Consider the following 56,351-nt stretch of genomic DNA (forward strand, 5'->3'; position numbering starts at 1 on the left):
CGGGTTTGTACCCAAACTGCGGCTGCCGATGGCCTCGGGGGGGATGGACCCCGGCCCTGCTCCCTGCCCAGCCCAGCCCGGCCCCCTATTCCTGCTCCGTTCCCAATCCCTGCCTGTTCCTGCTCCGTTCCCAATCCCTGCCGGCTCCATTCCCAACCCCTCCCCGCTCCATTCTCTCTCTCTGCGGCCTCCATTCCCTCCCTATTCCCATTCCCAATCCTGCCCGATCCATTCCCTCTCTGCTCCCATTCGCCCTCCATTCCCAATGTCTGCCCGCTCCCATTCCCATTCCCATTCCCCACTCCATTCCTGCTCCATTCCCAATCCCTGCCTGTTCCTATTCCTGCTCTATTCCTGATCTCTGCCCGCTCCCATTCCCATTCCCCACTCCATTCCTGCTCCATTCCCAATCCCTGCCTGTTCCTATTCCTGCTCTATTCCTGATCTCTGCCCGCTCCCATTCCCATTCCCCACTCCATTCCTGCTCCATTCCCAATCCCTGCCTGTTCCCATTCCTGCTCCATTCCCGATCTCTGCCCGCTCCCATTCCTGTTCCATTCCCAATACCTGCCTGCTCCCAATTCCTTCTCTCTGCCGGCTAATCTCTGCCTGCTCCCATTCCCATTCCCATTTCTCTTCCCATTCCCGCCCCATTCCCAATCCCTGCCCGCTCCCATTCCTGTTCCATTCCCAATACCTGCCTGCTCCCAATTCCTTCTCTCTGCCGGCTCCATTCCCTCTCTGTTCCCATTCCCACTCCATTCCCGCCCCATTCCCAATCCCTGCCCGCTCCCATTCCCGTTCCTGTTCCCTCTCCATTCCCGCTCCCATTCCCAATCCTTGCCTGTTCCCGTTCCCATTCCCACTCCCTTCCCATTCCCATTCCCCTTCACATTCCCGCTCCATTCCCATTCCCTGCCTGTTCCCGTTTGTGAAAAGTGCATATTATATGGCTCTACGCAGATATTTACTATACACATGAAGTTGTATTGAGCAGTGCTGTATTAACATTTTAATACTATGGTAAATGCAGTTTCATAGCAAATGGGTAGCTTTTGTAGTTAAAAAAGGAACTATGTATGTGGAATGTTTTCTTTTAGAAAGGAATGAGGGGCCCTCACCGGATGGCGGCCGCAGGACACCTAAATCTTTCAGAAAAAGGGAATTTATTGCTCCCTTCTCAGCAGAAAACTAACTAACTTCTTCCCACCTCGCTCAGACAGGAAGACGGCATGAGGATTAAGAGGAAGAAGTTGACAGTGACCAGACAGAATCCTGTGTTTGAATGGGATTTTTGCATCATGTATGAGATGGATGAATATGCAACAGGCGATTGTTTTTAAGGGTTAATCCTCTGTTAACAGGGGTCTTTTTTCGGGCTTGTGTTGCCCAGGAAAAGGTACCTGGACGTCCATATCTCTTTGTTTTTACTGTCTCATATTGTCCTAATCTCAAATGTTCAAATTTTATTATTCTAATGATATTACTATTTTTATAACCATTTTATTACTGTTAAACTTTTAAAATTTCAAAAGCAAGTGATTGGCGTTTTTCACACTTTCCCCTTCCCGTTCCCACTCCCTTTCCCATTCCCGTTCCCATTCCCGCCCGCCATCCCAAGCCCCGCCCCTGGCCCCGCCCCTTTCACCGTTGGCTCCTCCCCCTGCCCCGCCCATCACCATCCGTTCCCGCGGAACGCTTGTGGCGGGGCCGCGCCGCGCGCCGGACCCTTTACGCGCCTCTCCGCCTCCCTGAGGATCCCGAGCGCGGATTGGCCCGGGTGCCCGTCACGTGACCCGGGAGTCTCCCCGGGCGGCGCTTCCGGCCCATCCCGCTCCGCCGGCGGCTCCCGGGAATCCCGGGAATCTCGGGGGGCCCGGGGCTCCTGCGGCTCCCCCGGCGCCCGGACCCTCCCCGAGCCAGCACCACCGAGGGTCTGCCCGCGACGCCGCCCCGACAGCCCCGGCCCGGCCCTGCGGGGCCCTGTGCGGGGCCCTCCCGCTGCCGGCCCTCAGGAGCCGCCGCCGCCACCGCGGGTGATGCCCCCGCCCGCCCGGGCGGCACCGCACACGGCCTGCCCGGCTTTCCCGGCCGGTGCTCCCGAGGCTGCGCCCCGTTGTCCCGGTGAATGTCCCCGGTGAGTTATTTTCCCGGTGGATTTTCCCGGTGAGTTTTCCCGGTGAGTTTTCCCGGTGAGTTTTCCCCCCACCACAAGCATGGAGTTCGCCGAGCTGATCAAGACGCCGCGGGCGGATAACGTGGTGCTGCACCGCCCGTTCCACGCGGCCGTGGAGGGCACGCTGTGCCTGACCGGCCACCACCTGATCTTCTCGTCGCGGCGGCAGGACAACGCCGAGGAGCTGTGGCTGCTGCACTCCAACATCGACTCCATCGACAAAAGGTGAGCTCCCCTTCTCCCTCGTGCTTGGGAAAGGCCGGCCGGCGCCTCTGCTGTCCCAAATCCCGGCGTGGAGAGCAGGAGGGATGCTCTGAGCGCTGGCGTTGCCCTAAGCTGTGTCGGGGGAGGTTCGGGTTGGGCGGTCAGGAGGAATTTATCCACGGAAGGGGAGATTTAAAGCCTTGGGGAGGTTTGGAGTCCCCATCCCTGGAGGTGTCTGAGGCACTCGGTGCCAGGGTGGGGTCAGTCATAGGTTGGGCTCTGCTGGAATCTGAAGTGCAGGGAATTCTCAGAACTTTGAGGCTGTAAACCAAAGTTTAGAATTAAACCCAGGAATTGAACCCAGCCCGCTGGGTTTAATCCTGGGTTAATTTTAAGCCCAACTTAAAATTAAACCCAGGATTTGATCTGAGACCTTGGGAAAGGCTCCCAAACTTAGCTGCTGGAAGCAAGAATCTGGATTTGCAGTTTAAAGCAGAGACATGTTAAGGTAAGGATAAGAAAGTTTAGAGTTTCAGAGTTTGAGATAGAGAAAAAGATAAAAGTAGTTGCAGAGGTGAACTGGGAGTTCAGAGTGCAGCGCTGTAGGTTTGTGTGTCAGAACATGACTGGCTAAGAAAGCTTCCACTGTGGCATGAGTCCATAAGATGAAATATTTAAGGATTGGGTGAAAAGGATAAATATCCTTGTTGGCAGTGTTTTGTTGGTCAATAAATCCTTAAAAGGCCTTGTAACCAACTTGTTCTGAGCCACGCAGTAAAGATGTGAGCTGGGCTCACCCTTCATAAAGAACAATAAATCACATCACCAAGAACAGCCCAGAGGTCCTGTCTCTAACTCATTCAAAATTCCTTCCAAAAATCCCCAGAGACTCAATGATCCCCAAAAATGATCCCTTTCCAACCCCAGTGATTCTCTCAGGGCCCAGGGCAGGGTTCCCATGTTCTGTCTGGACATTCATGTTTGATGTTGCATCTCAAGGATGTTTTTTTGGTCCTGTAGAGAGTCAGAATTTTTGAGTTTAACCCTTTCTGCTCAGTGGGTTCATCCACCCTTGAAGCACTCTGTGAATGATGCCTTGTGCACAGAGAGGGATGTCAGAGCACTGCTGGAGGGGTTTGCCTTGTGTCACCCTCCAAAACTGGTGGCAGGATGGGGCTCTGGACTCGCTCAGCCCCAGATCTTCTCCTGCTGCTCAGCAGCACCATCCCTCATTTTCCAGCTGCTCATGGGAATCAATAACCCTTTAGCAATGTGCTTTTTGTGCTGCAGCTCAGCTGTAACTGCAGAACTCCATTTTTTTCTTGCCCATGCACTTTTAGCTGCAGAGACTTCATAGATTTCTCTTTTCCCCTCATTTCTGCTTTACCTGCACCATTGCCCCTCACTGAGTGTCTGCCCCATCCCACCTGGTCATTGTCCTCTGCTCCCTCACCTTGGTCCTTTTCCCAGCTTGATGAGAATATTTCATTTTTATATTAATTACAAAATCCCTTCTCTGTGTCTAAAGCCCTTTAAGGAAGTCTCAGGAACACAGTTCCTTTCTGCCAGCAAGAAATCAGTGATTAAAAAAAGCACAGAGCCTGGGATGGGGGAGTTGCTGGGTGCTGATGAGGTTTGTTGCTGATTAAATTTGTTCCTGATTTCCCTGTGTGTTTCTGAGACAGAAAAGGAGCAAGGGGCTGGAAGCCTCAGAGAATTTCTCCCCGTGCTCAGTCCTCAGCCTGGCCTTGGACACTTCCAGGGATCCGGGGGCAGCCACAGCTCCTCTGGGCACCCTGTGCCAGGGCACCCCCACCCTCCCAGCAGTGTGATGTTTGTCATGTAACAGCTCCACTCCCTGCCACAGCAGAAGGGTGGAATAAATGAAAATAAAACCAAACTTGCAAACAGCAAATAACAAGTTGTGCTTGTCTCTTTATTTTCTTGGAAGGTGCCCCTGCAGACAAGCTGCCACTCGTGGAGATTTCCATTGTGGGAAGAGCTGTGCCACTGCTCCTGCCTTAGGGGATCCTGTTTTTTATGTTTTTATCCTCTTATTTCCTGTCTTGCTGTAGGTTCGTGGGCTCCTTGGGCACCATTGTCATAAAATGCAAGGACCTGAGGATTATCCAGCTGGACATCCCAGGGATGGAGGAGTGTCTGAACATTGCCAGCTCCATCGAGGTGAGCAGCCACCATCAGCCAGAAAGCCTGCACCTCTTGAGCTCACCTCGGCCTTAAGAGCTATTTTATTTTTTTTTTCCAGTTAGGTTTTCATGTTTTGAAAGGCAAAGTAGAATCTGGAATGTTTCACATGGGGTTGTGGGGTATTTCCCAGAGGTTTTGGACTCCCGATCGATCCCTGGGAGTGTTCAAAGCCAGGCTGGATGGCACTTGGAGCAGCCTGGGATAGTGGAAGGTGTCCCCATGGTGGAATGGGGTGAGCTTTAAGGTCCCTTCCAAGCCTCACCTGTGATTCCCTGATTTCTGTTGTCCACACAGGCTCTTTCCACCCTGGACTCCATCACCCTCATGTATCCCTTCTTCTACCGGCCCATGTTCGAGGTCGTGGAGGATGGATGGTCCTCCTTTCTGCTGGAACAGGAGTTTGAGCTCCTCAGCTCAGTGGTGAGTGGGATTTGAGGGATTTTCCAGGCACTTGGATGTTCTGAGAACTGTTTCACCCAGTAGTGGCTGGACTGGAAATCCCAGATGGTTAAAAATCCATCTGGTGCCTGGATGGGAAGTGAGTGTTGTTGAAATATTCCCTCTGTGACATCAGACATTTGTTTGCTCCTTCACCTTGTACCAGTGGAGGTTTGAGGCCTTTTTCAGGAAATCACAAAGGTAGGAAGTGTTTTTGGCCTTTGGGGATGGTTCTCTAATTGGAAGAACAAATTGAAATCCATTGTCCTGGCTTTGTTATTCTTAATTTTGATCTGGAGTAGAATGAGATTAATCTTTGTCAAACCCTTCATTGAAATGATACTGGTTTAAAAAAATTCCTCTTTAGGAGGGTGACAATGAAGATGCTCAGTTTGAAACACTTTTTCCTTTAACTGATGCTGGGAAAATATTCAGGAGGTTCAAAAAGCAGGAAAGTTCCAGTTCTCTTTTTCCAGGTGCTGCTGAGCACATTGATTTTGTTTTGGGTAGGAATTGTTCTTGTGGCATTGCCTGTTGTTTCTCTTACTCAAATTTCCTTTTAGGATGCTGAATTTGGTAGAGTGGGAGCTATCTTGAGTGCAGGAACCTGTTTTAATAATTCCTGGGATTTGCATCTTTGTGTTCCAGGTCTCTGTTTCACATCCAGTCTGTGCTCTTGCTCCTGCAGCTCAGGTTTCTGAGCCCACATCCATTAGTGCTGCATTCAAGAACATTGATTTTTTTTTTTTACTGTTTTCTCCTCTCTGCAGCCCAGCTTGTCTGCAGCCTGTGTCACTTCCTGGCTATGAGTAACAACTGAATAATGTGATCAGCTTGATCAAATGCAGTTGATGAAATCACCAGAAAATTGAAGAACATTAAAGGGGTTCAGAGGCCTTGCTATTTTTGTCTCCCAATTAAAGCACTCTCGTGTATCTTATCTTCCTCTGCCATCCAAAGACAGACCAACTGTTATCATATCCAGCCCATGGATCCATTGATGTGCTTTTTTCCCTTATATTTTCAGGGATTTAAATCTTCATTTGTCAATCTCTTAGCTTTCTGAACATATTCTCTGTGTAAGAATCACATTTTAAAACCTCATTACTTTTTAGCACCACGTTTCCAGGCCAATCATTGATTCCTTTAAAATCTCAGTGTCTGACAGCTGTTGATTAATTAATTCTTGGCTTTTAACCCAAAACTTCACATTTTGAACAAAATGGTGTCAGAAGCCACCTTCCAATGATTTACATCTTCTGAACAACAGATAAATGTCTCGCTGACCAAATAATTCTTGTTCTGTAAAGACACTGCTTTATGTGTCTTTATGAGTAGAATTCCAAAGGTTCCTGCCTCTGCTAAATCATCCATCTGGATCTGTACCTTCCCCAGTAGGATAACACAGGCTGGAACAAGGACATGGCTGATTTAAATCTTTCTCCCAGAAGTCAGATGAGTAGAATTCCAAAGGTTCCTGCCTCTGCTAAATCATCCATCTGGATCTGTACCTTCCCCAGTAGGATAACAAGTTCAAAACTATTTCACCCACCCTACAGCTCTAGTAATTTATTAATTCCACATTTATCTGCTACAGGAGAGTTGTTTTCAACACTCTTTAATGGCAAAGTGCAGTGTGAAAGTTAATACTTTTTTTAAAAAAGTTATGTAAACATTAAATATTTAGATAATATGACATGTAATTTGTGTTCTTCACTGCACAGTGAGGGGTGAATGGAATTCAGAGTATGTGCAGGGGTTCATATTTTCTCTGAGCAGTCAGAGGAGAGCCAAGAGGTTTCTCTTCTGCCAAATTCCAGAACTGCAGGACCATGAAAATTAACTGGAAATTCAAAAATTTTGCATCCAAAATTTAATTTCGTAAAATGAAGTGAAGAAGCCTGAGAAGTTTGTGCACTGCCAGTATAATTAACATAAAGGTATTTTATTGCCAAGAAAATCACTTACTTCACTCTCCTTTTCTTTACCTCTTTTCTTCCTTTTTCTTTTCCCCTTTTCTTCCTTTTTATTTCCTGTTTTCTTTCCCCCCTTTTCTCTGTTTTTTACTTTCCCACCTTTTTCTTTCCCTGTCTTTTGCTCTCTTTTCTTTCCTTTTCCCTTCCCTTTTTTCTCTATTTTCTTTCCCTTTTTAGCAGGAAAGATCTCAGGGTTCTGAACAACTCAGTTGTGCTTCATCTTTGGGTCAGAGCTCCTTTTAGAAATCAGAATTTTCTGGGTTTGGGCTCAGGTTAAATGGTAATTGTGAACCATATTTTGCTCTTTTCAGACAATCAATCTTTACTTCTGCTCCTTGTCCATGCACAAGGAACAAGAGCTTGTTCCTTGGGAATGGCCTCTGGCTTTGCTGCTTTGCAGGATCTCACAAGATCCATGCTGGGTTCTGGACTTCTTTTAAGGCCTTTTGGTACAGCTTCACTTGTTTCTCAATGTTTTGTGGAAAACGACCTCTCCTGGCAGTTTTCAGTTTTAGGAGGAGTGACAGCTTGGACATTTGGGATTCAATGTCTCTGTAAACAAGTATTAGGAAAAGAAAAGTAGAAATCCAGGAGTTGGTCCTGAACTGGGTTTAAAAATCGCTGCTTTCTTTTTTTCTCTGGAATTCTCTCTCCTTTCTGCTCAGCCCTCATCCCTTTGCTGCTTTTATCTTTAACTTTTCTTGATTCCTAAAAGTTCAGATGTCTTTCTGGGAAAATTAAGGGTTCACTTTGCACTCCCTGAGTTTCACACAGCACAATTAGTGAGGTGTCCCTTCATCCCTTTCCCTGCAGTCCTTCTGTTTCCTGTGCTGCTTCCAGTTATTGATGGCCCTTTTTGCTTCCAAATTCCAGCCAGGCCAAAGCTAAAGGAGCTGATTTGGGCAGTCTGGAGCTGGCAGTGCAGAGGTTAATGGGATCTCTGCAGCAGGAGCTGTTGGAGGGAAGACAAATGGTGCCAAGTGCTGCCAGGCTCCTCCTCCTTGTCGTGGAAATTACAGCAGGATGACATAACAGGATCTTTGCTGTAAATGGGGAGGAGAGCAGGGTTAAATTACCAGAGTGGGGCATAAATCAGGTGCTGCTCCTCCATTCCTTTCCATACTGGTGGTGGCAGGAACAGCCAATCTCCCACATCTTCCCCAGAGTTCTGGTTTTGCTTTCTCCACATCCTGTGTCACGGTGAGGTTTTTATCAGTTTGATATTCCAGTTCCATGCATATTTTTTTCATGGTAATCAAACTGCACACCCGACAGACACCCCAAAAACCCTGTTAAAAATCCCATTGCAGGTGCATTGAAAGCTGGAGCTGTGACCAGCCACATCCTTCTGTGTCCCAGAAGTTTTCATCTCTGCTCACAACATGGCCAGAGGCAATTTGACTTTGCATCTGTGAGAAGCTCTGCTTTTTATAAAATTGAGCTGTTCAGAGGAGCTGTTTTGAGGCTAATGAATAATGAAATAAGGTTATAGCAGGGATGCTGAAAAACTGCCCAGCTGGGCTGCTGCAAACAGGCAGCAATTCCTGCTCTTGATGCTGATATTTATTTTTTTTCCCAGCATCTTTTTTAGGCTGCCACCAAAAAGGACAATTTTCCTGTCTCCTAAGCCACACATCCCATGCCTTGGAGCTGCTTCTGTTGAAATAGAGTCAGATCAGCTTGTTCAGCTGATGGAAAGGCTTCATTGCCAGAAGACATTCCTGAATTGACCCCAGTTTTCCACTGGACCAGTGAGCCAGTCAGGTGGATTTTTGTAAGCAGGTAGCAATCAGGAGGTGTGTGGCAAGGGGTAGTAAGGATCTGGGAGAAGGGAATTCTGATCAGAGATGTGCAGTTAATTCATGTTCATTTAACAGACCTGAATTTTTGTGGATTCTGTGTGTTTAGTCACAGCCTAATTTAGCTGTTATGCCCTTCTCTCACTTTGTCCTGTCTGCCTTATCCCTCTGCCATTCTGTCTGCCTCAAACTTGGCTTGAACTGAGATGAGCAGAGGTTTGATGGATCTCTGAGGTCTCTCCCTGCTGCAGAAGCTCCTCGTTGACCTTTTTGCCTGGGCTGGAGCCAAGGCCTGTGGGTGACCCTGGGTATCAGGTAGCTGGAATTCTCATGCCAAGTGCCTGTGAGGTGCCACACTCAGCACTTCTTTCCCAGGGCTGGTGGGAGCTGGAGCAGTTACATAACAGAGCTCCTGATGAGCCCTCAGTGCTTGGCTGCTGGGCCCCTTCCAGAAGGTGCTTTAGGAGGAAGAACTGTAGCTGAAACCACGGAAAATAACCATGCTAGAGATGTTGAAATTGAAATTTTAACCTCAAAGCAGCTTCAGCATCTGGAGTGGATGGAAGTTCTTTGCCTTTCTTGGCCACCTTTGTCTTGTGAACTCTTCTTTCAGCACAGATGGAGCGTTGGGCCCGTATTCCCTGTATTTAAATGAACTTTTCCCCCTCTTGTTGTGGGAATACATTTCTCTGTGGGGTCTCCCCTTGCTGTCTGCTAGTTGGGCCCATATTCCCTGTATTTAAATGAACTTTTTTTCCCTCTTGTTGTGGGAATACATTTCTCTGTGGGGTCTCCCCTTGCTGTCTGCTGTGCCTGTGAAACAATTTAAAGCCACAATCACCTATTTCTGCCCACATGGGCTTATTTTGTGCTGTTTGAGGATGTGATATACCAAAGGGAGAACTGTTGCTCACGACCCAGAGACACCCATTCATTCTTCCATTGCTTCCAAAGGCTTATTTTGTGCTGTTTGTGGATGTGGATAAACCAAAGGGAGAACTGTTGCTCACGACCCAGAGACACCCATTCATTCTTCCATTGCTTCCAAGTTTTATCTGCTCTCTGGGGAATGAGCTTCTGGGAACTACTGCAGGGAGGTGATTTCAGGGAGCACCAAGGGATGTGCTGGAAAAATTGAGGGTTCAACAGCCCTGTAAATGGTTACTTAAAGGACAATTTGTGGTGCAAATGGAACAGATCACAAACACGACCCTGTGCGTGTGCTTTATCCTGTGCATGGAAGTCTTTCTTCCCCGTTACCTCTCCCATATAATGTCTTGTCTGACCCAATGCTGTGTTCTGGTGTTTTACAGACCAATGAATGGCGTCTCAGCTGTGTGAACAAGGAATTCTCTGTGTGTCCCTCCTACCCTCCAGTTGTCATTGTCCCCAAATGCATCGATGACGAAGCGCTCCGCAAAGTCGCCCTGTTCCGCCACGGCGGCCGCTTCCCAGTGCTGAGCTACTACCACAAGAAAAATGGGATGGTGAGCTGGGTTTGAGGGGTGCTTGTGCCTGAAGAAGTCTGGGAATCTGTTGGTTTCATGCTCTGGAATGAACAGAGCTGCTGGTTTATTTTCTGGCTTCCTCAGTGAAGCTGGTTCTGGGTGGTGGAATGAGTGATCTCCATCCTGGAAATAGCCATTGATCTGCTTGGTTGGGAATGTGCATGGCAGCAGCTCACTTACAGCAGTAAGAACAAGATGAGCCTTGTAAAGCCACTGCTGGCACCCTGGCTGGCTGTGTCTGCCAAGAGTTCTCATGGAAAGGATGGCAGGAGCCACATTGTCCTGTCTGTGAGCGGTGGGCCCTCGTCACAGCCGTGGTGACAGCAGAGCCAAGGCTGCTTCTGCTGTGTGACTGTGCAAGGAGGATCAGAACAATCTGTTCTCTGAGCCTGGCAGGGTAACTCGGTTCAGAGTAGCAAATTCTTGATCTTGCCCAGGCTTTAACAAGCCAGAATCTAATGGAGTGACTGATACATTGTAATTGAGAAATGCACTGTATGAAAGTGTTGGGTAATTGTGTCTCTTGCTGATGTAACCAGTTCTGAGGGTGCTGGGATGTCCAACCTGCAGCTTTTAAACTTGATACAGTCTCCTCAAATGCTCTAATGCTTTCTCACCTCCTGTGGCCAAGATTTGTAAGCCTTCAATTTGAAGCTGTCTAGTCTGACTCAGAATACCTTGGGATTTTGCTTTAAAAGCAGCCAACCACCTACTCCACATCAGTTGTGCTTTTTGTTGTTTCTCAGCTCAACTGAAAATCATTGAAGGAAGATTTTTGCTCAGTTATGTCTCCAAGTTGTGCATGTTTCATGTGAGGAGTACAACAGTATTTGGCTCAGAATGTTGCAGTTATGACAGTAATGCTGTCACTCTCATTGCCCTCCTGCCTCTGAGTTCTCAGCTGTACCTGGCATTGCTGACTGCTTACCCTCACATTTTTGTTATGATTTGAGCTGCTGATTTGGTATTCTGAATTGAAAAGCATTTGCTAAAGAGAAATCTCAGCTCTTCAGTCTGTGGACTTGAGGTTTGTTAGTCCATCCATGGGGTAAAAATGTCACCTTTAACACATGAGCAATTTGAGTGTTTTAAGAACATAGTTGGGAGGAGACCTTGAGAATGACAATCCTGAAAAAGTTGCTTTCACAGAATCACAGGATAGCTTTGGTCAGAAGCATCCTTAGGGACCATCTAGTTCCAACTCCCTGCCATGGGCAGGGATGCCTCTCACCAGGTCAGGCTGCTCAGGGCCCCATCCAACCTGGCTGTGAACACTTCCAGGGATTTCTAACACTGCCAGGATTTGTAAAGGAAGGAGGGATTTGTAAAGCAGGAAGGCAGCTCAGTAGTTCATAGAGATGATACTTGAGGCATAACTGAAGGGATACAGCCTCTGAGATGATGCATTTATAACACTGCCAGGATTTGTAAAGGAGCCATCAGCAGCAAGGCAGCTCAGTAGTTCACAGAGATGATACTTGAGGCATAACTGAAGGGATACAGCCTCTGAGATGATGCCTGGCATTTAAAACTTGCCCAGCCAAACGATTGCTGGATTCAAGGATTTCTAAATCAGTTTTAAATGCGTTCAGTCCTTGAGAGGGATCAAACTTGAAACAACCGAAGGATTCAGAGCAAGGCTTTGAGCTCATTGGTGCCTTGCAGTCAGAACTCTGTCCACTTGCGTGGTTTTGTGCCTCCCCAGGCGATGATGAGGAGCAGCCAGCCCTCAGTCAGAACTCTGTCCACTTGCAGTGCCTCATGCGTGGTTTTGTGCCTCCCCAGGCGATGATGAGGAGCAGCCAGCCCCTGACAGGCACCAACGGGCGGCGCTGCAAGGAGGACGAGAAGCTGATCAACGCCACGCTGCGCTCCGGCCGCCGCGGCTTCGTCATCGACACCCGGCCCTTGAATGTTGCCCAGCAGGCCAGGGCCAAGGGAGGGGGCTTTGAGCAAGAAGTGCACTACCCCCAGTGGAGGAGGATTCACAAATACATCGAGAGGTGGGTGAAGTCAGGCTCTCCCCTGAGCTTGGCTGTGTCGGGTTGTCAGAGCGGTGATACCTTCACTGCTCCTGTAAGAAGAGTTGTGTATCCTGGTTCCTGGCAACAGGGTTGTGTTCCTTCTGTGGCACATGTCATGCAGGACATGTGGATGATAAGGGGGTTTTTGGTTTGGTTCCTTGTTCTGAGCAACCTGCTGCAGGTTTCAGCCATCAGGCATCTCCCTGTGCTGTTTCTTTTCCTGACCATCTTCAGCCACACTCCAGCCTTCCTGTGTTTCCCTTGGCACAGGAAGGAGCAGGTACCTTGCCAGAAAACTTCTGTGGGGGAGGGTTTGTTCTGTGGCTGTCACACTCCTCTTATCCAGAGGATTTGTCCAGAAAAGCTGTGGCTGCCCTATCCTTGGAAGTATCCAAGGCCAGGTTGGACAGAGCTTGGAGCAGCCTGGAATGGTGAAAGGTGTCCCTGCCCATGGTGAGGGGTTGGATTAAGACGAGCTTTAAGTTTTCTTCCAAACCAAACCATTCCATGATTCTGTGATCCAGTGCTTTTCTCTGGGTATCTACTATTGTTCAGTCATTTGGAGACAAGTTGCCAAATAAACAGACTTTTAGTCTGGCATTGTTCAGCTTCTCTTAAAGCCTTAATTTTGGGGAATCCTTCTACACAGACATAAGGTAATATTACTGGAGCTGTAGGCCAGCTTTTGAGCAGTTAAATAAGGAATTTCCTGGCAAATACTTGAAGTGTTTGGTTTTGCTTCTAAAGATTTTATGTGAATTTACATTTGTTGCTGATTATTTACAGCATCAGAGAGAGAGGAATGAATAAACACAATATACAAAGACTAAATAATCCATGTCCTCATTCCTATGTTACTGCTTGTACTTTCAACAACATTTTCCTTTTCCCAAAGGTTTCATATCCTGCAGGAGAGCTTCATCAAGCTGGTGGAGGCTTGCAATGACCAGTCACACAACATGGACCGCTGGCTCAGTAAGCTGGAAGCTTCCAACTGGCTCACTCACATCAAGGAGCTGCTGACTGCAGCTTGTCTGGCTGCTCAGTGCATTGACAGGTAAATCTGCAGAAAATCTTGGGTTGCTCATTCACTGGTTACAGATTGCTCACTAAATACCTCTGGCAGTATCAATAACTGCCCACCATGGTCTGCCTCACTTGTGCCCATGGAAGACTCTGTTTCTTCATGGTAGAGGAATGTTCCTCCAATAAATCAGGAGGAGGGAGGAAATCTGGGCTAAGAAAAGGTTTTTGGATCATGTGTTGAAGGTATATTCCTGTGTCTGTTGCAGCCAAGCTAATTTAGAGAGTTTTATTGGGTAAAAATGGGTCCCCATGGAAAAGGGGACTCAGAGATGTCTTTTCCTTTTTTTAGCAATTTTTTTTTCTTTCCAGCTGCAAATTTCCAATACCACACCTCATTTCCAGAGGTTAAAACAATGTCATCTCCTTGTTTTCCCCAGGAATTGGTCCAGTGCTTTTCCCCTCTTATATTTTTATCCCCACAGCCCTATCCAGGCAATCCTGCTCATCCCTTCTAAGTGCTTGTGACCTCTTTTAACCTGACATTTCTTTCATAAATGCTGCTGACTCAGCTGACTCATGCTCACACCTCTGGCTGCAGAGCCCATGCTTGCTGTTAGCTGCCAGGGTTTGTAAGGACAGATTCAGGAATCTAAATTGGTTTTATCTGTGGCTCTGGGTGGGAAAAGCCCATCCCAAAATTTAGGGAAAACCTGGCTTTTCATAGGAGCTGGGGATTGTGTTCTGCAGGCACACAAGCAGCTGAAATGCAGGCTCAGTGGTGAAACAGCACTGCTGCATTAAAATGGGAGCTCTGTGCTTTTTAAAAGCTCTGACAGTGCTGGTTTCATTACTGGCTGTGCCAGGAAAGGATTGCTCTGGATCAATAGTTTTATCTGAAATTCTTTCCTGCAAGCATGTAATGGGGAAGATCAGTGATGAAACCCTTCTGGCTTGTTGGGACAGTGGTTGATTTCATAATTTTTAACCTCAGCTTTGCTTTTTGTGTTTACCATGTGGAGCCATGGCAAGTCAGTTCCAGGTGCCTGACCTGCCTCACTCAGAGCCTGGAGGTCAGAGCTGGGCTGACAAGGAGTTCTGATGGGGAGGGAATGGCTAGGACAGATCTTCCAACATCTTAAAGGCCTGCAAGATAAAAGGGGAAAATAGTGTTAGAAAATGAGTGTAGAGAAAGGTGCAGATTAGTAGAGAAGGAAGGTTTAGATTAAATATTAGGGAGAAACTCTGTATAATAGCAGTGGTGAGGCCTTGGCACAGGTTGCCCAGAGAAGCTGTGGCTGCCCCTGGATTCCTGGAAATGTCCAAGGCCAGGTTGGACCAGGCTTGGAGCAACCTGGGATAGTGGAGGGTGACCCTGCTCATGGCAGGGGTGGAATGGGATGAGTTGCACTTGCAAGCTGTAACTCAAAGGGATGCTAATCCCAAAGAGTGAGAACCACAAGGGAGATCTCACTGTGCACCTTCTGTCAGTGGGAAAGGATCTGGAGTTCCAGACTGCTCAGCAAGACATGGATGATGTCATTTAGTGATGCAGAGCTCAGGTCACTGTGGATGAGGATCCAGGTGAGATCCATGTAGGATGGGGCTGCAGTGGTGGTAAAGAGCCAGCAATACCTCAACACTGGTGTCCATTGGGGTGTAATGGCACCCACTGGGATGGGTTCTGCTCATTCATACTCTTATCCCTCCCCACCTTTTCTTTTCCCAGGGAATGTGCTTCAGTGTTAGTCCATGGCAGTGAAGGAACTGACTCCACACTCCAGGTCACTTCCCTGGCACAGATCATCCTGGATCCAAGGTGCAGGACCATCCGTGGCTTCGAGGCTCTTATAGTGAGGGAGTGGCTGCAGGTAAGGAACACCCTGGACAGAACAACAACCAGTTCCAGAGACACTGGGTTGGGAAACAGCCTGAGAGGCAGCCAGCAGGCTGGGCCTTGTTGCAGCCCTGCTGAGTGTGAGTGTCCTTTGTCCTAAAGAGCAGCATCATTACCTGAGTCATTTGTCCCTCTGGCACTCCTGGGGCCTCTGCCTCTCATGGCAGGTTTTTGATTTTGGGGAACTGCCTGTTCTGTGTGCTCAGGGTGAACATCTCTTATCAAGAATGGTTTGGGTTGGAAGGGACCTTAAAGCTCCTCTCATCACAACCTCCTGCCATGGGCTGGGACACTTCCACTGGAGCAGGTTGCAGCTCTTCCATCTCATTACAGAAAACTGTTCAGACCAAACCACAAAACCTGAGCTGTGCTCTTTGTACCTCTGGTCCTCCAGTGCACCCACCCCAGCTTGCTCCTGCTCACATTCTCTGATCAAACACAGCCTGAGAAAGGCAGGGAAATCAATCATAGAATCACAGAACCATTTAGTTTGGAAAATACCTTTAAGATTGTCAAGTCAAACTGTCCCCCAGCACTGCCAAGGCCACCACTCATCTGTGTCCCCAAGTGCCACATCTCTGTGGCTTTTTAATCCCTCCACGGATGGGAACTCCAGGATTGCCCTGGGCAGTCTGTGCCAGGGCTGGACAGCCCTTTCCATGAAGAAACTGTCCCTAATATCCATCAACTGTCCCCCAGCACTGCCAAGGCCACTACTCATCTATGTCCCCAAGTGCCACATCTGTGTGGCTTTTTCATTCCTCCACAGATGGGGACTCCAGGATTGCCCAGGGCAGCTGTGCCAGGGCTGGACAGCCCTTTCCATGAAGAAACTGTCCCTAATATCCATCTAAACCTCCCTTGGCACAGCTTGAGGCCATATCCTCTCATCCTGTCCCTGTTCCCTGGGAGCAGAGCCCGACCCCCCTGGCTGTTCCCTGCTGTCAGGGAGTTGTGGAGAGCCACAAGGTCCCCCCTGAGCCTCCTTTTCTCCAGGCTGAGCCCCTTTCCAGCTCCCTCAGCCCCTCCTGGTGCTCCAGCCCCTTCCCCAGCTCCATTCCCTTCCCTGGACACTCTCCAGCCCCTCAGTGTCTTTTTTATCAGGAGGAGCCCAAAACTGAATCCCAGATTTGAGGTGCCCCAGCAGCAGAGGGATGATGGTTTCTAACAGCTTGGTCCTGGCTGCCTGAGCAGTTGCATGGACAGAACTCTCTCTGGAGTGTTTTTTCCACATGTCCTCACATCCCATTCCCTGGTGTGTGATGCTGTCCCTGGTTCCCTGCAGGCTGGCCACCCTTTCCAGCAGCGCTGTGCCCAGTCAGCCTATTCCAACAGCAAACAGAAGTGGGAGGCCCCGGTGTTCCTGCTCTTTTTGGAATGTGTGTGGCAGATCCATCGGCAGTTCCCCTGCTCCTTCGAGTTCAATGAGCACTTCCTCATCCTGCTCTTTGAGCATGCCTACGCTTCCCAGTTTGGGACTTTCCTGGGGAACAATGAAAATGAAAGGTTGGTAAGGATGCTTGGCTTGAATCCTTGAAATATTGGGCTGAATTTCACTAAAAGAAGGTCCCAGAGTCATGGAATGGTTTGGGTTGGAAGAAACCTTAAAGATTATCTTGTTCCAACCCCTTGCCATGGGCTTCCACTTGCCATAGCTTCCAGTATCCCAGGCTGCTCCAAATCCCATCCAACCTGGCCAAAAATCTCCACCCATCACCAGTTTATTTAGTTTCCCACACAGAAACTCTTCCATGAAAGAATAACCAGCTGGAGTTTGGTGTGAGTCACAGCTGTGGGAAGCAGACTTGTCCATGCAGGCCTGGAGGAGGAGGCTGAGGCAGGCAAAGGCCACAGCTGACAATTCTGTCCCTCACCTGTGAGGGAGGAATGTGACTCTGTAGCCTGGTAGTCCTGAGATCCCCCTGGGAATAGAAGGAGGGTGAAGGACTGGAGCTGCTCACAGCTGCCAGGGAGGTTTGGATTCCTGTTTGGACCTTGGAAATTCTGCCCTCAGGACTCCTGACTCCAGTGAGGCCATGGCTGAGGGTCTCCTGCTGGACTGGACAGGAAGGGAAAAACAGAAATGATCCTCCAGAGAAGGAAGGCAATTCGAAATTTCCTGTAAACCTCTCTGTCCTTAAAGTAATCTGGGCTTAGAAGAGACTCTGCTGCCTTCTACAGGGCTGCTGAACCAGTCATCTGCAAAACCAAGTTAGACTTGAAACCAGTGAGGTGAAATTTGGAGGAGTATTGAATGTTATGTGTAATAACCTGCCTGTCACATCTGAGCACGTCAGCCTGGGAGCACAGGCAGGGGTTGAAGTCTGATGTTAAGCTTGTGCTGTCTGAAGCATTCACGGGAGTGGTGAATCTCCTGCCTGGCTGGCAGTCCAATTTGCCAGTGCAGGCAGAATGAGATTTGCTGGAATCCGAGGCATAGGGATCCCTGTAACTGCTGGAGGTGGGGTTGCCCAGGAAAACAGCACTGCTTGCTCTGTGTGCTCAGTTCCTTCCTGCCACCAGAGGGACCTGTCAGACGTGCCCATTCCAGCAGTGAAACTGCTTTTATGTGTTCCAGAGTTCCATTTCCATCCTTCCCTGATGCAGCCCTGCCCCATCTTCCAGCTTCACCTTAACACAGGAGCCTGATCCCTTTCCAAACCCTGCACTCAAACCACAGTGGGGAGGTGACTGATTCTTCACCTGGACAGCAGACAGCCATCTTACAAGTGTTATTTCCTCATCTTTTACTCAGAACCATTTGTAATCTGCCATGCTGAGTAAATTGCTTTAGGTTTACACCCTGTGCCATGATGGTGAAGGGATTAACTTGAATTATTTGGGGGAGTAGCACATGGAAAATCTTGTGGCCTTGTCTGTGTGGTTCTAGCAAGAGCCTTACAGATAAAACTGATTTGTTCCTGTGGATTTCTTAGGGCTAAACTGAAGCTGCCTCAGAAGACTATGTCCCTCTGGTCCTGGGTGAACAGGTCTGATGAGCTGAGCAGGTTCCAGAACCCTCTTTATGAGGCCAACAGCCTTGTCATCTGGCCTTCCGTGGCACCACAGAGCCTGCAGCTCTGGGAAGGTGAGACAGCTTTGCTTTCCCTGTTACAGACAATATCTCTTTCGTGGTTTTGTTTTGGTTTTTTTTGGTCAGATTTCATTGCTGACTATTCTGGAGAATCCATCTGCAGTGGGTTCCCTGCTGCAGAAACTTCCCCCATCCCATGGCTGCTGAAGAGTTCATGGTACAAGCAGGCTGTCATGGCAGGGTGGAGACTGAAAGTGGAGTGGTCTGATGAGTGTAGGAGGAAAAAAGGAATGAACCCCCCTCATTTTTCATTTTCTTTTATTAACTTTGTTTAATAGGATGGTGAGCTTGGAGAGGAGTGGGGAAGCCTTAGGGAAGGAGGGAAAGGGGGGAAAATGTGAACTGTGTGCACCTTACTTGAGAGCTGCCGGAATGTGAACAACCTTCGTGAACTCCCCCTTGTTTCAAGAACCCCTTGTGACCTGGGTGTCTCTGGGCCTCCAGGTGTCTTCCTGCGGTGGAACAGACCTTCCAGATTCCTGGAGGAAGCCGAGAAGGAAAGGGTCAACATTATCAAGTACAACAAGGTGCTGCAGGCCAAGGTGAACGCGCTGAGGCGGCAGCTGATGCAGATGGCGACGGATGCGCAGCTGCCGGAGGAGGAGCCCTGAGCTGGGCTTTGCTTTCCCCTTTACATAGAGGAGGAAACGTGGAAAGTGCATGTTCTGCTGAGCCCTTGGGTGCAGCTGACCCTCCCACTGCTGAACCCCTCACTCCATCAACCTCCCTGCTTTTTGGGGAGGGGTTTTTGTTTTGTTTACAGAAGACACAGCTGGGCACAGTGTCCCCTCTTGGCAGCTGTTCTGTCTCAGAATTGGGTACAGTGTCAGCAGAAGCTGGAACTCTTTACCTCCAACTGTGTGGATGACCAGGATGGGCCAAGAGACAGGATGTCTCCACTTTATTTTAGACTTTTTCTGGTTTTGTTGAACACTCACAGGATTGAAATACACGGTTCTGTATAGATAGGTAAAGGCATTTTGTCTGGAAGCACCTTTTCTCTCCAAGAGTAGGTAAGGCAGCTTAGTGCTTTAATTTCCTAGGAAATCTAGAAGTTGTTAAAATCAAATTACACGTTCTGCCAGTCTACACAATACTCTCAGTAGCCTTCACATCTCACACTTGGGTTTTTGTGTTCAGCATTGGCTCGGGAGCAGGAAGTTAAATACCAAACCAGAGCAGAGCAAGACATTTCAGTGCAATACAGAATTGAAGGAGGGATTCTGCTGCTAATGTTTAAGCCATGACCTTCAGGTGGAATTGTCCCTTGGGGACAATGATCTCCTAAGGAAGAACAAACTTTTTTTTTTATTCTACCTGGAAAACAAAAAGGTTTAGTAGTTGGTGGGGGTGTCCACTTGCAGAACAGGGCTCAGAGCTGTCCTTTAAACCACAGCCAAGCTGCCTTCTTGGAAATTCCAACCCCCCTGGCTGGGTTTGGACACCTGGCCAGGTTCACAGCATTGCTGGGGTGCAAGAGCAACACTTCATTTACAACTCAACAAAACACTTCTGTTGCACCTGATACGCTTTTCCTTCTTGTGCTCTTATGCCCATCTTGTGAAACCTCAAAAGCAGAAGCTGGAAGTTCAGGTGACCTCACAGATCTGCTGCAGATAAAGGGGCCATCACACTACAAAAAAAATACTAAGAGTTTAGATGATTTGTAGCTGCTAAAACTGCTTAAAGACTTTAGGAATAAGCTTTTTCCCATTTAACTTTGTCTTTTGTAGCTGCTCTTTCCATTTCCATGGCTTCAATCTGCTTTTTATAAAATCAGAGTTCTCTTGTGATTTTTTTTCCTCCTTTAAAAAGACAGGTAGGCGTAGGTCTGAAATAGTGCCTGAGACATTTTTTCAGTTTGATTCCATGGGTAGCTGCACAGGACTGGGAAAAGTTGAATTAACAGCAGCACATGTGACTGGGATTATCCAGAAAAGAGCTTCCTGTTAGCCTGGTTGTGCTGGAATAAACAGAGCTGCAGTAGGTCAGTGGTGGATGCCTCTGGAAACTGCTGAGCTTCCAAGTTTATGGAATGAAGCTGCCTTTATTTAAAAGCCACTTCACATAGATATGTGTGAAAATGCAGGATCTGTAATTGTAGAAGTAGCTGGGCAGGAACCTGCAAAAATCATGTAGCCACTAAATACAGTCTAAGAAATTCTATAACCAAGGAAATTATATAAAATTATGTGATAATGGTCAAGTGCTACCTTAATGCCTTTTGTTCAGTCCTTATTTCCTTAATTATTTCCTTCTTGCCTAAGCTAAACGTAGCCCTGAAATCCTCTGGCTTAAAAAATAACATGATCCCTTTTAAAACATTGCTCACTTAAGGCAGAAGAGTGATTTCCCCTGCTTGCAATGCCAATTTCTTTTTAGGTTTGGAGCTTTGTTCCCTAAATCCAGCCTGACACGGGGAACGCTGCTCAGGGTGGCTGGGGATCTGTTCTGCATGACAGGGGAGGCAGAATTGGGCTGTTCCCTCCTCCAAACCTGGTGATTCCTCTGGGTATGTTGCTCATATAAGCCCTTAAAATGATTGTACACCCGTTGAAATGATGTCTTTGGGATCTGCACCTGCCTGGGTGGTGTTCTCGACCCCATTCACAATTTCTCCATCTGAAATCCATTATCCCCAGCCAGATGGGAAGGATTCAGAAGGCACTATTTTCCCTGTAATAGACTATACATAAAACACTCCTAAAGGTTATGCAATTCCCTAACACAGTAATTATAGATTGAGCTAAATAATAGAGAAGCAGAGAGGGTTTTTTTGGATCTAATTGCCTGGCTGCTCCAGCCTCTCCTGCAAACTGCAGGCATCCGAGGAAATTGGGAAACCAGCTGTGACAGCCAACAAAAGGCTGCACATTCCCTCTGAGCTGGCATCAATTTCAGCCTCCACTTGTGCTGAAAGCACACCCAAGCACTGTATGTGCCTTGGGAACGTGGATCCTGGGAATGTGCCTGGGAATGAATCCTTGGGGCAGTGCTGGTGTCCTTCTGAGCAGCCCCTGCAGCACCTTGTCCCTGCCTTGTCTGGGAGGGCTGTAGGAAATGCAGTGGGGCCAAGATGTGTGGTGGTGCAGGTTCTCCTGGGACAGGACACTTCCCAGAGCTGTCCTGCCACGCTGCTGCCACATTCCCTTTGAGCTTTTCCCTTCCAGTGCCTCCCAGGCTCCGGATTCACAGCAGCTCTCTCCCATTCTCTGCTTTGCTGCTTGCCTCCCCTATCAAATCACATATTTAATACCAGAGATGGGTTTCCTCCCTCAGAGGGGGATCCCTGCCCCGTGTCCCCCCAGTTTGCAGATTCCCAGTGAATTCCTGAGCTGGGGCAGTGCCCAGCTCTGGCTCCTCCCTGTGCCACTGCCTTACGCCCTCGCTGCCACCGCGCTCCTGCTCTTTTGCACACTCTCTGTGTAACAAGCTGGACACGGAAAGCCCCATCTCCAAATTTTGGGGGTCAGTTCACAAAATTTGGGGAGCACACTCTGCCATTTACCAAAAAAGAAGGGAAAAGGAACTAACTTGCACAGTTTTCATAAGGGAAATCTGAAATACGTACCTTCAATATTTTGATTGTATCGATTAAGTCTTGAATGTGGCGCTGGTTTTGACGTGCACTATTGTCCCTGTTGCATAGGATCTAATTTAAAATTGCACTGTACAGCATTTTTGGTGTCTCATGTGTGCTTTGCTAAAGCCTTGGGCAGTGCTGTGGTTGTGTGGGGGGTGAGGTTTCTCCCGGCACTGCCTGTGTATTGTCACAGCTGCACTGTGTGACGTGAGCTGTGTCTGTTCACTACTGCCTGTTCAAGTGATGAGTGCACTGCTGGCCCAGCATCTGGAACTGCTATTTGGACTTGGCTGCTGCATCAGTCTTGATTTTTTTTTTTTATTTTTATTTTTTCCTGTACAATTTGAAATGCCAGGGCTGGGAGTTGTGTGCTGGTGTTAGGTATTTGCTGTCTGTGTACAGAATCCCAGCTGCTGCAGCGTGGAATTTATTGCAACAACGACAAAGTAACAAATCTGAGGAAAAAGAAGATAATGGCTCAAGGTTCAGCCATTTGGGGGGAACAAAACGGATACAAAGTGGCTGTAAACTTTGCTGTAGATACGTTGAGAGCATAGTAGATGTGTCTGTTTAAATTAAAACCCTCAAGACTAAAAAATTCTTTAATTACACTGGTGCATCTTCTTTATTACTGTGTCCTTTGCTTCCCACAGGGGGGATGTGGGTGAGTGTGACTTGGATTAAGCTTTTCCTTGAAATTTTAGCTCTTTTCAGCAAGATTATGTTTTATTCACAGCTGAACAGGCCCTGTGGTGGTAGAAGGGGGATGAAAGGAGACGGGTGAGACCCTGAGGCTGTGAGGGGCTTGCAGAGCTCTGCTCCAATGGCTTTGGGCCTTGGACAGCATCTCTACATGTGCTGGATCACCAGTTTGATTAGCCAAGGTTTTATACTAGTATTGATCTTTTTATCCTGGTGTTGATCTCTCCAAAGGAAGAAGGGCAGGGTGCTCACAGGGAGAGGGGTTTGGAGTAAAGCAAGGCCTTGGAAGAGGGTGGATGGTGAATGGACAAGGGGGAGTGGTTTGAAACAAAACCAGGACAGATTTAGATGAAATATTAAGAATAAATTCATTCCTGTGAGGGTGGTGAGGCCCTGGCACAGATTGCCAAGAGAAGCTGAGGCTGCCCCTGGATCCCTGGAAGTGTCCAAGGCCAGGCTGGATGGGGCTTGGAGCAACCTGGGACAGTAGAAGGTGTCCCTGCCCATGACAGAGGGTGGAATGGGATGATCTTCAAGGTCCCTTCCAGCCCAACCCATCCTGTGACTCTGAAGTCCATCAGGGATTGGGGTCACAGTTACCTGCTGGTTTTAAGGCAGGGGAACACAAAAAGGACAAACAGCTCCTGGGAAGTGGAGGCTGGGAACTGTGGGAACTCCTGGATCTCTCCTGGCTGGTGAGTCAGGAGGCTGGGAACTGCTGGGCTGTCTGCTTCCCTGTGCCATCACTGTGGTCTCTGCAGCTCCTGGGGAAGATGAGTTTCTGTGGGTTTTGGGGTTGGAGCAGATGGAGGCTGGGGGTTTTTGTGCTGCCCTACAGCTTGTGCAGCCCCTGAGATAACACAGGGGTGGGTGCTGAAGGTTTTGATGTGAAAAGATTGATATTCAGCCACTATTTGTGCCAAAAATCCCAGCTGAAACAGAGGAGGTTCTAAAATATTTTCAGCAGTCATCAGGCAGTCTGATTTGGGTTAAACTTGATTTTTAGTGGGTGGGGAAAGAAAATAACTAAAGAATCCCAGAATGGTTTGGTTGGAAGGGACCTTAAAGCCCCTCTCATCACAACCTCCTGCTGTGGGCAGGGACACCTTCCACTATCCCAGGCTGCTCCAATCCTATCCAGCCTGACATTGGACACTTCCATGGATGGGGAATCCATCTGAACAAGTGTTGAATTTTTTCTTCAACCTTTTCTTGAGCCTGTTGGATTTTTCTCTTGGAAATCCCAAGTGGTTTTTTGCCCAGTGCCATTGTAGGAGTCTCTTCCATGCTGCCTATTTTTCCTCCAAGCAGTGAGAGGGGAAACAAGGAGGAGGAATTCCTGTTGCACTGGATGGAGTTTGGGATGCTGGGCTGGGCTGCTCACAGCTTCCCCTGCCCTGGAAATGTCACCACAAGCCCCTGGCATTTGTCTTTCAGAGCTGAGCTGATGATCCTCTGATATTCTCTTGAGAGGGTGCTGCTGATGCCTTTGGATGCTTTTTCTGATGCTGCAGTCAGCTCACGGAGAGTTTGCTCTTAAAGCTCCAAATCTGCTCCCTCAGGATCTTAAAATGCAGGCAGACAACCTGGGCACTGCACAGATGTAGTTACACCACTAAAAACCACAGCACAGTCACTAAAATAATGTTATTTACAGCTTGGGCAGTCGGTTGTAAACATTTACATGACCAGTTTGCACATCCCAGTTGGTACTGGTTCTGTCTGGGGGATGGTTTCAGGTTTGAAAGGTGGAGCCTATGGTCACTGTTTAAAGAAAAAAGGCTCTTTTGGCAAGTGGCTCATTAAAAGGTACAAGAGATAAAGGAAATATCTTTCCTGCTGTTCTTTCCTGATATGGAAAACTTCTGTTGGGATGTCCCAGCAAGGAATTTCCTGGGTTTGGCTTGTAGGTACATGTTGGAGCAAAATAAAACCTTTATGTCAGGAATAAAAGTTGTTCCGGAGTTCAGGTTGGTTTGGTTTTTTATTTTTTTAGTGGTTTTGTTTGTTTGGTTTTTTTTAACAGAGAACTTCTTAGCTTTTTTTGTACTGTGCTCCATTTTTTGGGGTCCTTGTGTTTTTGTTTGTTTGGTTTTTTTTTAACAGAGAACTTCTTAGCTTTTTTTGTACTGTGCTCCATTTTTTGGGGTCCAACTTGAACACTTCCAGGGGTGGGGCAGACACATCCATCAGTTTTTTTTGGTGACAAAGCAGAAATTTGTACTACAGTGGGGTAAATACAGGGCTCTGGATTCTACACTTCCCTCAGGGAATAAAACCAAAAAACCCACAAACCTTTGCCTTTCTGGGAAAAAATATTTCCTTCCAGAGATCCCTACAGGACACTTGTGCAGCACGAAGCGCATGGAGTGTCCTGGCTGTGCTGCCAGCAGTTGGCAATGCTGTCATTTCACAGTGGGGAAGGCTGTGGCAATCCTGAATTAAAATTTTGTTCTGCCCTCCCCCGCCTCTTTATCCCCCTCACTTGTGCTGCTCCAGCTGTTTGTGATTCCACGTGGCACATGGGATTGGAGAAATGTAGGGAAAAGGGACACAGCTGGGGGAGAAGAGCCCTGCAGGCTGAGTCAGCATCTGGGGTGTGAAACGTGGCATCGATGCTTGGAGAAAATGAAGTCATAGAGAGGATTTGTAAAGTGAAAATCCATGTGGAGCAGCTGGGGAGAGCCCAGAGGAGGCCACAGAGATGCTCCAAGGGCTGGAGCCTGGCTGGGAGAGCTGGGGGGGGTTCACCTGGAGAGGAGAAGGATCCAGGGAGAGCTCAGAGCCCCTTCCAGAGCCTAAAGGGGCTCCAGGAGAGCTGGAGAGAGACTTGGGACAAGGGATGGAGGGACAGGACACAGGGAATGGCTTCCCAGTCCCAGAGGGCAGGGATGGATGGGAATTTGGGAAGGAATTCTTGACTGTGAGGCTGGTGAGGCCCTGGCACAGGTTGCTGTGAGCTAAAAGCAGAAGAGAAGAGCAGAAACACCTTGATCCTTTCCCCAGTGCCACGTTTCAGGAACCCTGCACTGAGCACCTCTGGGATTGCCAGAGGGACTAAAGGCAGCTGCTCTGCAGCAGCCCCACACTGTGGGCAGAGCCTTGTCCCCTGCAGAGCAGGGAACCAAAGGGACAGCCCGTCCCTGATGTGTCTCCACGTGTCCTGAGCTCTCCAAGCACCGTGGGTGGGGAGGGTTTGCAAGTTCAGCAGGGCAGAGGAGAGACCACAAAACCCCCATGTGTGGGAGGGGGTGGCAGGGAGATCAAGCCCCAGGCTGCTGCAGAAAGCTTTGAAGGAGCAGCACTTCTGGATGTGGATCCATGGCCAGGGAGAGAAAGAAGGCAGTGCTGGAGAGTGGGGAGAGTGACAGGAACACTCTTGGAGCCCCTGGAGCGGTGGCACCATGCTGCCTCTGAGAGGAAGGATGATGGAATGTCTCCTGCTTTCTTCCCTTTGGTTTGTGTTTCCAATATTCCCCCATTAGCCTGTTTATGAACCTCAGGCTGGCTTTTCATGTTTGCAGTCCTTTGGACATGGATTTATATTTTAAAAATACCCCAGATCAGGCAAAATACCCAAAATCAGGCAACAAACTAACCCACAAAACCTTGAAATCCAGATAACACCAAAAATATAAAACATACAAACTTCTCAGTACCTTGTGACCCTCCCTCTCTCCCTGGAGCATTTTTGGAGGCATCTGTTGATATGGAGATTCTGTCAGCAAGATTGGAAAAGGCTGCCCAAGGAAGCAGTGGAATTATTCCCCTTGGAAGTATTCCAAAGAGGTGTGGATGTGACATCTGGGGACATGGTTTAGTGGTGGATTTGGCAGTGCTGGGGAATGGTTGGACGTGATGATCTTAAAGGGCTTTTCCAATTTAAATAATCTGAGGACACACACAAGTGAGGACTGGCATAGAATCACAGAATGGCTTGGGCAGGAAAGGACAATAAAGCCCATCTGATGGCACTCCCTGCTATGGACAGGAACACCTCCCACTATCCCAGGCTGCTCCAAGCCCTGTCCAACCTGACCTAGTGAGCTGCAAGTCAGTGCTGCCCACAGAGAAGGACACCCAAGGTGTCATTGCTGCCCACAGGGGGTTCATCAGGTGAGAGGGTTGCCCTCAGCTGTTGTTGGAATGGAGCTGTCCAGATGCCATCATCCCACTGGGGTGGACTTTCCTCCCCTTTTGGATTTTCAGCCTTCCCACGTTGATGTTTTTCCTCTTGTCCCCTTGAGCTGCTGCTTATCACATCCTGACAATCCAGCCTCTGCCCTCAGTTTTACCTTTCTTATCTCACAGGGCTCTGTGCTCTTTCTCACAGGCTGGCAGCCTCCTGGCTCAGGGAGGAGGCTTTTCCAGCTGGGCTGTGTCTGGGAGGCCTTGGGTTGCAGCTGAACCTGGAGGATCAGGCAGTTCAGGGCCAGCTTTGCTGGATGTTCCATTTTGCTGATTTTGTGCCAGTTTAGTGCTGCAGGTGCTTGGCTCAGTGCTGGAGGAAGGAACTGGTTTATGGAATCACTCCTGCTTCCCTGTCAGTCTGGGGGCTCTGCCGTCCTGGAGTGATCTGAGAGAAGCTTTACTTTGTGTCCAGGGAAGGGAATGGAGCTGGGAGAGGGGCTGGAGCACCAGGAGCAGCTGAGGGAGCTGGGAAAGGGGCTCAGCCTGCAGAAAAGGAGGCTCAGGGGGGACCTTGTGGCTCTGCACAGCTCCCTGACAGGAGGGGACAGCCAGGGGGAATTGGGCTGTGCTCCCAGGGAACAGGGACAGGAAGAGAGGGAACAGCCTCAAGCTGTGCCAAGGGAGAGTCAGGTTGGACATCAGGAGGAATTTCTCCATGGAAAGGGTGGTCAGGAATTGGAGGGTGCTGCCCAGGGAAGTTTGGAGTCCCCACCGCTGGAGGTGTCCAAGGAATGACTGGATGTGGCACCCAGTGCTCTGGGCTGGTGACAAGGTGGGGATGGGCTACAGGTTGGACTCGATGATCCTGGATGTCTTTTCCAGCCTAGATAAATCTGTGATTTACATTGAGTCCAGTGATCAGATACAGTGAAACCACCAGTGCTCCATGCACTCCCCTTCATGAGCAGAAAAATCCCTTTTGTTCAACTGCTCATCTGTGTCAGGACTCTGGGAACAACAGGATCTTCTCTCCTTCCCTCTGCAGAATTCCAATGAGCTCTCTTTGCCCTCCCTGCAAGGCTGGATCCACAGTGCCCTCGTGAGAGCAGCCATGGAGCCCTGCTGGAAGCCCTGAATTTCCTTCCGTTTGGTGCAGCATCCTCAGCCTGGAGCAGGAATTGCTGAGGTCACACAGTGGTTCAGGTCTAAGGTACACAGGCATGGAATCACAGGATGGGTAAGGTGTGAAAGGACCACAGAAATCATTTCACTGTGGGAAATCCTTCCCTGTGAGGGTGGGGAGGCCCTGGCACAGGGTGCCCAGAGAAGCTTTGGGTTCTCCCTGGAAGTGTCCAAGGCCAGGCTGGCAGGGCTTGGAGCTACCTGGGATAGTGGAAGTTGTCCCTGCCCATGGCAGGGAGTGGAATGAGATGATCTCTAAGGTCTCTTCCAACCCAAATCCTTCCATGGTTCCATGCAGTCCAACCTGGCTGCTGGTGGCTTTGAGATACCACAGAGGATTCAGTGACCCTTTAATTTGACCCTTTTTTGGAAGCTCCTGCTCAGTCTGTAGCAGGTGGATCAATTCTGCTGACGCTCCCACATCTTGGCCTCCCCAGGGACTTTAAATGCATTTTTTTTCCAGGCTCTGCAGTGGAACAAGAGAGTTCTTTGTGTTTCTTTTCCTCCTGAAGCTTTCCCTCTTTTCAGGAGAGACATCTGCTCTGGTCAATGGTACTTACAGGCCTTTCAAACTCAATTAGAGAGCTGGGAGCTGTGAGTGCTCAGCTTCCCCAGCCAGCAAAAGATTTTCCCCTCTGCAGCTCCTGTAACACCATGCTTTTCCAAGATTTTTTTAATAACTGGTCATTTGTTAGTGTCTGGGATGTTTGGAAATGACAGCCATTCCTGCTTTGTTTGCTCTCTGAACAGTTTCATTCAGCAGTTTTTAAGAGGGAGAAAAATAAAACTAAAAAAAAAAAAAATCAGTCTGCCCCAACAAATAGAAACTTATGGTTGGTTTTGGTTTTTGTGGGGGTTTTTTTGGTTGTTTTTTTTTTTTTTTGTTTGGTTGGTTTTGGATTTTGTTTGGGTTTTTTGTTTGTTTGGTTGGTTTTGGATTTTGTTTGGGTTTTTTTGGTTTGGTTTTTTTTTGGGTTTTTGTTTTAGGCATGACTACGAAACCATTCCTGCATTTGAAGTGGTGAAACCTGAGTGTGGAGGTGCATCTCAGAGCACAGGGGTTTTTGTAGGGTCTCCTCATGCCCAGCCAGGCAGGAGGGATGGGATTAATCCCTGTCAGATGTGGTTGGCTCTGCCTCTGATCTCAGGGCTGTGTGTGCACAGCAGAGTTGGATTTTGCTTAGCAGAGCTCTGGGAAAGGTTTTCCCCTCTCAGGAAATTGCTTTAATGTTCATCTTTGTCCTGAATGAAAATGATGACCTAAATATATCTATTTTTTGGTATGACTTTTTTTTTTTTTTTTTCTTGATTTAGCTAAGCTCCTCTGAGTGTTCCCTGTGCCTTTAACAAAAGCATTTTAATATTTCAGGATTCCTTTTTGGGCTGCTGAGCTAAAGGTTCCAGCTCACTGAGCTGTGTGCTCACAGGGGCCTGGGATACTTTACATATCACATTTTCATGCTCTGGGCTCCTTCTCAAGAGCTTCCAGGGGACACTGAGCTGAGCTGGCTCCATGCAGGCGTGTGAGGAGGACCAGGCTGATCAGAGCAAAGGCACCTCCATGCTTGGTCTCCAGCATCCCTAATCTGTGGATATTAAAGCAGAAAATGAAGGGAATGGGACCAGAGCAGCCTGGTCTTGTGGGAGGTGTCCCTGCCCATGGTGGTGGAACAAGGTGAGCTTTAAGGTCCTTCCTAAGCCAAACCATTCCAGGATTCCAGGGATTTCCCAGACTCCAGCCATTTCTGATTTTGATTTAAGACAGAATTATTTAGGCAAAACCCCCTTTTTGTCCCCAAGGACAATTTTTTCTTTGCTGAGCTTGCTCTTTTTGCAGATGGAAAATTCCCAGCCTGTGTGAGTTGGCAAGCTCTGGTTTTCAGCTAAAACAGATGCTGATATATGTTTATATCCTGCTCCTCCAACAAAAACTGTGAATATATCAGGAGCTAAAGGCAGGAGGCATTTCCCTTCCCCATTCCAACAGTGTTGCCAGTGGGAGGTGGGTGAAAAAATGTCAATTACAGTTCAGTCTGCAGTAATATGATAGCAAAATCTAATAAAATATAATTCCAGCTCTCTCACCTGTCCTACAGGGCATTTCCCCATAAATTCAGGAAGAATTTTTTCATGGAAAGGGTTGTTAAGCATTGGAAGGAGCTGCCCAGGGAGGTGGTGGAGGCCTCATCTATAGAGGTGCCCAAGGAATGACTGAAGGGGGCCCTCAGTGCTCTGGGCTGGTGACAAGGTGGGGATTGGTCACAGGTTGGACTCAGTGGTCTCAGAGGCTTTTCCCAACCTTAATGATTCTATGAAATAAAGAAAGATCCAGAAAAGTTGACCTCCAGCACCCACTACCTGAGAAATGTCGTGCAAGAAGGAGAAACAACCTGCTTTCATTTCAAGCAGAGGACGCTTCTAGAGCAAAGTCTGTAGCCTCATCACTCTAAATTACAGTGATTATCTAATAACACTGGCTGGAAAATTGAATTCACCAAAGCCTTTGCCTCCCCCTGGCTTGTAACATGATGCTTTATTCCCTCCAGCAAAGGCAAGGAATTCTTAAGCTGGTTTTTCAGTCCTGCTGTGGCTGCTCTGCTCCTGCACAGCTGTGAGAGGCTGGGGAGGCTGTGGGAAAGGTGCTGCCTGTTCCTGGAAGCATCCAGAATGCTCCCAGCACTTGATAAATGACTTTACAGCTGTGGTAGCGGCTCTGTTTTGCAGAGGTGCCAGTTTAGATTTCATTTTAAATGCATCTCAACTTCTCTGCCCCAAAGTCTTCCCCTGAGGTCTTCTGCCAAAAGCCAGCTTTATATCAGAGTGGCTTTTTGAGATTAATTGAAAAAAGTACTTCAGGGATGAGAGGTTTAGGCCTGTGAGACTTTGCAGATTTCATGGAATGTATGGATACATTTTTAGCAAACTTTTCTCAGGTTGGGTCATTACATTCTTCAAGCCCAAGCCGGTGTTTCCCCAGATCATCAGGATTTACAGACTTCCCCTTCCTGAAGGGGGTCCCAAGAAGGCTGGAGAGGGATTTTCACAAGGACATGGAGTGATAGGACAAGGGGGAATGGCCTTAAAATGAAAGAAGAGAGACTTAGACGAGATATTGAGAGAAAATATCTTGGCTGTGAGGCCCTGGTAGAGGTTTCTCAGAGAAGCTGTGGCTGCCCCTGAATCCCTGGAAATGTCCAAGGCCAGGTTGGACAGGGCTTGGAGCAACCTGGGATAGTGGAAGGTGTCCCTGGCCATGGCAGGGGGTGGAACTGGATGAGTTTTAAGGTTTCTCCAAACACAAATCATTCTGTGATTTCCCACTGAGCAGTTGTGTCTCTATTCCCACGTTCCACAGGGACTGAGCCCCTGACAGGGAAGTTTATGTAACATTATCAGATGAAACTTGAGTCCTCTTCATAAACTATTTATTCTCCAAAGTCTCATTAATGAATGTGCTTAGTAAAGAGAATTGGGAAAGGGATTTTTCACTGGTCAAAGGGTTTTTCTTCTCTGTCTTGTTTTGTGCAGAAAATGGCCCTGATGATCATCACCCCCATTTCCCAGTTAACTCCTTTATAAGTTTCAAGGCTGTTTTAAGGCTGTTTTATGAGTTTCAAGTGTTTCAAGGCTGATTCCTGGTCTCCTACAGGTTTCCATCTCCTGGACAGATGGAGGTGAATCACAGACTATCCCACAAGGATCCCTGAAGCCCAATTCCAAAGGAGGGTGGTGATCTTCCACTGTTCTTTGTGGTGTGAGATTTGGTGTAAGGCTTTGTCTGTGTTTTTAAACAGCTTGGTTTTCACAGAGTACATTCCTTAACCCTTATTTTGCAACATCTGCTCACCTCAGAGCCCTGAATGAGCTTGTTTCCACACGGGTTTGTGTTGTTCAGAAGGACACAGACCTTTGGGAAAGCAGGAAAGGATTTACTGGGCAGGAAAGGCTTACAGTGAGAAAACTCTCTCCTCTTGGCCTGAGAGTGTTTGATGTGCTGCTCCTACTTAGTCTGGTAATTCATCCTCGTCATTAGCTGCAGTAATTATGCATCTTCTTTCCACAGCTTGCTTGAAATGAATCCCTGTGTGGAAACTTGTGCTGTTGGGGCCAGTAAGGAAGGAGGAAAAATGGATTCTGTTTACACTCCATGCCCCATTAGTGAATCCAGCTCTGCAATAGCAGCTGCCGAGGGTTTATAACATTTCCTTCTGCCTTTGTTTCTGCCTGTGGTTACTCATGTTTGTTTCAGGGTGAATGGTGTTGGCTTTTTATGACCAAGCTGTGAAGGACAGAAAGATTCCTTGGGTTGTTTCTACTCAGAGACTTCCATGTGGTTTTCCCAATGTGCTACAGGAGCAAGGCTGGAAAACTGGGAAATCATCACAGACTGGTTTGGGTTGGAAAGACCTTAAAGCTCACCCAGTTCCAGCCCCTGCCATGGGCAGGGACACCTTCCAGGTTGCTCAGAGCCCCATCCAACCTGGCATTGTCAGCAAAAGAGAATTGAAAGTAATTTTAAATTACAGAACTGCCCCTTGTGAGCTCCCTGTATCCACTCCAAGGTATGAAATTCCTGCTTAAGGGCAAGTGACAACTGCTATGTTTTCTTTAGCAGCATCAGGGCCTCTCTCCAGGCAGATGTTCATGAGGAGTAAGACCCAGGGCCTGATTTTATTCCTCAAAAATCCCTCCTTTCTGTCACTGGTCTCAAATCATTGTTATGTTTGTGATGCACCCTTCATCCATTCTGTTTGCTGAGATGGAAGGCTGCGAGGCAGTGGATGAACAGGTAATACAGGAAATTCTTCAGGGAACAAAGGGAGCTGTTTTCTTCCCCAAAATAACAATGTCACTGTCTGGGCTCTAGGAATTCCTCCTGGCCCCAGCACTGCAGGCTGGGGCTTCTTGAGGATTGTTCATCTCAGACTTGTATCCCTGACCTTTTTGCACATTCCCAGGATAAATCACTCATTATTTTATGACTTTACTGGAGAGGCAGCAAGCAAAGGGGAGAGATTCAGGTGCTGAATCTGAAGAGGAGAGGTTTGTGAGCCTCTCTCTCTGCCCTCAGACAGGATCCACTGAACACACATCTCTGCTGATGGCTCTTACCTAACCTGCTCTTAAATCTCTCAGCAACACAAATTCTCCCTCCCCAAGGGATCTTTTCCAGGACTTCCTAAAGCTAAAGGTTTTCCTAAGGACTAATCTGGCTACTACTGGAGCACCTGCCTTCAAGATGGATTTATTTGGAGGTTTTTCTTGTTGTGATGATGGTGCTTTGTGCTGTAAGATTGGCCCCTTGTCCTCCTCAGCCACTTCTGCCCTTCACAGGTCTGTCTTCTTCCCCTTTTCCCTTTTTTTTTTTTTTTTTTCTTCTCTGTGGGCTGTCCTTAATTGTGTTTCATCTGTCTTTAACACCTGGATGTGCACTGGTCTCATTGACATGGTGGGGATTGGTCACAGGTTGGACTCAGTGATCTTGAAGGTCTTTTCCAACCTCAATGATTCTGTGAGTGTAAAAAAATCACCATGAGGGTGGAAATTAAAATTGTGGACATAGAGGAAACCAGATCCTTTATCTGCCATCAGTGCATGAGCAGTATTGGGGTCTCCTGAGGGAAGAGACTTGCAGGATTGCTGCCCTGTGGTCACAGAAAAAAAAAGTGTTAATTTAAGAAAGCAGCAGCACAGAAGAATCTGGGGGACACTGAGGGTTTGATCCTGGTCCATTATGGTGCAAAATGCCATGAGGTCCCTTTGCACAGGAGATGTGGCTGCAGCCACTGCTGTCCCCAAGCTGTGAGCACCCAGTAGGAGTTAACCCTGCTGAGAGGCTCCTTTCAGGCAGGGATCTCACACCCAGGGTGCAACAGCCAGGTGGAAGATGCCACAAGCAAAGACTTCTCTCCTTCCCAGCCTACCTGGAGGGGGAACACCTATGTTTTCCCTTTGCAGGAGCTCACAGGGAGGGGAATGAGGACAGGAGAATGTGTTGGAAAACAAGGCATCTGTGGCTCACACAGGGCTTTCACACCTTATTAAAAAAAAAAAAAAAACAAGGCAAATCTAATTGAACCAAAGATCATCAAGTGTGTTGTTTTAATTAAAGTGAATGACTTTTAAATAAAGTCTTTCCTTTTTTCCTTCTCCAAGCAGGCAGCAATGCAGTGTGACACATGTTTGGGTGCAAAAGCGACGCTTTCACTCACAGAGGGAAGATGAGCCCTGACTGTGATCAGTGTGAGGTTGTCCTGTGCTGCCAACACGATGTGACACCTCCCTGTGCCCGGGCACAGCCCGTGTCACATCTGCTGGGCATGACAAGCGTCAGGGTCAAAGCAGTTCAGCACCACAGGGAGAAGATGTTTCTTCTTTTCACATCCTGTGTGGCTGAGCTGTCACCAAGGCCCAGCTCATTGTCCCTCCTTGGTGTCTCTTTGTGGGCAAAATTCCATTTCCTTACTAATCTATCTCTGGGCAGCAGCAAAGGCTAGTGGAAAAAACATAGGAAAAGGAGCTGGTATTGATTTGTAGGCTCTCCTTGCAATGGGGAAGCTGGAGAAGGGGTTCTTCTTCAGAAACTGCAGTGACAAGACAAGGAGTAATGGGGTCAAACCCAAAGAGGAGAAATTTAGGTGAGATATATGGACAGAATTTTTCCCTGTGAGGGCCTAGCAGAGGTTGCGCAGAGAAGCTGTGGCTGCCCTTGGATTCCTGGAAGTGTCCAAGGCCAGGTTGGCAGGGCTCAGAGCAACCTGGAACAGTGGAAGGTCTCCCAACCTGTGGAAGGGGTGGAACAAGATGAGCTTTAAGGTCCCTTCCCTTTAAGATCCCTGAGCTTTAAGGTCCCTGGGCTTTAAGGCCCCTTCCCACCTAAACCATTCCATGATTCTAAGAACTGTAGTGGATCCTGCCCTTCTCAAGTGACCACAGCTCACTGGGGCTCTCTAAGTTCACCCAAGGGAGGGATCTGGTCCAGGAATTATCTGCTGCCCCCTTTCCAGTGTGGCCTGGAAGCAGTTCCTGCAGGAAACTCCAGCTGTTCTCTCGGCTTCCAGTGTCTGGCTCAGTCCAGGTGCTTCAGGGCTGTTGTGCAGCACCCACGTTCCTGGTCAGGACTGCAGCTCATCCCAGAATCCCAAGTTGGGTCAGGTTGGAAAGGACCTCTGGAGGTCATCTGGTGCCACCTCACTGCTGCAGCAGCGCCAGGATTGTGTCCAGATCATTCTGGAATATCTCCAGTGAGGAGACTCCACTCCCTCTCTGGACAATCTGTTCAGTGCTCGGTCACTACACAGGGAAAAAATTCTTCCTCGTATCCAGGTGGAACTTCCTGGGGTTCAGTTCCTGCCCATTCCTTTTCTCCTATTGCTGGGCCCCCCAGAGCAGAGCATGGTCCCTGCTCTGAGCCCTCCCTGCAAACAGAGACAGGAAGATATCCCCTCAGGAATAAATAAAGTATTAGATATTTGCCCTTTTACACAGAGGAAGGTGAAAAAGCAAAAGCTGGAAGGTGTTTTAGCTCCTGTCTTTCCCACTGTGAACAGTTTAAGACCTGCTTATGGGCAGAAATTAGGCAAGATGGAAATACCATTATCTGCAGAACACTGTGAAATTCAACAGACTTCAGAAAGATAGGCAGTATTTAAAAAAATGTGTTTAAATGCAAGCTCCACGTCAAAGGAGGAGGTTGGTTTACCTTCAGCAGCACCTTCAAACACAAAGTACTGCTCAGAGGGAGGGTAAACATGATTCAAGCACAAGTAGTCTTTAAAATAGAGGCCGATAAGCTGAACACCACATAAAAATGACTCCATTGTGTGAATAACAATCAAGTGGGTCCAGAAAACAGAAATGACCCGCACTTCACAAATATAATTACTGCACTTGGCTGCCTCATGGCTCAGTGCCCTGCTTATAATAAATGGCCTTGAAAAACAGCATTTTTATAGAGTGGCTGGTCTGCTGAGCTCCTCTGCTCCTTGCTGTGCTGAGGCAGGAATTGCTCATCACTCAGGGAACCCAGAACATAAAAGCAGCCCCAGCAAATCAGGGCAAGATCCTCCTAATCCTGCTCCTTTGTTTCCAGCAGCAGTTTTTTCCCCACAGTGCTCTCAGACTCTGGGATCTGCAGCTGAAGGACTTTCTGAACCAGACACTGTCACTGCACATCCAGGGGATTTACAGTCACTCATCGTTAGTGTTTTTCTCCTCCACAAACTCACCCATGTGCTTTAGAAACTCAGGCAGGCTTGTGCCATCCACACTGGATAATATCCCTGCTCCATCTATAATTTTGTGCCCTCTAATTACGTGTAGTTAAACTGTTACATAACAATCCCAACCTGTCTGCCAAGGGGTGGAATTCCTAAGCAGGGGGGGAAAAGAGGCTTACAAACACCTCTGTGGCAAGATAATCTTATCTCAAAGCCTTTGTTCTTCAAGATTGCTCAGGGAGTTAATGTTTGTGGTTATGAAATACAGATGTCTTTGGAATAAGGGGATAGGGGGGAAGTAATAATGTTGTTTGCTGGAGGTACAGCTCAGCAGAAAGAATCCAGAGGAGAAGGATCTGGAAGCTCTTTGTAGAAGCGCTTCTGGGAATGAGAAGACTTGTCAGGATCAGCTCAGGGAAAGGAGGATTTGATCAGCTTCTGTCTGAAGAATAGCTGGATGAAATTGAGAGATCAAATCCAACAGAGATGGAAATCCAATCAATTCCATCAAACACGGAATTCTGCTTGCCAGCAGTTTGTCACTTTGTCCTTCAGAGGACATCCCACTGCCCTTGAGGAGGACAGCAATGCACAAGCCTCCCCTGTGGGCAGCTCCTTGTGCTGTCACAAGTCACCCATTCCCTCAGCCAGAAACAGCAGGAGAACCTGAATGGTCCTTGAGGTCCCTTCCAACTCTAATAACCCCAAGATTCTATGATTCTATCCTTGATTAAGAGTGGGATTCCCATATCAAGCACTGCTTCTGAGGCTGCAAAACCCCATCACACCAGGACTCTGCTTGGAGATTTAGAAAGTGTGACGTGGGGTCAGATTTAAATCCAAATGCTTTGTACAAACTACTACAGGCCTCTAATCCCTCCTGGCTGCTCATTAAGAATTCCCTTAAGAACTTCCTGCTCCATGCAGCTTTACTGGATGTTTAAGAAATTGGGCAGCGGCTGGACTGCACCAAATGGCCCCTTTTTAGGATTCTTTGCTGGGAAATTTGCTGTCCTTGCTGTCTCCACACAGTCTTGGGATGGAAGGGACATTAAAACACATCCAATTCCAACCCTCTGCCATGGGCAGTGACACCTTCCCCTACCCCAGGTTGCTCCAAGCCATGTCCAGCCCAGCCTTGGACACTTCCAGGGATGGGGAAGTCACAGCTTTCCTGTCAGGCTGCCAGCTGGAGCTGCAGGGAGTTCAAATGAAGAATAATTCCTCAGAAAGGAAAAATGAAAAGGTAGAATTTGCAAGGAAGATGCACAGCTCCAAAACCTGAGCAGAAATAGCTCTGAAGGCCATGGTAAAATGTAGGACTGCATTTGTCACCTCACAGGTGACAAGCATTCCTGTGCTTGAGATCCAAAAATGCTGAACCTGGGTTCATAACCCACCAGACATTCAGCTTCTCTTCATTCAAGAAGAATGTGCTCATTCCAGCACTCTTGTCCTCTAGAGAATTAAGTTCCCAAACAGCATAAAAAGAAATGCATCCAATGGAGAGTGCCATCCTATTCCAGTTCAATACACCTGATATCAAGAGAATTTTCCCTTTCTAAGGCAATTTCAGTTTTCCCTTCTGGAGTCCAGCAGAATCTGGGTGTCAGCCTCACCCCAGTGGGGTCCTTGCTGTGGACATGCAGCTCCACCAACTTTATTCTCTTCATGCCCTCCTACTTAAAAGAAAAAAAAATTATTTCTAGGATGAGTTTTCTTCTCAGAACAGCTACACCCATCTCCTGCACACAATCAGCCAGCAGGCTCTGTCCTGTGGTATGATAAAGGCTGCCCAGGAGTTTGATGAGCAGCTGTGAGTGTGGGTGCTGATAGGAGGGTGGATCGTTTTCATCTCAGAACAGCTACACCCATCTCCTGCACACAATCAGCCAACAGGCTCTGTCCTGTGGTACGATAAAGGCTGCCCAGGAGTTTGATGAGCAGCTGTGAGTGTGGGTGCTGATAGGAGGGTGGATCTCCAGTTCCGGGGCACAGTGCCACAACTCAGCTGTGCAGAGAGCACAAACACGATGATTCCCACAGCCCCTGTCCCAGCAAAGAGCCTCTTGGCTGAGCAAATCTTGGTTTCTGCACCCAAAATCAACCAGGTGGTTTATTCTGTTGGGCTGAAGGCATTTAGGACTTGGCCATATGCATGAGACACTGACCTTGATGGGAAAGGGGAAAATATCTCCTTCTATTGAACTTTTAGGAAGCAGTGTAAAACCTAACAGGTCCTGCCCAGCCACTGTGACCTCAGTAAGAGCAGGAACACTGAAAAGCAGAGTCTAAGCAAGAGAGAGTGAGTTTTAGCAGTCATTCATGTAGAACAGCCATCGGAAGGATGTGAAGGCAGCACCTTTGGATGGAAATTTGAAGTGCAGAGGTGATTTTTAGCAACAAAAAGATCATTTGGGTACTACATCCCTCTCAGATGTCTGGGCAGTCAAGCAGCTGGTGGAACAGCCTAGGAGAGAGAATTGTACAGGTGTGATGGAAAGCAGATGAAGGGAGCATCTCCCTGAGGAGGAAAGGCTGAGGGAGCTGGGGCTGTTCAGCCTGGAGAGGAGACACAGCTGAGAGGGGCCCTCAGCCCTGGGTGTCCCTGTGTGCAGGGAGGGCTCCGAGCAGGGCCCAGGCTCTGCTCCAGGGCCCAGCAATGGCACCAGAGGAACGGGCAGGGACTGATCCCAGTGAGTTCCACCTGGACATGAGGAAGAACTTTCCTGTGCAGTGACCGAGCACTGAACAGATTGTCCAAAGAGGGTCTGGAGTCTCCTCACTGGAGATATTCCAGAACTGTCTGGACACAACCCTGTGCTCTGGCATGACCCTTCCTGAGCAGGGAGGTTGTACCAGATGACCTCCAGTGGTCCTTTCCAACCTGACCCATCCTGAGACTCTGGGAATTAGCGACTCTGGGATTTGGGATTCTGTGACCAGTGCTGTGTTGTGCAGCGGCTCGGCCGGTGAATGCTGACCAACAGGAGAGCTGGAGAGAGATTTGGGACAAGAGCATGGAGTGGAAGGGAGAGGGGGAACGGCTTCGCACTGCCAGAGGACAGGGATGGATGGGATATTGGGAAGGAATTGTTCCCTGTGAGGGTGGGGAGGCCCTGGCACAGGGTGCCCAGAGAAGCCGTGGCTGCCCCATCCCTGGCACTGCTCCAGGCTAAGCTGGACAGGGCTCGGAGCAACCTGGGATGGCGGAAGGTGTCCCTGCCCACGGCAGGGGACGGGCTGAGCTGCAATGTCCCCTGTCCCCCGCTCTCCCCGTGTCGCGGTGTCCCCGCGTCCGGGCACCGCCCGCCCTCAGCTCCGGCCCCTCACGGCGGGTGACATCACGCCCGTGTGACGTCACCGCCCAATCCCCTGGGCGGCCGCCGCTGACGTCAGGCCGCGAGCGGCCCCGGCTGAGGGACGGGACGGCGGCGGCGGCAGGAGCGCGGTGAGCGCGGGGATGGACCGGACCGGACCGGACCGGACCGGGATGGGATCTGCCGGGCTGTGGGGGTCCGGTTCTGGGGGGTGTGGGATCGCGGGGCCGCCCCGCTGCCGGCGCGACCGAATGAATGGGGTGGGGGAAGGGCGGCTTCCCCCGGCACCGCGCGGTCCCCTCCTTTGGGGACACCTTGGGGACACTCCGGGACCGGGACCGGGGGAGGCGGTTCGGTGCTCGGGGCGCTTTGGTGCCTCACGGCAGACTCGCTGCGGGCGGGTTTTGTTGCGCCCATCAGCCGCCCCGGCTCCTTGGTTGCATCAGCGAGGCTGTGCCGGTGAAGTGCCGGGGAACCGGGAATGGTTCGGGATGGAACGGGCTTTAAAGATCCTCCCGTTCCAACCCGTGCCGTGAGCAGGGATACCTTCCACTGGACCAGGCTGCTCCAAGTCCCGTCCAGCCTGGCCTTGGGCACTTCCAGGGATCCAGGGGCAGCCACAGCTTCTCTGCAAGCTGTGCCAGGTCCTCTCCATGCTCACAGCCAAGAATTCCTTCCCAATACTCCATCTAAATCTACTTTTTTATGTTTAAAGCTGCTACCCCCTTGTCCCTCCATGCCTTGTCCCAAGTCCCTCTCCAGCTCTCCTGGAGCCCCTTTAGGCTCTGGAAGGTCTCCCTGATCCTTCTCTTCTCTGGGTGAACACCCCCAGCTCTCCCAGCCTGGCTCCAGAGCAGAGGGGCTCCAGCCCTTGGAACATCTCTGTGGATTCCTCTGGACTTGCTCCAGCAGCTCCACATCCTTCTGCTGTTGGATCCCAGATCTGGAGGCAGCTCTGTATGTGGGGTCTCACCTGAGAGGGGCAGAAACCCCCCTCCCCTGCTGCCCACTCTGCCCAGGATACTCTGGACATTCTGGACCAGTTTTCCTTCCAGGAAGTTTCACGCCGTTCAGCAGCTGCGTAATCTCCCCCTTTTTTTTTTTTTTTTTTTTTCTGTTTATTTTTGGTGTCTGAGGTCAGGCAGGTCCCTCACGGCTCGGGCTGACGTCTCCTCTTGGCGGGCTCCGCGAGGCCTCGGCCTCATCCCGGGCCGTGCGTCACCCCTGGGACAGGAGCCGTGCGTGTGTGTCAAGGTTATCCCAGCCCAGCTTGGCCAGCAGCTCCCTGCCAGAGGGAACAGCTCCCGCCTGGACACCCTGGCACAGTCCCCCCTGCCAGGGGACACCGGCAGGGACGCAGCGTCCCAGCTTGGGGGAGGTTTCGAAGCAGAGGAATTGCCAGCAGGGAATGGGAGATGCATTTGTGTCCAGCTATCCAGGCAGAAGTTGCTGGAGTTGAGCTGAGAGTATCCCTTAGTTGTTGCAGCTTGAGTGCTCCCAAACTCAGGGATCTGATGGAGTTTCCACTTGGCAGCACTTGGGCACCAGAGAGGCTTTCCTGTGAGCAGAGTGGCTTGTGCTTCATCTTCTGGACGCCCTAGGAAGGTGCTGCCTTTCTCCTCAAGCTCTTGATACAGTTGGGAAAATTAGAGGAGTTTCCCAATGCATAAGCAAATCTGCAGGTCTGAAGGAGAAACTGTGGGGTTTGGAGCCAGCTGGGAGTTGAGAACTTGGAGCTCAGTGCATTGCTGTGGACCGTGTTCCTGAGGAGGTGGTTGGGAATCTTTGAGATCCTGTGCCCTGCAGAGTCCCTTCATTTTCTTAGAAAGTTCTGGATTCTTTGGTTTAGCTCCCTGGAGGGGTATCCTGTGGCATCCCAGCTGCTGTGCAGCCCCAGAAATCCTGTGGGAGCTCTGGGGTTTGGTTTGACCTCTCTTCCCTCCCTCTCTCCCATTTTCTCTAAAGCTTGCAGTGGGACTTTCCTGACAAAGCCCATTACTTTCTTATCTTTTTTTATCACCGTGGCATTCTAATAATAACTAATTTACAAGAACTGCTGGTTTCCATAAGCATTTTTGACTTTTATGTGAGCAACAGGTGTTGCTGCTTATGTAACACATTGGAAACCTCGCAGAGGATCAGCAGCTGGCAGTTCACTCACTAAATGTCATTTTATTAATGTGTCTCTTTTTTTTTTTCTTTATTCCCTCTTTTCCCTCTCCCAGTGCTTTAATCTTCTTACAAACCCCAGAAATTTCCTGCTATCCCAGGCAGATTACCGTTCATTGAAACATGTCTTTGCTTTCTACTAATCTTTTTGCACTGCCACTAATTAATTTAAACTCTATCCTTCAGCCATGACCCGAGGCTGGCTGGTTCTGGGACTTTGAGGAGCTGCTTGTGCACCTTCAGAGCCCTTTCCCTGCCTATCCCAAATTTCCAGACATTTCAAAATCAAGCAGGAGAGAACAGTGAAATCCCTGGCTGCTGCTGCTCTCACACGCGCTTTTTTTTTTTTTTTTTTTTTTTTTTCCTTAAGGTGTGGGACAACTCCTACTCTCTGCCAGGTTTTGATTGGCTTTCCAAAGAGGCAGTGTCCTATAAATTGCCTTCTCTGCTCTGCTTCTGCCTTATCGTCAGCTGAGGCCCAGGTGAGTACAGGAGAGGGAAAATTCCAGCTGCAATTCCATTGCCTAATCCTTGAAATTGCCTTTGGCTATTGGTTTAAATTACTGTGGTGGGGGAAATAACTTTGATGTTTCAGGATAAAACTTCCTCATTTTGCTAACACTTTCTAATATCAGTTTGAGTTGATAAATGAGATCAGGGACTGAGAAACTATTCAAAAGGGGATGTGGGAAGGGGTTTGAAAATATATTGTGGAATCATGGAATGGTTTGGGTTGGAAGGGACCTTAAAGCTCATCCTGTTTCATGGGCAAGGACACCTTCCACTATACATTATATCTATATATTATATAGGTAATTTTTTTCTCTTCAGTTCCCAACAGAACAGAAGTATTCCCCTTTGGGATAGTGAAATCCCAAACTATAAAAATATAAAATATTTTATATCCCCAAATATAAAAAATATAAAATATTTCTATATTTGGGGATATAAAATTTAGTTATTTTACATCGGTTAATTTTTTTTTGTATGTGTTCAGAGCTGTTAACTCCTGGAAGTTATTTAAGGTGGAAAATTTGGATCTAGGAGAATGGGCTTTCCTCTAGGAGTTACTTTTGCAAGTTAATCACTGTGTGGGGCTGACTTCAGCTACTTGGGGAAGTGTTTTTAAGGCATAATATTGATTTCTTTATATATCTGTGCATTTATGGCAACTTTAATAGACAGTCACACCTGTTTTTTTCCCCCCTTTGTATTTGAAATAGAAATAAATGCCATCAGTGGAGGTTTTTGCAGCAGCTCTGCTGCCTGGCTGTTTCAGTGCCTGGTGTAAAATACATTTACTGTTCTGAGTCAGACCTGAGAGTAAATTCTCAGCTTAAGCCTTTGTGGTTTCACTCCAGGTATGTTTGGAAAAACCAGTCCAGTCACTGGGAAACCAATTTTAGTCACAGCCAAGTTTTGTTTGTACTTTGCAAAGCTCAAAATGCCTTTTCAAGTACTTGGAGTGGAAATTTTTTGTCACACAGACCAGTGAGTCTCTCTCAGTGCTGGAAGATTTTATTCTTCAATGCTGAAATAGGAAGGGGTCATCATGAGAGCTGGTGCCTGGCTCTGTGTCCAGATGGAATTTGGATATTTCCAAGGATAGGCACTCCCATCACCTCTCTGGGCATCTCAGACCAAGTCTTTTTGATCACTTCAAATGTATTTTTTTAATAATGCAGTTTTATGGGGCTGTCTTACTAGGCAATATTTAGCAAATCTGTATTTAAATAGCAGAACTCCCTCAAGTACCAGAACATTCTCAGTCAGGTGACGTAAGAAGTGAAAGGAACGCCCACATTAATCACTTGTTTGCTTTTCTCTGCAACTGGAATTCATCTGCAGCAATGAACTGCTGCAATTTCTTGTGGAGAGCTTCCATCTGCCTGACTCTCCTTTTTAGAATATATGCCCCAAGAAAGGATTTGACAGGGTAACCCCATCAGGCAGGTTTGAAATATGCTTTCATCTGGGAATTTACGTATTCTAGGTATTGGGAAATACTTAAAAAATGTTCAGAGGGGATAAGGAAAAGATGAATGGCTGTGCCTTGAGGATTTGATTTGAGAGAATTAAATTTGCACCACAGAAACGAGCACTTGTGGCTGCAGGTGTCATTTATTTGGGGTACTTTGCATTTCCTTCCGCAATATGAAAGATTTGGAGAGCAAGAACCCAAACTTGAATGCAGCACAGAGTAAATTATAGTTATGTGAAATAATTAGGACATTTTCCTGAGGCCTGGCTAAGCCCTGCCACTCCTCTGTTTGCTTTCTGGGTACCGTCCATCCCGAGTGTTAAATGAGAGTAAATCTCCCTTTTTTTTCCAAGGTATTTCCTGCTGCCTCCTTGGCTCAGCTGCTCTTGCTGATGCAATCCTGAGAAGTTTTGCTTATTCACAGCAGCCTGCAAGACTTTCACTCCAAACGTGGCATCACAACAGCTTTGTTCTAGTCTATATTTATCCTTAAAATCACAGTTTGGAGTGATGTTTTAAAAAAGGGTTTAAACTTGAGCTTTACAGTGTTCTCCCTGTCCATTTTTCTGGGCTGTGGATATTTTCCTGAGCTCATTCCAGGGAATACATTACCTCTGCTCATGTTACATCCCAGGCTGCTTTCAGCCCTTGCTTGGCACAATCCCCCAGCCCTGGGATGGCATCAAATTCCTCCTTATCCTGCAGACTTTTCTGGGGGAACGTTTTAAAAGCCGTTTAATGGGGTTGAATCACTTGTGACTCATCTTTTGTCTCTCTCCTCGCAGCACACCTGAAAGGGGAAGATGCCAATCGTCAGGAACCTGGGCAGAGCTGCCAGCCAGCTGCTGCAGAGCTCTGGCTGTGGCTGTGGGGTGTCCCTCGTGCCTGTCCGGGCCATCGGGGTGTCCCCACGCCAGGTGGCCTCCGACGCCAGCTTCCACTCGGTGACATTCTCCGAGTCGGATCATCCCCGGGTGCTAATCACAGGTCAGCATTCCTGGCACGGCTGGCTTCCTGCCTCTCAGCTGAGCTTTCCCACTGCTCTCCTCCCTCCCCAAACTGCACAGTTCTGGAAGCAAAAATACCCCAGATGTCCTGGAATTGGGATGATGTTTCCCATAGGGCGGTAAGATCGGAGTCCCGTGTGAACTTTCCTATTTTAATTCCAAAACTCTTCTAAAACCAGTTCCTTGAGAAAAAAAATGTAAAAGCTTCCTGACTCGCTGAGAAAATCATACTAATTCTTGATGTGATACAGATAATAATGGAATTCTGCGTTGTGACCCCCCATTTTCCTCTGATTTTTGTCTCTTAGGTGGTCTTGGCCAGCTCGGGGTGGGACTTGCAAAGCTGCTGAGGTGAGTCACCATTCCCTGGTTTGCTGTGAGTGACAAATTCCAGCTTTAGGCATCACTTCTAGGAGCAATAGTTGTCTGGAAAGTTGTTTATAAAAGAAATACCATTTTTCAAAGGCTGGTTTTGCCTCTTGGCTTTGTAAATAACGTTAATGCTGGTCTTGATGATCTTAAAGGTCTTTTCCTTAATGATTCTTAATGATTCTATAATTAAATTTTCACCATCATTTTATTCGTCCCTCCTGTGCTTGCTGTGGATTCCTGACGTATTTTCTGTGTGTCCATTGATCACAATTCCCAAAATAGCAGGATTTTGTCTGAGGGACTGTCTGCTGAGTTGTTTGCTCCCAGCTAAATGGGAGTATCCAGAGTCTGAACCCTCAGAGTTTTCCTTCTTTTTCCTCTCCTTTTCCCCACCTCAAGCACAGTTACCTCCTCTTTTTTATGGCATCTTTTCAAGAAGTGTGAAATGCTCCGAGAGCTCTCCCTGATCCATGTCCTTGTCCATATCCAGCTCAGCTCCAGTTTATCATTTGCTCACAGTCTTTGCTGGAGGGAGTTTAGACCAAGACAAAAGTAAGCAGACTCACTGCACTCAACACTGTGGCAGTTTGAACATTTTCTACCATTTCTGTGATATATTTTAAAATTATCCAAATAATGGGAGGCCAGAATGTTCTCCAATGCCCCCAGATCTGCTCTCTCCAACAGCCTTGTGTTGATTAGCACAAGGTCACAATTTCCCTATTTTATTTGCTTAGCTGGTATAAAACTGCAGCTACAAAAATCCCAGTGGCTTTTTGTTGTCTGCAGGGGAGTAAATTATCCCTGTGTAAAATTTTCAGTAAAAAAAGTGTAGGAAAGTCTCTTTTCCCAACATATTTTCACATCCTAAAAAATTTCTCTATCCTTATGCATATCTTGACTGCTACTAGAAGTATTTTATCATTTTTAAGATGCTATGTTGATATTTAAAGAATTTTTGAGGGTTTTTTTTTTTTAGTGTAGTAATTGATTTTATTGTGGAAAATACTGTTCATCTGCTATCGTTCCTGCAAAACAAAATAGCAACTGATGGATTATCTCAAAAAGCTGTGGACTCACTGTTCCCTGTGGGTATTTTTACACAGGAAACGCTTTGGAAAGAACAATGTGATCTTGTCTGACATTAGAAAGCCTGCAGATAATGTTTTTTATAGTGGTAAGTGACCGGGGAAGCACATGGAAGAAAAAACCTTGACTTTACCTCTGATGTTCATAAACTAATTATCAGTGATAAGTGGATTACACTGACAAGCTGCTGTTCAAACCTTCTGCATAATGCCTCCCTGCTTTCAAATCTTGCCAAGATGTTGGTTTCTTCTCTTATTCCCTTTTCCTAAATATCTCTTTGCATTTTTTCACTGCTGCTGTGCCACTTTCCTGACTTGAATTTGAAGCACCTTGTGCTCCTGCTGTAAAAAGAGGTGCTTTTATTCTTCTGGAGGGAAAAGTTGGAAATGAAACTTGTGCTTTGTTTTTACATGCTCAGGGAATTTTTACCATGAGGTGGATATAGAGCAGGATTTTGGACTCTTTGATTTTTAATGGAAACTTGTGAAAATTTTTCCTCAACCTCGCTGTTTAGTGATGTATTTAGGTGGTAGAAACAGCAGCCTGAGCTTCATGCAGAACCTTCCTGACGTCCCATTTCCCACTGCTCCCACCTCCCCCAGGCCCTTTCATCTTCGCGGACATCTTGGACTACAAGAACCTGCGGGAGATCGTGGTGAACAACCGCATCACGTGGCTGTTCCACTACAGCGCCCTGCTCAGCGCCGTGGGAGAGGCCAACGTGCCCCTGGCCAGGGCTGTCAACATCACTGGTGGGTGCTTAAAGCTGGGCCAGGGCAGCTTTGGGTTGGAGAGCAGGGAAAGGTTATTCTCCCGGAGGGTGTCGGGCACTGGAACAGCTCCCCGGGGAATGGTGACATTCCCAAGGCTGCCAGAGCTCCAGGAGTGTTTGGACAATGCTCACAGGGTGGGATTGTTGGGGGTCTGTGCATGGCCAGGAGTTGGAGTGGATGATCTTGATGGGTGTCTTCCAGCTGAGAATATTCTATAATTCCCACAATCGCTTGAGAAAGCAGAAATGTTCTGATAAGTCCTGTTGTTTTGTGGTTTTTTTTTCCCCAGGTTTACACAATGTTCTGGATATTGCAGCTGAGCACAATTTGAGGCTCTTTGTTCCAAGCACCATTGGAGCCTTTGGACCCACCTCTCCTCGAGATCCAACTCCTGATCTCTGCATTCAGAGACCAAGGACAATCTATGGAGTCTCCAAGGTCCATGCTGAGCTCATGGGAGAAGTGAGAATTTTTCGTTTTATTCATTTCCTGAAAGGTCTGGTAGAACTTTGCTGAAACAGGTTTCCCAAAGAAGCTGTGGCTGCCCCATCCATGGTAGTATCCAAGGCCAGGTTAAACAGAGCTTGGGAGCAACCTGGGGTGGTGGAAGGTGTCCCTGTCCTTGGCAGGGGTTGGAATGTTCTTTAAGGTCTCTTCTAACCCAAGCCATTCCATGATTGAAACTTCATTGCTTTTGTAAGATTCCTCACTCATTCTTTCCCCCATATTTCCTTCCTTCAGACTTTACTACTCAGCAATAGTCTGAGGCAGCTCTGAAGGTCAAATATCTTTTGAGTTTTGTTGGGAAAAGCACAAAGCATGGGAAGCTGGCAAACAGCTGACTTTCAGTGTCACTTCTTTCCCTGTTTTTATGGCTTTGGCCTCTGTGCCAATGTGAATGGCACTGCAGAAAGGACAAGGACAGTGCACAAAGCCTTGTGACAGCAGGTACACAATGATGACTTTTTGCTCCTCCTCTACAAAAAAAGACTTTGAGTTTAAAGTCTTGGGAGTCTGCACAGTTTCTCTTTTGGCTTTGTAGTTATTTATAAACAACATTTTAAAAGCTGATAATTTTTATACAATTTCCAGGTCTGAGGACTGTATTATCCAGTCTCACAAACTGGGGAGTGTTCAGTTTCTGAACATTGTAGACCCTACATGAGTAGCATGACAATCCATGTCAAAGATCAAAGATCTACTGATGTGGATGTGAGCTGGAAAAGCAGGGAGATCAGCTGCCAGGCAGGGAATGGGGATTGTTCAGTAATTCCTTTCCTTTCACCCCTGTCCTGGGACAGCTGAAGGTTCATCCTGTGTCAGATTTTTCCTATGAAATCAGTGGGTGTGTGACCAACTCTTGGTGTGTAACTCTGTGTTTCTGCCCCCCTCCCCAGTACTACCACTACCGCTATGGCCTGGACTTCCGCTGCCTCAGGTATCCAGGGATTATCTCTGCTGATTCCCAGCCTGGGGGGGGAACAACTGGTGAGTGACTGGTGCATGACAAGAGGGCTGGGGAGGGCTTTGCACAGGGACATGGAATGATAGGACAAGGGAGAATGGCTTCCCACTGCCAGAGGGCAGGGATGGATGGGATATTGGGAAGAAAGTCTTCCCTGTGAAGGTGGTGAGGGCCTGGCACAGGGTGCCCAGAGAAGCTGTGGCTTCCTCATCCCTGGAAATATTCAAGACCAGGTTCAATGGGGTTTGGAGCAGCCTGGGATAGTGAGTGGCATCCCTTCCCATGGCAGGGCATTGGAGCTTGATGATCTTTAATTTCCCAACCCAAACCACTTTGTGATTTCATGATGAATATCACACAGTCCTGCTGCCAGATTTGAGACAGGCGACTTTGGGGTTGGTCTGAGGTTTGTTGACTGTTATGAAGTGCACAACACAGATCATACACATCCATTATCCTCTTTCCCAGATTATGCTGTCCAGATTTTCCATGATGCCATAAAGACTGGCAAATTCAAGTGTTACCTGAGGCCAGACACCCGGCTGCCCATGATGTACATCGATGACTGCCTGAAAGCCACGCTGGAGATCATGGAAGCCCCTGCAGAAGCCCTGACCATGAGGACCTACAACATCAGTGCCATGAGCTTCACTCCTGAGGAGCTGGCCCAGGAGGTGCAGAAGTATGTCCCTGAGCTCCAGATGACCTACAATGTGGATCAAGTCAGGCAGGCCATAGGTTAGTATTTTCCCTGGCAACAGGTAGGAAAAAAACATAATCAGGGGTGAAATAAAGTCTCTTTGCTTTTTAGGAACTGACAAATTGCTCCTGTGCAGTTCAGGTCTTATGGCCCAAAATTCAGCTGTAGTAGTGATGAAACATCTCAAAGTTCAGAGAGATTTTTCCTAAACCTCACCTTTCTTGGTTCTTTTTCTTTTTTTTCCCCTGCAGCTGACAGCTGGCCCATGAACTTCGACGACAGCAACGCCCGCAGGGACTGGGGTTGGAAACATGATTATGACCTCCCCGAGCTGGTGACCACCATGTTTAGCTACCTTGGGTCTGACTCTAGGGTTGCCCAAGCTAACTGAAATGACTTCAGATGTTTCCAGATTTCCACAGAGGACCAGGAAGAAATGGCTGAATTTTAGTTTTTAATTTTCTGAGTCTTAGAGCATGTCAGTTACCAATTTTTGTAAGTAGTGACAGAGTTGGGCAGAAATGTCCTGTAGCTGGAATGTCCTTTAGATAAACAACAGCACTGGGTGCTGTCCCCAAACACAGCACTGCTGACAAACACAGAGTTCTTTAACTTAGGGAAAAACACCAAAATAACACTTATTCCTGGCTGGTGGCTCTCCAATCATTCCTGCCTCTTCCTTGGCAAACAATGTGGGATAGCACTGTCCAACCTGGCCTTTCAGGCATATCCCAAAAAGTGAACGATAGGTTTTGTTTTTTCCTGGTGGAGGATGTTAGGTTGCAGCAAGTTTTACTCTTTGCTTATAAAAGAGACATCACAAGAGCTGTTTCATGTTTCCAAATTGCAGGGGGTTGTTGCAATTTTAGTTTGAAATCAAACTTTGCTCAATAGCTCCTATTTATATCTCTCTTCAGTGCTGTCTAAGCATACATTTTCTATACCTAGGGCATACATAGTAGCATTTTTATGATGCTGCTTATAAATGTGAAGTGGAATAGGACTTGAATTCTCATCATGCTTTAAAAAAAACAGGGTTTACAAGCAAAGCTTTGTCCTGTTCTCTGCAAGTGCTGCTGCCTTCAGTGCAGCCTCAGAGGGAGAGCTGAAATCCCAAGAGCTGTTCCAGGGATGTGAGTCTGAGTAGGATTTCAGGGAGGCCAAGCCTCTGGCTGGGTTTTTTCAGAAGTACTTTTGGGTTCTCCCAGTTGTTTGCAGTCCCTGGAACAAGTTTTAAAGGTGGGCTCAGGATGGAGCCTTACTGTAGAGTCGGGTCAGCCTTGGAAATCTTTCCTGTTCACCCCATTTTCCACGTGCACTGTGTTTGGAGATGCTGTTTATATGTAACTCATACCCTTTTATTCTTCAGAGAGGGACCCAGAAGCTGAAACCATCTTCTAGCTACAGCTAAGGGCTGTTCTGCTCGTTGAGTTTCATGCACAGGAGACTCTGAGACTCTGGGATGAACAAGGGAGTTCCTGTAGATGTGTGGGAGGAAGAGGTGTCAGTTCAAAAGCTACTTAGGAGACTTAAGGAAATGACAAACTGGAGAGAGAGGAAAGCCATTGTAGGTAAAATACCAGTTTCCACGGATGTGAGTCTGAGCTGTCAGCTACTCCAGCTGAGAAACAGCCTCTGGGAGCTTTGGAATTTATTTTTTTCAAAGAAAAAATACCTTTCATTTTCAAAATGACTGGAAATTCCCTACAGGAAGCTCCCCTTTTTTTTTTTCCTTTTTTTTTTTTTTGTCTTGTATACTCCAGTAGTGTGTGTGGGTAAAAACATTCAAGTTTTTGGTTGGTGGTTTGTTGTTTTTTTTTTTTGCCTACAACTTGTTCTGTCTGTTTTCTGTGTTGGTGCTTTGGTGGTTGTGAGTCTGTTGTGTTCTCTGTAACCCTGCCATGATCAGACTTTTGTCTCTTTGTGCAGGAGTTCTCCTGCAGGGAATATGTTTCCTCACAAAAGTAACCTTCCAGTGAAGATTCTGTGGTGAAACCCAGTTATTTGAAACATTTGTTACACTTGTATCTCTTGGTTTTGTATGTATTTTATCCTTTCATCTGTGGGCAAAGTAGGAATTTCCCAGGTATTTAAGCTCAAGGGTTGTGGCTGTTACTGAAACATTTTTATATTGTTTACATTGCTGAAATGACAAATTTTTAAACTTTGGCCACTTTGTGACTCTCACGTAGCTCAAGTGTAATTTTTGGCCCAGTGGGCCGGTGAAGTCAGCCCTCCCTTCACACCCTCTGAGGAGAAACTGGCTGGGCTTTGTCCTCTGCACAAAAGGATGGGATCCAGACTGGATGATCTCCCAGGGACCTGGAGCCAGCAGGTGAAGGGCTGGAAAGGAGCTGAAGTGTCTTGTCCACTCCTCAGTGCCTCTGTTCCACCTTCAGGAAGTGTAAAATAAAGAGTTGTTGATGGGTCTCACTCCATGTCCTTATGTCACTCAGAGTCCTGGGGTCTGATCCCCTCACCCTCATTCCCAGCTCCAGTTTAACTGGAGTCAACAAGAGTGAGGAGCAGGAATGTTCTTTCTTCTGGAACACTGTCCTTGGTGGTGGAATTACACAAAAGCCTTGGAACAGGTGTCACAGCAAAGGTGAAATTCAAACCTATGGCATTTTGAACAAAGTTTTGGTTTTCCTGCCAAGGTGTGACTGGCCTCATTTAGGAGCAGCCATTTAAGCAACTTAATTTTTTAAAAATCTGAAATGAACTATGTTCCTGTAGAGAGTGGTCTGAAGAAAACTGTGGTGACAATCAGGGAATGTTATTAAATGTGTCTGCAAGGTCTGTGTCCAGTTTGAAATTCTCATTTTCAATCTCACCAATGATCTGTATATTTTTCCCCCCATATTTTCCACATTAACTTCTCTTGTAATGATGTCACAATTTTTTTTTTCTGTATTAAACCAACTTGATGTGATGCAAAATATCTACCTTTTTCTACCAATTGGAGGTTTGATTTCTGGGCAGAGACTTCCATCATGACACTTGAGCACTGTGGCTGTTAAATCACCTATTCAGGACAAAAAAAAAAAAGTTTAGAAAAATGTTGTTAAGAATATTTTTTCAACTATTGTTAGTTGTGGGTGATGCCTACTTTAATAAAATCCTATGCAGATGGATCCTGGGTTTGTCATCCTTGGTTGGAGCAGGTGAGAGCTGTGCTGGGGGCTCCAGGAGAGCTGGAGAGGGACTTGGGACAAGGCATGGAGGGACAGGACACAGGGAATGGCTTCCCACTGCCAGAAGGCAAGGATAGATGGGATATCGGGAAGGAATTCCTGGTTCCTCCTCCTCACTCTGCTTTGGGCACTGGCTACTTCTGCTTTTTCCTGGTCTTCTTGGGGTTCAGCACTTTGAGCTGACTCAGGTGATCCCAGAAATGTCCTGGGATTGTATTTCTGATCCCAGAAATGTCCTTGTAGATCCAAATTGGGGGTGTTCACATGGAGAAGGCTCCAAGGAGAGTTCAGAGCCCCTTCCAGAGCCTAAAGGGGCTCCAGGAGAACTGGAGAGGGACTGGGGACACCACGTGGAGAAGGCTCCAGGGAGATCTCAGAGCCCCTTCCAGAGCCTAAAGGGGCTCCAGGAGAACTGGAGAGGGACTGGGGACAAGGTGTGGAGGGACAGGACACAGGGACTGACTTCTCACTGCCAGAGGGCAGGGATGGATGGGATATTGGGAAGGAATTCCTGGCTGTGAGGATGGGAAGGCTCTGTTGGGTCCCTGTTTCTGTGTCTGAGCAGGTCCTGCCTCCAGGTGTTGCACAACCTGTGATGGGTCAGCAGGAGAAGCTTAGATGACACTCATAACTCCCCACAGCCCCACCCTGCCTCCTTAATCCATGGATAAACCCTCGCTGCAGGTGAAATGGGGCCTTGCCCTCCTCCCACACCTCGGCTTTCCAACGATGGGAACCTCTGGTGGGGAGAACATTCCTCCTGACCACGGTTCAGTGACTAACGTGGCCACTGTGTGCTTCCAAGGGTGTTGCAGCACTGCGCTCTTCCAGCTGCTCCCCTTTGATCTTTGGATCTTTGGTCTGGATCTTGTCGAGTCCTGTTTGACACAAGCCCAGCCTGGCTTTTGGAGGTGCCAGAGGGGATGGTGCTGCTTCCAGAGCTGCTGCAGCTGGAGCCAGGCTGGGAAGGCTGGGGGTGTTCACCTGGAGAAGAGAAGGATCCATGGAGACCTCAGAATCCCTTCTAGAGCCTAAAGGGACTCCAGGAGAGCTGCAGAGGGACTGGGGACAAGGGATGGAGGAATGGCCTTAAACTGAAGGAGGGAGGGTTTAGATGGGATATTAGGAGGAAATTCTTCCCTGTGAGGGTGGTGAGGGCTGGGCACAGATTGCCCAGAGAAGCTGTGGCTGCCCCTGGATCCCTGGAAGTGCCCAAGGCCAGGCTGGATGAAGCTTGGAGCTACTTTCTTCTCTTGGCTCTTTAAGATATCAGACATATGCAGGAAGAGGAGGAAGCTCCTTCCCTCAGTGGGAAGGTGTGAGGAATGTGAGAGATTAACTCTGTGCTTTTGGAAAACCCTTCCTGCCGCTCTGCTCCTCAGGTTGGAATCAAGCTCCCAGCTGTTTGTCAGAAACTCTGCATTCCTGCAAGGAAGAGAAATTGAGCCCAGGGAGGTGAAGACAGGAGAGCATTTGGTTTATCCAGAGGGAAATCCAGGGGCTGGGATCCCCATCTTGCAGCCCTCTCCCCACACTCCGTGTTTCAGCCAGCCCTGGTGGCTTTCCTGCCCTGCTGCAGGCAGGTTGTGTCTATTTTAGGGAACATCAGCTGACATTTGCCCTTCTCCTGGAGCCTCAGGCCAGACAAATGCTCTCCAGGCTATTTCTGGCTTCATACCATAACTGTATTTGATCCTAAATTCCCTGTGGGACTGAGTGCCTGTGGCATGCTGGGGCTGAGGGGCAGGGAGAGGGCAGGTCCTGGAACAAACCCAGGGATTTCAGAATGACTGGGATGACAGAGCAGCTCAGAGCTGGCACACACAGCTGTGGAGATGCAATTCAAAAGACATTTGTGCCTCAGCAGCACCGTTATGGAAGCTAAATCTGGACTGGGCATTGCTCAGCCAGGAAAGAAAGTTGTTTCCTGCCCTTGTTTCTGCAGCCATGAGCAGGTTAGGATGTTTTCATGCCCCTAAAGTCCTTGTGCAGCCTCTAGGAGCTCCTGAGAAGGTGCAGCACACAGGTTAATGTTCACTTTTGAGGGTGTTTAAACTTTTTAACCAAAAATATAAACAGTTTTTTGCTCTCTCCCCCAATCTTTTATGGATCCCCAGAGTAGAAGACCTGGGGTGCAGGATAATATTTCTTCTGATCTCAAGTAGAGCTTTGATATCCCAGTTTGGAAAAGAGAAGGCTCCAGAGAGATCTGAGAGCACCTTCCTCTGCCTAAAGGGGTTCCAGGAGAGCTGGAGAGGGACTTGGGAAAGGGATGGAGGGATAGCGCAAGGGGGAATGTCTTCCCACTGCCAGAGGGCAGGGAGAGATGGGACATTGGGGAAGAATTCTCAGCTGTGAGGGTGGTGAGGCTCTGGCACAGGGTGCCCAGAGAAGCTGTGGCTGCACCTGGATCCCTGGACACTTCCAAGGCCAGGTTGGACAGGGCTTGGAGCAACCTGGGATAATGGAAGGTGTCCCTGCCCATGGCAGGGGGTGGGACTGGTTGCTCTCAAAGTTCCCCTCCAACCCAAACCATTCCATGATTCCACAATTCTGTGAACTCCTCCACAGGTGGATGTGAAGCTGAATGGAAAACTGGGCTGGGAATGCACCCTCAGGATGAGCTTTGGACCAATCCTAAAAAGGAGGAGGTCCTTGGCAGGGCAGACCCGGCTCCAAGGACACCGATCGTTTTTTGGCACAGCGGGGGCGTTGCTGCCAGGGTGATGTCACCTCACCCGTGTGATGCAACACATCACACACCTCTCCAGCCTTTCCACTGTTCCAGGTTAAAGATCTGTCACCAGCAGAGCTGTTGCAAAAAGGATGAGTCAGAGGAGAGAAAGTAAAGTCCAGAGTTCATCCCCTTTGGCCCAACCTGGCCCAAAAGTGCCCAGATTTGCAGCATTTTTAAAGCTCTTCTTCCTGGACCTTTGTGATGCTGAGAGGCTTATAGGAGGTTTAGGAAAAATCCTTTCCTTGTAATTTTAAGGAAAAATTTATCTTCTAGAAATGAATATGAAGCATGTGAGCTCCAAAATCTGTATTAATTTTTAAAATGGTTGAGTTTAAATATTTTATCACTATTTTATTCATAATAATTATTTATCTTATTATCATGATTACTTTAGTGGGATCATTTTTTCATTATATCCACAGCAATATTCCTTTGGTAAATACAGGAGTTACACAATAATTGCTCAGATATGGCTTGCCAACATGTCCTAAATTGTGTTAAACTGCTAAAATGACATTTTTTGTTAGGCGTGTCTTGTAAGGAACTCATCACAGAGCTTCTCAGTGTGTTTGGCTGTGCACAAACACCACCCCAAGGATGCTGTTTCATGGGATAAGTGGTTTATTGAGCTCCAGCTCTAGGAAAACTTGGTTTGGTGTGGATTTGTGATTGATGTGGGTGTCTAATATTGAAATAAAATATGTTCCTCTTGCCTGAGTCCAGCCCCTGGAGGGCGCACATGTGCTTCCACACTTTTCCCAGCTGCACTTGCCTTTGGGGAAGGTAAAAGGAGGAAAGGTTAATAAATTGCTCATTTATATTTTCATGTGTTTTGTCCATGGTTAGGTGTGGTTTAAGCAGGTCTGAAGTTGAGGCAGGGATGAAGAGATGTCACACTTGGCCTTGTTGGAAACTTTGAGAACTGGGCATAACCCCAATTCCTGCTGCAATATTTCCCTGCCTCAAGGCAGTGTGGAAGCTGACATATAAAACAAACAAAAGTAATTCCAAGTCAGGTCAGAGCTGAATTTGCCAGAACAGAGAGTAGCAGGAAGAGGAAGAGGGGTCAGTGAGGTGCAGATCCTGCTCATCCAAGCCCAGGACCGCTGATCACAGAAATAAACAATGGAATATCAGCATTAAGGTGGGAGCAAACCTCCAAGATTATCAAGTCCAACCATTGACTGGTTCCCATCATTCCCACTGAACCACATTGTGAAGAATCTTCTGGTTCTCCCCACAACTCTCCTCTCACTTCTCCATGAATTTTGCCACTTCCATGGAGGCCTTGCAAAGCCCTAAATGGCACAGGGTCCACCAAGAAATTTGTTGAGCTGTTTTTATTACGCTGTCTGGCTGAGGAGCTGCCAAGAAAACAGC

The 56,351-nt window shown here is 47.9% G+C and overlaps 2 protein-coding genes across 3 annotated transcripts; both read left to right on the forward strand.

Moving 5' to 3' along the window:
* Window positions 1–1,776: 1,776 nt before the first annotated feature.
* MTMR9 (myotubularin related protein 9) lies at window positions 1,777–22,536 on the forward strand. Its single transcript, XM_039697622.1, has 10 exons — window positions 1,777–2,401; window positions 4,456–4,564; window positions 4,883–5,008; window positions 10,115–10,288; window positions 12,095–12,312; window positions 13,229–13,390; window positions 15,086–15,227; window positions 16,539–16,759; window positions 18,190–18,341; window positions 18,792–22,536. The coding sequence occupies exons 1-10, from the start codon at window positions 2,217–2,219 to the stop codon at window positions 18,956–18,958; spliced, it is 1,656 nt and encodes a 551-aa protein (XP_039553556.1). The 5' UTR covers window positions 1,777–2,216; the 3' UTR covers window positions 18,959–22,536.
* Window positions 22,537–39,559: 17,023 nt separating this feature from the next.
* Window positions 39,560–52,174, forward strand: LOC120496816 (L-threonine 3-dehydrogenase, mitochondrial-like). Of its 2 annotated transcripts, none has more exons than XM_039697606.1 (10): window positions 39,560–39,615; window positions 42,024–42,135; window positions 44,420–44,621; window positions 44,950–44,992; window positions 46,120–46,190; window positions 46,705–46,854; window positions 47,165–47,337; window positions 48,273–48,363; window positions 48,809–49,078; window positions 49,292–52,174. In XM_039697606.1, exons 3-10 carry the CDS (start codon window positions 44,438–44,440, stop codon window positions 49,429–49,431), a joined length of 1,122 nt encoding a protein of 373 aa, XP_039553540.1. In that variant the 5' UTR covers window positions 39,560–39,615; window positions 42,024–42,135; window positions 44,420–44,437; the 3' UTR covers window positions 49,432–52,174. The 2 variants fall into 2 exon arrangements, with proteins under 2 accessions (XP_039553540.1, XP_039553541.1); XM_039697607.1 differs by lacking the exon at window positions 39,560–39,615 and adding an exon at window positions 40,623–41,089.
* Window positions 52,175–56,351: the final 4,177 nt, after the last annotated feature.

Source organism: Passer montanus, unplaced genomic scaffold, assembly GCF_014805655.1.
Source record: "Passer montanus isolate IOZ18808 unplaced genomic scaffold, ASM1480565v1 scaffold119, whole genome shotgun sequence".
Classification (NCBI taxonomy): Eukaryota; Metazoa; Chordata; class Aves; order Passeriformes; family Passeridae; genus Passer; species Passer montanus.

What these genes read in the sequence shown, in the direction of transcription:
- MTMR9 (XM_039697622.1), top strand. Translation starts at nt 2,217, where the DNA reads ATGGAGTTCGCCGAGCTGATCAAGACGCCGCGGGCGGATAACGTGGTG. An exon ending in ATTCACAAATACATCGAGAG is followed by an intron (nt 12,313 to 13,228) that starts GTGGGTGAAGTC and finishes CTTTTCCCAAAG; the next exon opens with GTTTCATATCCTGCAGGAGA. An exon ending in GCTGCTCAGTGCATTGACAG is followed by an intron (nt 13,391 to 15,085) that starts GTAAATCTGCAG and finishes TTCTTTTCCCAG; the next exon opens with GGAATGTGCTTCAGTGTTAG.
- LOC120496816 (XM_039697606.1), top strand. Translation starts at nt 44,438, where the DNA reads ATGCCAATCGTCAGGAACCTGGGCAGAGCTGCCAGCCAGCTGCTGCAG. An exon ending in GGACTTGCAAAGCTGCTGAG is followed by an intron (nt 44,993 to 46,119) that starts GTGAGTCACCAT and finishes ATTTTTACACAG; the next exon opens with GAAACGCTTTGGAAAGAACA. An exon ending in CAGGGCTGTCAACATCACTG is followed by an intron (nt 46,855 to 47,164) that starts GTGGGTGCTTAA and finishes TTTTTTCCCCAG; the next exon opens with GTTTACACAATGTTCTGGAT.